The sequence below is a fragment of the Eschrichtius robustus genome, chromosome 10, assembly GCF_028021215.1.
Source record: "Eschrichtius robustus isolate mEscRob2 chromosome 10, mEscRob2.pri, whole genome shotgun sequence".
NCBI lineage: Eukaryota > Metazoa > Chordata > Mammalia > Artiodactyla > Eschrichtiidae > Eschrichtius > Eschrichtius robustus.
In genome coordinates, this window is record NC_090833.1 from 46,910,861 (window position 1) to 46,971,808 (window position 60,948).

The 60,948-nt window shown below is 36.9% G+C and overlaps 1 protein-coding gene across 1 annotated transcript; it reads left to right on the forward strand.

Annotated features, from left to right (window-relative positions):
* Positions 1-4,096: 4,096 nt before the first annotated feature.
* Positions 4,097-59,577, forward strand: ALDH1A1 (aldehyde dehydrogenase 1 family member A1). The gene is made up of 13 exons (XM_068552732.1): positions 4,097-4,214; positions 23,027-23,131; positions 32,045-32,185; positions 34,267-34,396; positions 35,987-36,048; positions 37,597-37,725; positions 39,359-39,472; positions 44,004-44,106; positions 45,684-45,868; positions 48,721-48,885; positions 52,192-52,349; positions 54,200-54,274; positions 58,973-59,577. The coding sequence occupies exons 1-13, from the start codon at positions 4,149-4,151 to the stop codon at positions 59,043-59,045; spliced, it is 1,506 nt and encodes a 501-aa protein (XP_068408833.1). The 5' UTR covers positions 4,097-4,148; the 3' UTR covers positions 59,046-59,577.
* The last annotated feature ends 1,371 nt before the right edge of the window (positions 59,578-60,948 follow it).

Here is a 60,948-nt window from a genome sequence, read left to right on the forward strand (position 1 = left end):
AAAACACAGCTACATAACATAAAGAGAAGATTCAAAAAAGTTTAAAAAAAAACTAATTAAAAAAATAAATGCATAAAACATAGCTGCATAACAACATTTTAAATAATTAATTAATTAATTAATTAAAAGAGAAAAAAATTAGTACTGACACTCATGTCTACATACACTCAGTTTTGGGCACAATCTTGTCTGCTTAGCAATAGTCAAATCTCTTTGCTCCAAAATCTTATCATTCACATGAACCTAGTAGTGTAACCGCATGATTAAATTAAATGTTATTTAAGTTGTTGATTTATTAGGAGGAAAGGGAAAGTGATTTCTATGAAAACAAAACTGAGTGTTATGCAAACACTCAATCTTGTCAAATTATTAAACACACAGGCACAATAATAATAATCTGTGCATAAGACAATTGTAAAAAAAATTTAAAATGCATAAAAATCTCAAAGTACTCTACATTCAGATTGCTCACAGATGTCTTTAATGTCTTTAAAATTCTTTCTGCACTCTGAGGAAACAAAAACAATGTGAACATTATTTATGCAAGGTTATTTCAAACTCTAGCAGCAGACCCAGTTCTAAGAAATGGTTTTGGCCCATGAAGTTTAGCAAAACCTATCTAAAGTGAAATAATTGTCTTATAGAGGATTTAATCTACTATTTCTTTTAGTGATCCTACTGATTAGTTAGTGTCCTCATTGTATCAGGTAAGAGGGACATCTGCCATCCTAGTAACACAGGACAAAGAGAAAGCAATGATAGGATATGTGAGGAGCAGGGGAAATCAGAGGTAAAAGAATATCGCCAATTGGAAAAGATTGTCAGATGAACAGAAATTAGCCCACAAACACATATGTTCACATACTCGAATTCTCTTTCCACCTCCATTTTTAATAGCAACTTGCCAACTGAGCACATATTCTCTTATCACATACAAGATCCACTTTTTCCAAATTATTAAAACCCAAATAGGCACATAAGCCCATGTGGTGTCTGTTGAAATTGCAGTGATCAAAAGCAAAGGGATATATCCATTGCTGGGTTAACCGCCTGGCAGACTCACCCAGTCATGCTGAAGGTGACAATGAAGTGTCGGGGATGGCAGATGTCACTGAGCAAAAGAAGTTCAACAAATTGATCCTGGATTTTGAAATCAGAAAATGTGAAAATCAGCTATGTTTTATTTTACCATACAATTAAGTTTGTTAAATATAAATGGTCTTTATTTCAATTACTCATGTGGGTGGGAGAAGGTTAGGCTCCATTAGCTTTTCAGTGACTAAGGCTTGAATGGAGTTTTAGAGAGATTCCCTATAAAATGAGACAGCAGTTTCAGCAATGGTTGAAGACCTGGTCTATATATTTCTTGGTATAATGACAGCTTTCACAAAGGACTGGAAGAAGTCAGATTCAAAATAAAAATAAATTATGCTCCTCTCCCCATCCCCCCACTGCCGCGCGTGTGTGTGTGTGTGTGTGTGTGTGTGTGTGTGTGTGTGTGTGTGTGTGTGTGTGTGTAACTTAGCTTGTCCCTAAGAAAGAAAGGAAGATTAAACATCCTTCATCTATTGATCCCAAATTCAAGTTCCAGCCCCTCCTCTGCTGCATAATCCTGGCAAAATATACAATATATATTGTATATAAAAATATACACGCTTGGGTCCAGTCTTGAAGTGGGGCTTCTTGGGCCCTGTGTTCTCACCAAAGCCACTTTGTAAGGGAGGAAAGTGATCTCCTAGGCCTTTTATCCATGCAACCACTCCTAAGAATATACTATTCTACAAGACAAATTCTAGGGGCAGGATGATACTTACTTCAGAAATAGAGATCTCAGGCCCTGTGGTTTCTGGACAGAAGAGATCTGCCCTTCAAGTAAGATTAAGGTTGGAGAGTTCCTGACACTCTAATCGTAATGCTTTACTCATAGAAGATACTTGGTAAATATTTGTTAAAATTTAATGTGCAGGCGTGGTAACCTGTTTCCAAAGCTGTTCCTTTTACCTACATTCAGTAATATCTGGCATAAAGGGACCTGTTCTTATGTAATGATTCAATAGAATATGATTAAGGATGAGCATAAAATACTGAGATGACACACCAAGTGTGTTATGAAGCTTTGAGCTTTCACTGCCTGGACAAGTGTTTGACTCCACAAACACCTGCAAAGCTGAGAGAAGAAGAAAGTAGCAAGACACAGCTGTCTGGGCCTGGCCAGAGCAACACTCTGCAAGTTATGTAACAGCTATTGAGTAATAGTGCATTTAATTCGAAACACATTCTTAAGAGAGAAAACAATTAGATTTTCCAAAAAGAATGAAATTGAGAGTGAGAGAAAGAGGGAGAGAGAGACAAAAATGATGAAATAGCACAGAAGTTTCTGTCTGGTCTTCAAGAGTGAAGCACAGGGAAGGCAAGGACCTTGGGGATGGTTCTCTTAGAATCTAGGGGCCTGCCTATCAGTCAAATCTGGCCTGCCTCCTGTTTTTGTAAATAGAATTGTATTGCAAAACACCCTACACCCCTTAATGTATTGACTGCCTGTAGTTTGTTTCATGCAGGGTTGAGTAAATTACAACAGAAACTATCTGGCCTAGAAAGTGGAAAATATTATCTCTTTACAGAAAAAGTTTGCTGACCCCCATCTTAGGTGAATAAAAGGCTAAGCTTGATTGCCTGTGAGGAGTGACTACTTACTTAGAGAACCAAAACAGCCGATTCTCAAGCCCATCTGGGAATTCTCTTATGGAGAGGAGGGCAAGGAGAATAAATTGGAATAAGAGCCAGGGTTTTAGTGTCCGACTGGCCTGAAATGAAATTCAGGCCAGTGAAATTCTTGTACCTATTAGATTTGTGTTCATAAGCAAGCTACTTACTCTACGTCAGTAAAATGGGAAACCCAGTGAGGAAGGAAAGAGAAAGTAAGGCTTCTGCACCTGATTTGGAGTAACTACTCAATAAGCCTTAGCTTCCCTACCTAAATCTCATATTTGGGGGAGCTGGCATTTTTCACTGGAAAAAATAATTGCTGTTCTTAATTCTTAGTAACCAGTTAAGAGCATCCAAAGTTTTCCATCCTGTTCTGACTGTAGCTTTTGCTAGAGTTTCAATAAAATAAACGATTGTACTTAAAATGGGAGTAGTACAGTTAAAAATTGTCCTTTTTGAATGTTCCCAACTTGAAACATTAATTTCATTTTAAGAACTTGTATTACTTGGGAGTCCTGTTTAAATTCACTCTTGGTACAATTGCCTGCATCAGTGATTGATAAATACCAGCCAACTTCCAAAACCAGAGGTTACTTTCATTTTAAACGAGTTTTAGCAGACGGTATTGCCATATTGCTATTGTGGTGACTGTGTGACAGCACAGTCCGAGTTCTCTAAAAAAATCCTGCTAACTTTTCTGTTCCCATATATAAAAGATAATTTAGATAAAGGTAATTTAAATAAAGATAACGATAATTTAAATAAAGATAATTTAGTGCTCCTGAAATCCTAGTAGTTCTACTTACCAAGCACTGAAAATACATTTGATTGGTATGATTTTGTATAAGCTGACTTGGGGTAGGGTCTCTATAGAGGGCCTTTCTTCCACAAACAGCACCCTGCTTTTCTGGGACATGGACTGATTCTCTGACCGCACTGTCCGAAAGACACCTGGCCAGGGTCCTCGACTCACCAGCCTCTGCGGAGAACAAGTGCCCTTTGAGATTATTTTTCAATCCTTGAATTCTCTGATTCCAAGTCTGTCAGAGAACAGAAAGTTTCACAGCAGCATAAAAAGCATGAAAAGCCAAAAAAATAATAACTGGCCTTAGTGGCCAGAGCAGCTGTGCTTCGTACCCTTATCACAGGTTTCGGCTTTGTAAATTAATTCGTCTGCAAACAGTGCCCTCTCTACAGATGCAGCTTCAATGCTGTAGCACTGGTTTCTTAAGGATTTAAGTTTAAAGTCAAGGGCTTCCTGCCCTAGGTGTTACAAATAAGTAGTGTCGTTTTCTTTTTGCTCCCAGTTTGTTCATCCAATCATATCCCAGTATGCAAATAAACCTTAGCCCATGCAGATAAAAAGGAACAAATAAAGCCAAGTGCTCTATCAGAACCAAATCGCTGAGCCTGTCACCTGTGTTCCAGGAGCTGAACCAGAAATGTCGTCCTCAGCCATGCCAGATGTACCTGTCCCACTCACCAATTTGAAGTTTCAATATACTAAGGTTAGTACAACTTCTATTTGCTGCTTTGCCTCAGTTTTATAAAAACTACGTTTATTTAAAGCATAAAAGGTCAATTTAAGTAAACTTGTGTAAAGAGCCCTTTGCAAATATAAAAATAAAAGGCTTGCAAAATGCCGGTCTGGGTGTAGTGTCTTGATCAAATAATGAATTCTAAATCGTATCAGGCAACTTTTCATACATTTATTTCTTGAAATATTTCTGAGTGAAAGGAATTCTCTTCGTTGTAAAAGGTTCTTGTGCCAGGATTCAGGGGACTTTACTAAGCAGTTCTATTAACTTTCAGCAGAGCCTAGCATGTGTGATAAGAGAGGCAGATACTTACTAGAGAAACTTACTGGAGACAGACAAACAAATGGGAACGTTTTTTTAAAAAGGAAAAAAAAGAGAGAGAGAGAGAGAAACAGAGCATAGTGAAGTAACATGATTTTTATATATGTCAAATGAGTGTCAAAATCGAAAGACCTCAGTCTGATAATTGGATGAAGAAAACTCCAGTTACAAAAAAATTCATGGGACTTGTATTATTTAGCATATTTGGGGAAAGAAAGCATTCTTATTTATTTCTTCAGCCAAATTCGCTGCCATTGGAGCCAGTATGTAATTGTTAGCTGATAAATATTTACAGAAACAAGAGAAGGAGCCAGACCCAGATTTAAAAATCCACAGCTAGGGAGAAGGAGGAAATGGATCCTATTTGAGTCGATCAAGACTATCTCTGAACTTTGCCTGTTTCACACTGTTACATTCCTGCTTTCTAGCCAGAGCCTAGAACTCCCAGAAAAACAAATAAAACAAACAAAACCGATCTAACCAAAATCATTTAAAAAGTGAGCTTTGTGGTGTGATGCAGAAAGGAAGGTAAGAAAGGAACTATTTTCCTGTCTGAATTAACCAATGAAAAACCAAGAGCATTATACGTTAATGATAAAGTCCTGCTATTATTAAATTGTTTCCTTACTTGCGACCATGGATGCTTTTGAAATCCTAAAGTCTGTTACATTTTCATTTTCGTAAGCACAACAAATGAGGAAGTTGTTCAGCTGACTGCCTATTTTCCATAGGAAAGTGTCTGTAGAGATCAGATTGTGCCTTTAACATGGTTGACCAACAGCTACAAAGTGTGTTAAAGTATTATTTTCACAAGGTTTCATTAAAAGGGAAAATATTTTTTGTCGGTTTGATTTTATTCCAAATGGGAATATGAAAAATGCGATGAGACTATACCCTCCAAAAATTTTGCACTTGGCAAAGTTATGCCCAAAAGATAACAAGACTCCAGTTTTGCCAACTTTCTTACTCTGTTTGTCATTCACAAGAAATTTCAATCCAAAGTAAGTACATTTAAAAATGCATTCATTTCATAAAGATCAAAACCATTGGCAATGATTGAATTATACCCTTACTATCATAGGAGTCTTTTTTTTTTTTTTCTATACTACCTGGGAAGATATTTTGGTAGTCTGCATGTCACTTTTTTTGAAAATTTGGTTTGCAGAAGTTTGCAGTCTTCCTTATATGTGAGTCTCCAGGGACATCTAGTATGAAATATTCTTTCTACTGAATTAAGCTTCATTTAGTAGTTATTAATTAAACATGTGAGAAACAGTAGTAGACAAATGAGATGGTCCTTAAAATCTAACATACAAACACAGATCTAGTGATTCTTTAACACATAGAGATGATTTTAAGATTAAAGTCTCCTGTTCACTTAAAAGTCATTACACAAGAACACCCTCTAGGGAAACTAACTGACCTTCATGTTCAAAAGGAGGCAAGATTCCAAGAGCAGGAATTTACTCTTGCATATAAGAACTTTTCTGGGTAAAAATGCCCAGTGCAAGTCAGTGAATTTTGATTGCTCACACATCTTCTCTACAAATCTGTTCTGCTCAGATACCATTTTATTGTCTGATTTATTGGTTACAGCATTTTCACACTTGGGAGGACACCAGTTATGTATGTAATTAAATCTAAATGGGTGAGCTTTTTCAAATGCCTTTGCATTTTCTTTTTACTGTGCCTCACTGAAGAATTGTATTGGATTTGCACTTGCAAGAGGAGTTGGAAAATGATGGTTATTAACTAAGTTTCCTGGTTGCAAACCAAATAAGCAAGGATTTTATAGTGCCTGAGAAATTACCTTCTATAGCTAGCCCCTAAACTCTATTATTTTTCTCCCACTGTTTCAGTGTCCGTCTTTATTATCGCTAGAATATATTGGTCGTTGGGGCAAGGCGGAGGGAAGAGACAAGCAAAATTGAGTAACCAAAAACTATTACAACTCTGGTAGAAGAACTACACGCCCTTTCAAGCTTGAGACTGCCTCTCATCCAAACAAAAGACATCGTTGTCTCTTATGACTTATTTTCTAGTACAGTCGGTTTAATTTTTTAAGGTGCATAAAACAGAGATCAGAGTTTAAGAAATACTTTCTAAAATGATACCAAAGCTTTTAGACCTTAAAACCTCAATAACATCATTATAAATGCACATAAACTCAGATTTCATCTCTATTCTCATTTTCCCCCTTTCCAATTCTAAACAAACCTTACATCTGCCAACTCATCTGTTTTGCTGAGCTTTTCAATGATGAGGTTCTTCGGAAATTACGTGATCTTTGGGCAAACTACATTACCTCTCTCTGCCTTGGTTTCCTTACGTGGAAAATAGGAATTCCGAAGGTGGAAGAAAGCATTAAATGAGTTTAATGAATTTAAAGCACTTGAAATAGTGCTTGGCACATGGGAAGTGATCGATTAACATTAGCTATCCTAGTCCTATTTATATTTCTGAATTCCTTCCAATTTTCCAGAGCCTTCTTTTACTCAGCCTTTCCTAGACCTGTTTCCCACAAGTGTCCCTCTCATCTCATTCTCTTTTCCAAGGCTTTCTGTCACTCTTTCTTGCACAGTCATGCCCCACCTGACAGGACCGCATTGGAGCGAAGTTCCAGGGGTTGATCTGGGATTTCAGGGATCAAGAACTTTCTCTTACAGGATTTGGTAAATTTGTTTTCCAGTCTCCCTTCACAACACTGTTTTCTACCTTAAAAGACAAATCGAAAATTCAAGAAGAAAGCTTTCTCAGACAGGATTCAAACCCCAAAATATTTAACTTGACTCTTAAATGTAACTCATTGAATAATGATTTATTCATGCTAGAAAAGATCTTCATCAGCTAATGACATTTCACTGCACACCCCCTAACACACAGGAAATATCATAGTTAAGTTTCATTGTGTTTACTCTGTGCCAATGACTGTTTAAGTCCTTTACAATGATTTTATTTACTCCTTACAATGACCCTACGAGGACGTTACTATTCCTGTTTTGTAGATGAGGACACTGAAGAACAGAGTGGCTAAGTAACTTGGTTTAAGTTGTTACACAGCTAGTAAACGACACAGCTAGACTTGGAATGCTGGCAGTCTCAGCCCTCACACCAACAAGTGACTTGTCTAAGACCAATATCACTACTTTGGGACATGGCGTTGCTGACATCCTATTTTATCTTTATTCTGTCTTTCATTTGTCTATTCCTGATTACTGGAAGGGACATGCCCATGAGCCTTTTCAGCTGTTACTCCGCTGTTCCCAGGCCAACAGGAGGAAGTTTGCCACCAACTTAGAAAAAGAGGAGAACAATAAGAAAGGTTGGAAATGAACAGACTCTCTGCTTTGATTGAAAAGGCGGCCTTTGGGCTGGGAGAGACCATGATGCAGAGGACTTTGACATAGGTGTGCAATTTCTACATGAACTGCATTTCTTCAACCCATAGGAAATAATACATTTTGGTTAGAGGAGGAGATATTTTCCTCGATTTCTGGTATTATTGTTTAACCCATGTGGGTTAAAGATATATTTTTGATAAAGAAGAGTTATGAATCATTGACTACTATGTGCTAGGCACAATTTAAAGTGTTTTTTTTTCCCCCTACCATTATCTCCTTTTAAATTCTTACAACAAACAAATTCAGGCCACATGCAGTTCCAAATACTCCACTCTCTTCGCTCATTTCTCCCTTTTTCCCTTCCTCTCTCCCATTTTACCTCCCTTTATTTAACAAATCATTGAATGACTGTTCTGTGCTAGGTCTTATGATATAAGAAAGCTAGTATGATTCTTGCCTTATGGAGCTTATTCCTGCAGGGTGTGGGGTGGGAAGGAAGGAAGCAAGTAAGTAAATACTTTAATCACAAATTGTGGTAGATGCTAAAAAGAAGAAAACAAAGCCGAGACAATATGAGGGGCAGAGGTTACTTTGGATGAGGCATCAGGGAAGGCCTCTTTAAGAAGGGGACAGTTAAGGGGAACCTGAGGGATGCAGAGCATAAGGTGGCCATGGAAAGTGGGGAAACAAAGATCCAGAGGTAATAACACGTGCAGGGACGTCTGCGGACAAGAGTTGGGTATATTCAAAGAACTATCAAAAGGCAAACATAGCCGGAATAAAGTGAGGAAGAGAGAGCATGAATGAGATAAGACTTGAGATGGAGGCTCCAGCCAGACTGCCTGATGGATTTCATTTGAGGGAAACCACTGAGGGGTGCTTAAAACAGGACAGGACTTATGTTGAAGACAAAGACGATTGTGCCATGGCACTGCTTTCATTTGGGAAATCTTTTTAAGTCCCCTCTGACTGAAGCAATATTTTGTTTGCTTTTGGCTTGGAAGCAGTTGAACAAATAGCTGGATGGCTGCAAGGTGCAGTGGCTTAACAAGATAAACCCGGCTTCAATTTCTAGCTCTTCTACTTATTTAATGATATGACCTTGGCCAAGCTTCTAATCTCCCTGAGTTTCAGTTCCCTTGTCTGTAAATTGGGAGTAATAATGACTACCTTGGAAAGTGGCTGTGAGAATTAAGTGAGGTAATTTGTGGAAAGTGCCCAGCACTTATTAGCTCCTTGGTCCAGGCTCTCTTTAACCCTCTCCTTCCCAAGATGACTCCTAGAATTCTAAAAATTTTCAGTTGCCAATGTACGTGGAAAAAATACTTGCACTGCTTGTCAAAGTTCAAAACTACTTTCATCTGCTGGTTTCATTTGAAGTTCATAATTAACCACCGGGAAGGAGCTGGGAAGATGTTACCTGTGACCCATTTTAGAGCTGAGGGATCTGAGCTCAGCTTAAGTGACTTGCCCAAGGTCACACAGCTTTTAAGAAGCAAACACAGAGTGAACTGGATTCTGAATCTTATTTCAGATCTGATTCTTTTCCACATGATTTCATATTTTTCCTAAATACTAAAAATAGTATTTGAATCTCACTGGATCGTCTCTAACAAGTGTTTTTGCACCTGTTATTTAATTTGTATCGTGCATTCCTTACTCCAATAGAGAGAATGGAAATTTGGATGGTAAGAGAAGAGAGATGATTTGGACACTAGATCCCTAAACACGTGGACTAATAGAAAGAAGATACTCTAGAGCAGTATATCTCAAATTTCATTGTGTAAGTGCCTCACTTAGAGACCACGTTGAAATGCAGATTCTGATGCTGTAGGTATGAGGTGAGGTATGGAATTCTGCATCTCTAACAGACTTACAGGTTTTGCTGATGCTACTCAAAGCATGGTCCATTGACCAGCAGCAACTGTCTAAAAGTTTTGGGTCAGCCTTGTAACTTACCTACAGTGATCACCATCTAATTACTTAGGGGCTTGACTTCCTATTTCTCCCAGAAACTCACTCACACCCAGCCAGGTCAGAAGCACTTACTTTCTCTTTTAGTGCCTGAGTCCAGCAGGAACTATGTCATGGCCACACACCAGTGATGAAACCAACTACTGATTTTGATCCTGGGAGATAAACATTCTCTAAGAATGCAATATTTTAGCTCATCTCTGAAGACAGTGTCTTGGCAAATTGTTTTGTTCTCTGGCACCTGCCTGGCTTCAAGAAAACCTAATCAACAAAATCCTAAAGTAAACAGCACATACCCTAAAAGAGGGTGTTATTCCCATTTCATGAGGACTCTCAGGACTACAAGTGTTCACATGATTTCTTTAAACTTGACTTCACCTAATGGATTTGTCATTAACTACTTGTCAGACCAAGGGGGCGGGGTGAGAAAAACTCTTGAAGAGTATGAGAAACAACTCATTTGAAGAGCAACCCAAAGCTAGATTAGTGCCTCTGAAATGGCATGGGTAATCTATGGGATGATATAATCCAGATCAGCAAAAAAGAACCCTCATGGGAATACAGGCATTGATAAAATGGCCATAAACCTGTCTCAGAGTAGCAATTAGATGGCTTGCGGGGGGGGGGGGGGGGGGCGGGGGTGGTGGTGGTGGTGGTGGTGGTGGTTTGTATTTTCATAATGCTATTATAATTGTGGTCAAACGCATTACACATTTACCAGATTTAAGTGGCAACATAGAGCCATGTTCCAGAGAACAGGAGCAATAATTGCTTCATAATTAAACATTTAATGAAGAGCCACTGCTAATCTACAAATCAGAAAAGTAAATATTTGTGTAAACTGGATTTCATCACACTGATTTATTTGGAGTATACACACGTGCATATGTATGTGTGCGTGTGTGTCTGTCAAAAGTTCCCACAAACACTGGCGTTGCTTGCCAGGTATGTAAAGTGTTGTTAATATTGGATTTCTGATGTTATAATATCTCTACCTGATGCCTTTATTGTAATGTTGGAATTGTTAATGTATATTTCTTGGCTGGGGGTCTGCACAAACAGCACAGTTCTTAAAATTTTGCCTGAACCGCTACCTGCCTCACCCAGATCCCATTAACTATTTCCACTGCTCTCCCAATACTTTTTCAGAAGTCAAAGGAATGCAAATATCAAACAACTGAATTATGCTCTCCATTTGGCACTTTCTTTAGAAGGAAGAAAGCTTATATGCGAGCAATTATCTTATTGGGTCTTGATAACTGTTAAATATTAAATACATACAGAACTTTCTAGTGCTTCTGCATCTTACCTCTTCGATATAGGGTATATATGATGTATGGAAATTATCGACGAGTGTTTTGTCATTTATGGGACAAAATGAAGTTGTGGCTCACAACAGAAATGCTTTAGCATCTTTTCTTTTCCCCTAATTGAATTGAAAAGGCTGAAAGGTTTTTCAAAGAACAAGAAAGAATAGAGTATACATTCATGTTACTGAACTCAGACTATAATATAAAACAGAAATGAAAGGAGAATTTTATTTCTCCTACTTTTCTTTTGGTCACCCCCTCATTTTGTTTTCATTCTTTTGACTGCAGTTAAGTATTTTCTTGCCATCTGTTATTTCCTCCTTAATTTCCTTTTAGACTTTTTTACTTTGAGTCTCAACATTTTGCTTTGCAGCCTCAGGTTTGGGTTGAAAGCAGTTGCCAGAGATCTAGCTTTGATTCTTTTAAATGTTTAACACCTGCCTTTTGTTCAGTCTCTCTTATTATTGAACCCCCATCTTGTTCTTTCTCCCTGCCCCCACTCCCCACTCTCAGGGTCTTTGGTGCTTTTTAGGTTCCTAATGCTGAGAAAAGTTTACACATTTACAGCATCCGTCACTTCCTATACGTTTACAACAGTACCCATCGCTTCACATGCCCGAGACCCAGGCTCTCAGGTTTGGAATTTCACACAGGTGACATAAAATGGAGAATCTCATCAAACTTCCTCACTCTTGGCATGACTTAAAAGAAATTCTTTGTACGTTGAAAATGTGAAATCTGTTAAACTCTCTCTGCCACCAAGAAAGCACTGGCTTCTCTTACGGCATCTGGAGCCGCTGGCCAGGTTGCAGTCCTACAGAGATAATGTGAATTTAGGGCTCCCCGAGTGACTGTTGGAGGGAGCCAACAGGTTCCAAAAATCTCATATCAGCAGATAAGGCTAATAGGTTTTATTTGCCTATTAGTCAAACCTAACTTGATCTAAGCCAGACATATTTTGAAGAAAGTGCTTATTTATTTAGAATTGTAGCTTTATACTAAACACACTAAGATATAATAACTTTTCCTCAGGAAAGCCTTTTTTTCCTTCAAAATTATGATTTATTGTTGGACACTAAACTACATTCAGGAAACAGCCGCTTTTTTTTTTTTTATCAAAGGTTATGTAATGCATCTCTTACAATCTGACATATCTAAAATCGAAAGAGTAAAAATCAATTTTTAAGTTGCTTCAACATTTCCATTGATTGTTTCCCCAAATAAGAAGCACTTGAAGTTTAAGAGTATGAATAGGCATCTATAATTTCCCATCAATATTGTGGACTTTAAGTTGAGTCTACTGCACATATATATTACCCTGAGTCCAAAATTCATAATTAGAATATAGTTAACATAATGGTTAAATAGGATCTAATAATTTTTTTTTTTTTACTGTTATAGCATGATCTTTTTCCCCCTAAACTTGCTAAAGGCAATCAGCAAATGGAAAATGAGGTTGTAATCATGATAGATCATTTCAACAGGCCTAAAATAGGTTTCATAATCATTATAATAAACATTCACTAACCTACACATCTCCATATAACCGTTTTATATAACTATAGGAAGGATGGTTATTCAAAAATATTCAGTCACACAGTTAGCTGGAAGGCAAATATAGACCCAATAAAATTAAAACAGAAAAAAAGATGATTAAGATAGTCCCTATCAATAACTTCTCCACAGCTCAGGGGAAAAAAAAGATGGTACAACGCTTGACTCTTTCATCTCATTATCTGTGCTGAGCTTTGTTTTTACGCTGCAAGGCCGCTGTTTGGGGGAGAATGTGTATCATTCATAATTTGCAGACTATACTGCTATGTCATTCTCCTCTAAAGCCTTAAGATGTCATGCCTGGAATGTTAAAGTGGTCTCCAGGCAAATCCCCTGGACTGTTTGTGCTCCTCAAATCCATTTTGGGTACATTAAAATCAATATTCCTAAAACATCCATTTGATCCTGTCCCTCCCTTATGACATCCAGAATAGAGTCACCCAGGTATCAAGATCCACCACACACTGGCTTCATTTTCACTGTTGGAACTTATCTAAGACTTGTTTGCACTGGAACCCTCTGCCTGGGGCTGATCTCTCTACTGTGTTCCAAATACCCCAAGAGGGTTCCCTCCTTCTGCCCCTTGTTTTCCTTTTGTTCTACCAACCCTATCTTCCAGATTGCATTCTTCCAGCCCATGCTCCTCTCTTCCGTGAGTTTCACTCTGCAATTTACTGACTAAAGCACTGCTTTGGTCATTGTACTCTACAATCTTTAATTCTTTACTGGCTGACCTTGATATAAATATACTCTCCTCTTAGATCATAAACCACTTGGAAGCAGGGGCCATAGCTCACTCACTCATCTTCCATGTTTCCATATGACCTTACAGAGTATTTCTCAGGTATCTACACGTTATTTGACAAACACTTTTCTGATAAAAGAAAAGTGACCATTTGGGATTGTGTGAGTGTAAGCACAAATTCACACAAAAATTAAGTTCACTGTGTTTTCCTTTATTAAAGGTTAAAACTGAATAATGCAGACTAGCTGCTGGTAATTTGGGATCATCTACAACTGATCTCTTCAGTTGCCTGGAGGCTGACAGATAAATTTGTGTTCTTACTCTAATGCTCATTTACAAAATATTCACTGACTTTAATCTGAAAGGGGAGTTTTATGTACAGTTTAAATGCAAGAGCCTGATAATGAAAGTAGATGGCACATACATATTGTAATGGTTCTTTCACCAAAAGAGATTGTATGAAGGGATTAAAGTAAGTTATAATATATTGAGAGCGTATTATTGAAAAATTGAAACCACAAATTACCAGGGTGAGAGGACTTAGGTGGGAGCTGGAAAGCTTCACCACAGGCCTATCAAAATATTATTATATTTTGATATATATTATATTTTGATATATATTATATTACATTACATTCTGTCTCTTCTTTTTATGAGAGTTTTGGTGAAATTGTACTGTGGAAGGGTGGAATGCTGGGCATATCTCTGACAGGGTGAGACTTTGTGCTCTCTTAGTTTAGAGATATAAAGTTGGAGGAGGGGATACTATCTTTAGGGCAGAGAAGAGGCAGAATTAGACATCTGTGAGTGAATCTGAATCAAGTTTTGCAAGGCTGGCTCAAGAATCTAGAGCAAGTACCATGATGTCTTTAGTTTTCTGTTTATAATTTGATGAGCTGATATGTAGATAGCGAGCTTTAATTCAAAACAGAACATAATAAGTAATTTAATAGTAGGATATTAAAATGCTATGTTAGGAAAGAGAAAAAAAGAGGTTAAATCCAATTGGACAGACTAGTGAAATCTTCATGAGGAAATGACATTTTAAAAGAGTTTGAAGTATGAGGAGAAGAAAATACTGAAACTGCAGTCTGAGGAACAGCATGAATCAAGGTATGGAGGAGAAAAAAATCCATGGTATTTGAGACAGTAGAATGAGGCTGAAATAAAGGGTAAATTGAGGAAAGAGTGGGATAAAAGGTTAGAAAAGGACATTGGGGCCAAACCATAAGACACCTCAAATGCCATGCTCAGTAGTTTGAGAATGGAGAACCACCTAAGTGTTCTGAGGAGGGGACAAAATTTCAACTGGCCTGGCTTAGGAAGATTATGTTAACGGTAAAAATTAAATTTCAATTAGGCAGAGGTGGGGGGCAGGGAGAACAGGGAAAAGCTTTCTTATGATAGTATAAAACATAGTGATACAAAAGGATGAGTAGGGATTTTGTGTGCCATTAACAGAAGAGGGAAAGTGTGTGTGCATGTAAGAGAGAGAATGCAAGAGCAAGTTTTAGAACCTTAGTTTGAGGTGAGAGCAGCATAAAGCTAGAGATGACAGTGAGCTGAACTTGGGACACTTAGATCGAGGTGCTTCCCAGCGATCCCACGTGGGGAAAAATAAGAGGTAAAGGCTAAAGACGCATGAAAGAGAATACTCTTTAAGAGTAATTACAAAAAAAAAAAAAAAAAGAGTAATTACAGGATTCCATAAAATGTGTTTTTGATAGCTAGAATGCTGATTCACTCCAAGAGACGTTGAGCAAGTCAGTAGTTTTAATCTGAATTTATCTTCCTTCAAGTTGAACTAAGATGCCAATATATTTTTTTTTTTTTTGGAGGCTAAGAGGAGTTTTATGCTCTTCGTCTGTATTCCATTACCCTATCAGAGAAACAAGGATTTTCTTGATACCTCTATCTTTCTCAAACCTCCATGTATGTGTCTTTGGACATCTAGTCTCTTTATCTGAACTGCTTTGCACCCCTCCCCCTTTATTTTTTCACGCCCACATCTTTTTCCTGTCAGTTCCAGGCTAGCACCACAATTCTTTTGAACGCTTCCAAATACATAGGTTATATTGGCAGGAACAGGCAAAGAAGGAGACTTATCCTTCCCCTTGTTTTTTAGCAAATCAAAACATCAGAGTGTACTCACGTGCAGAATATTTTAGATCTTACCCATATGTAGCTACTGGATTCTAGGTCCTTTGATTCAATTTTAAGTTATTTATTTAAGAGTTCTTTACTGAGGTTAAGGTCACTTGAGGACTGGGATTGTGTCGCACACCTTGGACACTTCGGCTGGGAATTTTTTATTCTGAGGATAAACCAGAAAAACAGACAAACATAACTTTATTCATCACATAAGCAGTACTTCTTAATTTGGCCTCATCAAATGTTTTTATTCTATGAAAAGATGAATATCAAAACTCTGTTAATTTCCATAACGAAATGCAAACTCAGGGCTGCAAAAGTTGAAACTCAGACTTTTTAAATGATGACATACTAACACTTCTTAATATTCTTATTTTTTTATTGTGTACAAAAAACAAAATTCCATTATTTTCTAGATCCTTCTGTTTCTTTAGATGCAGGTCTCTTTCTCATAGATAGCACTAAGAAATCTAGTACCTGATTTCAAATGAGGACAAATAATTTATTAGATAATCTTTTAAAAAGGAGAATGAAACCCTTATGCCTTTAAAAAGTCGATGAAAACAATGTCACTAGCCAATTTTTTTCTAAGCAATCTTCTTTTAAAATCCTCCCTCAGGCTACTTTCAAGACAGTAAAATAAAGGATCAGAAAATAGTCACTTATGATACCAAATCACCAGTAGCCCAAAATGAACATGTTCAGAATCTGAAGTAGAAAATAGACAGTGATTCATAAAGATCAAGCCCACTCAAGCCTTCGCTCTTACCTCAAATTTATGGCTATTTCAGATAACAGCATCTTTTTCTAGATTGCCTTCTCCAGTCTGTATTTTCTATTCTTTAAATGACCTCATATCTTAGTGAAATTTTAAAGTATTACCTTATTTTAGTGTGTGTATGTGTGCATGCGTGTGTGTGTATCTGTGAATGTATGTGTAAAATGTCTTAAACAGCTAAAATATTCTTGGAGGGGGCAGGTAGGTGAGGGAGGTGAGGTTGTAACATTGGCTTCACCTATGCATTCTGTAGTGCTTTAGTTTAAGTTTATAAAGAGCTTCCGAAATTTGCTGCATATTTAAATGCTTTTTTAAAAAATAGATCTTTATTGGAGTATAACTGCTTCATAATACCATGTTAGTTTCTATTGCACAAAAAAGCGAATCAGCCATATGCATACACATGTCCCCATATCCCCTCCCTCTTGAGCTTCCCTCTCATCCTCCCTATGCCACCCCTTTAGGTCATCGCAAAGCACTGAGCTGATCTCCCTGTGCTATGCTGCTGCTTCTCACCAGCCAACTATTTTACATTCGGTAGAGTATATATGTCGATGCTACTCTCACTTCACCCCAGCTTCACCCTCCCACCCCATGTCCTCAAGTCCATTCTCTATGCCTACCTCTTTATTCCTGCCCTGCAACTAAGTTCATCAGTACCATTTTTTTTGTTTTTTTTTTAGATTCCATGTATATGTGTTAGCACATGGTATTTGTTTTTTTCTTTTTGACTAACTTCACTCTGCATGAGAGACTCTAGGTCCATCCACCTCACTACAAATAACTCAATTTTGTTTCTTGTTATGGCTGAGTAATATTCCATTGTATATATGTGCCACGTCTTCTTTATCCGTTCATCTGTTGATGGACATTTAGGTTGGTTCCATGTCCTGGCTATTGTAAATAGTGATGCAATGAACACTGTGGTACATGACTCTTTTTAAATTATGGTTTTCTCAGGGTATATGCCCAGTAGTGGGATTGCTGGGTCATATGGTAATTCTATTTTTAGTTTTTTAAGGAACCTCCATACTCATCTCCATAGTGGTTGTATCAATTTACATTCCCACCAACAGTGTAGGAGGGTTCCCTTTTCACCACACCCTTTCCAGCATTTATTGTTTCTAGCTTTTTTGATAATGGCCATTCTGACTGGCATGAGGTGACACCTCATTGTAGTTTTGATTTGCATGTCTCTAATAATTAGTGATGTTGAGCATTTTATCACGTGCCTCTTGGCCATCTGTATCTTCCTTGGTCAAATGTCTGTTTAGGTCTTCCACCCATTTTTGGATTGGGTTGTTTGTCTTTTTGATATTGAGCTCCATGAGCTGTTTGTGTATTTTGGAGATTAATCCTTTGTCTGTTGATTCATTTGCAAATATTTTCTCCCATTCTGAGGGTTGTCTTTTTGTCTTGTTTATGGTTTCCTTTGCTGTGCAAAGGCTTTTAAGTTTAAGTCCCATTTGTTTATTTATTTTTTTTATTTCTGTCACTCTAGGAGGTGGGTCAAAAAAGATCTTGCTGCGATTTATGTCAAAGAGTGTTTTTCCTATGTTTTCCTCTAAAAGTTTTATAGTGTCTGTTTTACATTTGAGTCTTTAATCCATTTGGAGTTTATTTTTGTGTATGGTGTTAGGGAGTGTTCTAATTTCATTCTTTTACATGTAGCTGTCCAGTTTTCCCAGCACCACTTATTGAAGAGGCTGTCTTTTCTCCACTGTATGTTCTTGCCTCCTTTGTCGTAAATTAGGTGCCCATATGGGCGTGGGTTTATCTCTGGACATTCTATCCTGTACTATTGATCTATATTTCTGTTTTTGTGCCAGTACCATACTGTCCTGATTACTGTAGCTTTGTGGTATAGTTTGAAGTCAGGGAGCGTGATTCCTCCAACTCTGTTTTTCTTTCTCAAGATTGCTTTGGCTATTCGGGGTCTTTTGTGTTTCCATATGAACTGTAAGATTTTTTGTTCTAATTCTGTGGAGAATGCCATTGGTAGTTTGATAGGGATTGCATTGAATGTGTAGATTGCTTTGGGTAGTATAGACATTTTCACGATGTTGATTCTTCCAATCCAAGAACATGGTATATTTCTCCATCTGTTAATGTCATCTTTGATTTCTTTCATCAGTGTTTTATAGTTTTCTGAGTACAAGTCTTTTGCCTCCTTAGGCAGGTTTATTCCTAGGTATTTTATTCTTTTTGTTGCAATGGTAAATGGGAGTGTTTACTTAATTTCTAGTTCTGAGTTTTCGTTGTTGGTGTATAGGAAAGCCAGAGATTTCTGTGCATTAATTTTGTATCCTACAGCCTTACCAAATTCATTCATTGGTTCTAGTAGTTTTCTGGTGGCGTCTTTAGGATTTTCTATGTATAGAAAATCATGTCACCTGCAAACAGTGACAATTTTACTTTTTCTTTTCCAATTTGTATTCCTTTTATTTCTTTCTCTTCTCTGATTGCCATGGCTAGGACTTCCAAAACCTTGTTGAATAAGAGTGGTGAGAGTGGACATACTTGTCTTATTCCTGATCTTAGTGGAAATGCTTTTAGTTTTTCACCATTGAGTATGATGCTTGCTGTGGGTTTGTCATATATGGCCTTTATTATATTGAGGTATTTTCCCTCTATGCCCACTATCTGGAGAGTTTTTATCATAAATGGGTGTTGAATTTTGTCAAAAGCTTTTTCTGCATCTGTTGAGATGATCATATGATTTTTATTCTGCAGTTTGTTAATATGGTGTATCACACTGCTTGATTTGCATATATTGACAAATCCGTGCATCCCTGGGATAAATGCCACTTGATCATGGTGTATGATCCTTTTACTGTGTTGTTGGATTCTGTTTGCTAGTATTTTGTTGAGGATTTTTGCATCTATGTTCATCAGTGATATTGGCCTGTAGTTTTCTTTCTTTGTGACATCTTTGTCTGGTTTTGGTATCAGGGTGATGGTGGCTTCATAGAATGAATTTGGGAGTGTTTCTCCCTCTGCAATTTTTTGGAAGAGTTTGAGAAGGATCAGTGTTAGCTTTTCTCTAAGTGTTTGATAGAATTCGCCTGTGAAGCCATCTGTTCCTGGACTTTTGTTTGTTGGAAGATTTTTAATTATGGTTTCAATTTCATTACTTGTGATAGGTTGTTTATATTTTCTAATTCTTCCTGGTTCTGTCTTGGAAAATTGTACCTTTCCAAGAATTTGTCCATTTCTTTGTGGTTCTCCGTTTTATTGGCATATAACTGTATGTAGTAGTCTCTTATAATCCTTTGTATTTCTGCAGTGCCAGTTGTGATTTCTCCTTTTTCATTTCTAATTTTAGTGATTTGCGTCCTCTCCCTTTTTTTCTTGATGAGTCTGGCTAAGGGTTTATCAATTTTGTTTATCTTCTCAAAGAACCAGCTTTTAGTTTTATTGATCTTTGCTATTGTTTTCTTTGTTTCTATTTCGTTTATTTCTGCTCTGATCTTTATGATTTCTTTCCTTCTACTGACTTTGGGTTCTCTTTGTTCTTCTTTCTCTAGTGATTAAGTGTAGCATTAGATTGTTTATTTGAGATTTTTCTTGCTTCTTGAGGTGAGATTGAATTGCTGTAAACTTCCCTCTTAGAACTGCCTTTGCTTCATCCCATAGGTTTTGGGTCTTCGTGTTTTTGTTGTCATTTGTTTCTATGTATTTCTTTGTTTCTTCTTTGATTTCTTCAGAGATCTCTTGATTATTTAGTAGCACACTGTTTAGCCTCCATGTATTTTTGTTTCTTACGGTTTTTTTCCCTGTAATTGATTTCCAATCTCATAGCATTGTGGTCAGAATAGATGCTTGATACAATTTCAATTTTCTTACATTTTCCGAGGCTTGATTTGTGACCCAAGATGTGATGTATCCTGGAGAATGTTTGTGTGCACTTGAGAAGAAAGTGTATTCTGTCACTTTTCGGTGGAATGTTCTATAAATATCAGTTAGATCTATCTGGTCTTGTGTCATTTAAAGCTTGTGTTTCCTTATTTTCTGTTTGGATGATCTGTCCATTGGTGTAATTGGGGTGTTAAAGTCCCCTACTATTATTGTGTTACTGTTGATTTCTCCTTTCATGGTTGTTAGCATTTTCTTTGTGTATTGAATTTCTCCTATGTTGGGTGCATAAACATTTATAATTGTTATATCTTCTTCTTGGATTGATCCTTTGATCATTATGTAGTGTCCTGTCCCTCCTTATCTCTTGTAACAGTCTTTATTTTAAAGTCTATTTTATCTGATACGAGTATTGCTACTCCAGCTTTCTTTTGATTTCCATTTGCATGGAATATCTTTTTCCATCCCCTCACTTTCAGTCTGTATGTGTCCCTAGGTCTGAAGTGGGTCTCTTGTAGACAGCATATAGATGGGTCTTGTTTTTGTATCCATTCAGCAATCCTGTGTCTTTTGGTTGGAGCACTTAATCCATTTACAGTCAAGGTTATTATTGATATGTATGTTCCTATTACCATTTTCTTACTTGTTTTGGGTTTATTTTTGTGGGTCTTGTTCTTCTCTTGTGTTTACTGCTTAGAGAAGTTTCTTTAGCATTTGTTGTAAAGCTGGTTTGGTGGTGCTGAATTCTCTTAGCTTTTGCTTGTCTGAAAAGCTTTTAATTTCTCCATCGAATCTGAATGACATCCTTGCTGGGTAATCTTGGTTGTAGGTTTTTCGCTTTCATCACTTTAAGTATATCCTGCCACTCCCTTCTGGCCTGCAGAGTTTCCACTGAAAAATCAGCTGACAACCTTATGGGGACTCCTTTGTATGTTATTTTTTGTTTTTCCCTTGCTGCTTTTAATATTTTTTTCTTTGAATTTAATTTTTGTTAGTTTGATTAATATGTGTCTTGGTGTTTTTTTCCTAGGGTTTATCCTGTATGGGACTCTCTGTGCTTCCTGGACTTGGGTGACTATTTCCTTTCCCATGTTAGGGAAGTTTTCCACTATAATCTCTTCAAATATTCTCTCAGACCCTTTCTTTTTCTCTTCTTCTTCTGGGACCCCTATAATTCAAATGTTGGTGCATTTAATGTTGTCCCAGAGGTCTCTGAGATTGTCTTCAATTCTTTTCATTCTTTGCTCTTTATTCTGCTCCTTGGCAGTTATTTCCACCATTTTGTCTTTCTGCTCACTTATTCATTCTTCTGCCTCAGTTATTCTGTTATTGATTCCTTCTAGTGTATTTTTCATTTCAGGTATTGTGTTGTTCATCTCTGTTTGTTTGTTCTTTAGTTCTTCTAGATCTTTGTTAAACATTTCTCATATTTTCTCAATCCATGCTTCCATTCTATTTCTGAGATTCTGGATCATCTTTACTATCATTACTCTGAATTCTTTTTCCGGTAGATTGCCTCTTTCCTCTTTATTTATTTGGTCTTGTAGGTTTTCACCTTGCTCCTTCATCTGTGACATTATTTTGCCATCTCATCTTTTTTTTTTTTTTATGAGTGGGATTGTGTTCCTGTTTTACTGGTTGTTTGGCCTGAGGCTTCCAACACTGTAGTTTGTAGGCTATTGAGTAGAGCTGGGTCTTGGTGCTGAGATGAGGACCTCTGTGAGACTTCACTCTGATGAATATATTCCCTGGGGTCTGAGGTTCTCTGTTAGTCCAGTGGTTTGGACTCAGAGCTCCCACTGCAGGAGCTTCCACCCGACCCTGGGCTCTGTGAACCAAGATCCCTCAAGCCGCGTGGGGTTGCAAAAAAAAAAAAAAACCCAAAAAAGCAATAACAAAGTAAAAAATAAAATTAGACTAGGAAACTAACAGATATGTTAGAAAGAATGTAAAGATAAAAATATAGATGAATCAACAACTGGAAGGTACATCAGTACCACAATAGTAAAAAAGAGGAGGAGGGAAAAGAAAAAAAAAAGGGGGGGAAGGCCTTGGCTGTGGAGGGTGGGGCCTAAGCAAGGGTGAGGTTTGGATGGTGGGCGGGGCCAATGCTCAGGACCCACAGGGCTGGAAAAGGCCCTGGGGGCATGGGAGGGTGGGGCTTAGGCTCAAGAAACAGAAGGCGAACAGGCGTGCCCTCCCCGCCCCGGTCTCAGAGGCCAGGGGACCTCACCTGGGAGTCCAGCAGGCTTCCTGGGCTCGAGTGGGCGGGGCAAATGCCCTCCTCTCCTCTACTGCTCCTCTGGTCTGGGGTCCGGGAGGGCACCTCCCGCCTGCCTCTCCTGATCTCCCTGAGCCTATGCCCCCAAGGACACACACGGCCTGGAGGGGGCTTTGGAGGGCAGGGGATCAGCTTAGGAGCTCAGCAGGCTCCCCGGCCCGAGTGGGCCAGGCAATCGCCCTCCGCTCCTCTCCCGCTCTTCCTGGAGAGTCCCTCCCTCCTGCCTCTCCTGATCTCCGCCGTCTAAGGGGCACTGATCCTGTCTGGCCTCCACTTCTCCTCCCCTCTCAGTCCCCCTACATCCTACTGGTTCACTCTGGGGTTCCTCCCGTCTCCTTGGGCGTCAGAGTCCCCCACCAGCAGCTGGCAGTCACCCTAGTTGTGGGGAGATGCTAACTCCATGTCTTCCTACACCACCATCTTGACTCTGCCCTTAAATACCTTTTTATTTACCTTTTCTCCTCTTCTGCAGATCTTCATAAACAATGAATGGCATAGTTCAGTGAGTGGCAAGAAATTTCCGGTCTTTAATCCTGCAACTGAGGAGAAACTGTGTGAGGTAGAAGAAGGAGATAAGGTAAGTTTTATAACACTAGTTCCATTTTATGCCACCATTCTGAGCTCCCAACCTCCTTCCATGTTCAAATAGACATGTCATGAAACATGAAAACATGGTTTCCAGGGCATCTGGGGAAATGTTCTTGGTACATAATGGGTGCTCACTAGTCATGCAATGATGATGAGCCTGTGCTTGAGCTTCTGGGTGTGGTGATTCTTTGCATATTATTTTCCTTGCTTTTCAATTGAAATAGTGTCTGTATTTATTGCACAAATAGACTGCATATGAAGTGAGTGGTCATACATTTAAAAAGCAGAGGCATCCTTTATTCATACAAAATATTTTAAGTTGCAAAAGGAAACTAAAAAATCTCAATATAGGACTTTTGTGATGATACATTGCCTAGTTATTTCATTAAAAATCATTGAATTTATATTGATCAGTACCTTAAAAACTGAATTTTAAAGTGATGTAAATTGAATCACAAATTAAGTGTTGTTGCTTGCTATCTAATAATACAACAAAAGTTAACTTTTATAATGATAATTTTTAATACAAATTTTAAAAAAATTTAATACACAAAGCAACCCTACCTACTGCTGTTAGCCACTTTTACAAATGATGATGAAACAGCAGAATGAAAAGGTTGAGTAATTTACTCAAGAAGACATTGCTAATAAATAATGAAATCAGCGTTCAGCTGCTGTGCTTCTGTCCCCGGAGCCTGTGTCTGGCAGGGCTACTGCCTTGCCTTGTGATCATTATAAAAGAGAGGGTAATATTAAATAGGCCAGGGAGTGAAGAGAGTATAAAAGCCTTCAGAATTTTTATCTGAACACATACCTTAAAAAGCATATGGTCTGTCCTGTCAAGATGGTGGATAATCTACCTTCGGAGTTTGATGTGGTCGTAATAGGGACGGCTAAATAAGCTGAGAACAAGCGTCTGTGAGTCCAGTTCAGGAAATATCACTCGAACACCCAAAGGCAGAAGAATAAGATAAAGTACTTGAACCATGGAAAATATAGAAGAAAATGGAATAAGGAAGGAGCGCCAAATGGAGTCTCAAGGGAGAGGACAAAAATGGATATAGTTTGCCTGAATCCATCATTGCGGCTGCATGTTCAAGAAGTGGCCAGAGGGTTCTGCATGTTGATTCAAGAAGCTACTATGGAGGAAACTGGGCCAGTTTTAGCTTTTCAGGACTGTTGTCCTGGCTAAAGGAACACCAGGAAAACAGTGATATTGTAAATGAATGCCCACCGTGGCAAGAGAAGATCCTTGAAAATGAAGAAGCTATTGCTCTTAGCAGGAAGGACAAAACCATTCAACATGTGGAAGTGTTTTGTTATGCCAGGTATGAAAAGTATTTATTTACAATAAACTATGTTCATGACTTCTTATTCACATGTCTTCAGAAGAAGCCAGCAGTAAGAATTTATATGGCATTGGTTGCTACAAGTCTACTTGATATGCTGGTTTGCATTTTTAAAAATGTAACATTAGTTTTGTTATGTTTGTTCATTTGTATTATTTTTTAGATTCCACATATAAGTGATATCATGCAGTACTTGTCTTTATCTGACTTATTTCATTTAGCATAATACCCTCTAGGTCCATCAATGTTGTCACAATTAAACTTCAAAAACCAACAAACTCATAGAAAAAGAGATCAGATTTGTGGTTACCAGAGACGGGGGTGGGGGGATGGGGATGGTGGTGGCAGGGTGCGGGGAGGATTGGATGAAGGCAGTCAAAAGTTACAAACTTCCAGTTATAAGATAAATAAGTACTAGGGATGTAATGTACAACATGATTAATATAATGAACACTGCTGTGTGTTATATATGAAAGTTGTTAAGAGAGTCAATCCTAAGAGTTCTCATCACAAGGAAAAATATTTTTTTCTATTTCTTTAATTTTGTATCTGTATGAGATGATGAATGTGCACTAAACTTATTGTGATAATCACTTCATGATGTATGTAAATCAAATCATTATGCTGTATGCCTTAAACTTATACAGTGCCGTTATGTCAATTATATCACAATAAAACTGGAAGAAAAAAAAAAAAAAAAAAAAAAGCATATGGTCTAATTTGAAATGATTTTTCGGGTCTTTAGCTGTCCAGATGTTATCAAGCTTTTAATTTCTGTCATGTAAGATATAAAGAGGTAAAATATTTTGCTGCATGAAAAGACTACTTATTGGAAGATGAAGTCAGCAAAATCCAAGGATAATACTACTTTCGACACTATGTTCAGTTCATGGTAGCAATCATGTGTTCCTGTTCTGTCTCCATTCTTTTGCTATCTTCTTCCCAATCAACTAATCTCAAGGTATTACACCTTGCAAACCTATTTGAAAATAGTGATAGACCTGAGGGGCTCTTTGGGATTTAGGAAAGGCCCTGGATTCAGGTTGCAGTGTTATCAGAAGAAATAAGACCCATGCCTCGAGGGGCAAGGATGCAGAGTTTAGACAGAGCTTGAGCTTAGTCAACAGCTTGAGAAGTAGAAGCAACATAGAATGGAGACACATGTCACCTGCTTTCAGATTTCACTTTCTATATACCAGAGTTCACCCGTGCATAAATTCTTCAAGGGCTTCTCATTGCCTCTGGGGGGGGGGGAAAAAAAAATCTTTGCTTCTGGCTTCCAGTTTTCCTCATCAATGTAAGAGTTCCAACCTTACGGTGCCCAGTACCATGCCCCAAACATTGCATGTTGATCGCTGCCTCTGGGCCACAGCCACAGTGCAGTCCTTGGGACCTAGTTCAAGTCACCATCTGTGGTAAGGGCACAGAAGTTCCACATTTGCATTGACCATTTACCCTCTTTGAGCTCCTGTTCCTTTTTGTGCAGAACAGGGAGATAGGAAAAACTTGGGGGAGCTTAAATAAGAAAATACGTAGTGTTTTAACAGTGCCAGGCATATAATGTAGCCTCAATCATTATAGGTATTACACTTCTTTAAAGCCTCCTCTAACCTTCGCAGGTAGAATTGCTCTCTTCTATGTCATTACAGAACATCACTTATACTTATATTCTAACCCTTGTGTTTTACTGCTTATTGGTTAATTTGTCTGCGACAATATGCTTCTTGTAGAGATTGACATTACATCTCACCTTTATGCCCATGGTATCCAACACCCTATAGATAATGGATAAATGAAATCATTTTCTCCTTCATCAAGCTTTGTTTCCATATACCTCATACACCTTACCTTAGGAATCTAGTACTAAAATGACTACTGACTAAAAGCAGTGATTCTTGAAATTTTGGTCCTTTAGAACTTCTTGGAAGGCTTGTTAAACACAGATCCCTGGACCCCACCCACCCTGAGTTTGTTTCAATAATTCTAGAGTGAGACCTGAGCATTTGCGTTTCTGACAAATTCTTAGCTGATGCCGATGCTGCCGTTTGGGGTGAGGGTAGGGGAACACACTTTGAGAACCACTGAACTAATGTATTAAACCGTAAGTTGTATCTCCTCTCAGGTGTTAGCATTTAATAGGAAGCATGGGTTCTGACAGGTAAGAAAGTTGATGATTGGAAACTGTGCTATGATAATCACTCTGCATCTCTATGAAATGGCACAAGACCAAACTTAGGCAGAAAAATACTGATGATCCCTAGCAATGTGCTCTAGGAAACCCAGAACCCTGGGTCCTATTAGCCATTCCCAGAAATAAGAGAAAAATTGATTCTTCACATTCAATAAAGAAGAATAGTTTTTATCAGAGACTTCTAGAGGTCTACCCAGCATTACGTGACCTCAAATGTCCTTCTAGTTGCTTGAGTGGCTCTGACAACCCTGAAGAGGTGGGAAAAGCAATAAAGGACAAGATGAGGGCAGAGTTGAGCCCCTGACAGCTGCCTACGCTTTCTCTCCAGAGGTATAAATGCCACTCAGGAGGGAGACTGCAGAACTGTGTGCAGTTTGCATTAACGAAAGAAAAAAACAATTCTTGATGCTTTAGCTCTTGGGCCTTGGACATCTCGCTTTGCCACTAGCTTCTGAGATTAGTTTCCTCAGTAAAACAAATCTGTGCCTGGAATTCCAGGTGAAATCTTGTCAGGCAATCTGAAGACTTTTCTTGGTATCATTGGTGAGATTTACACTCTTCCTAAAGTGTAGTGAGGGAAAGCTGATGATCACACCTGAAGCTTTAGAAATATTTGATATCTATTTGCTCTCTGCTTATTGACAATTATTCCTGCTCTTAGTAGGGCAGAACTGTCTGTGCAAATGTGGTTTAAAAACATTCATTAAAGTCCAGCAAAGCTTCAAATCAGGTCACCATGCTAATGGAGTTGGCTGGATACTTGATCTCTCAAGTTAGATTGTTTATGGTATAAACTGTCCATAGTAAGCAACTGTTTGCTTAAGATCCAGTGCTCTTGTCGTCATATTCTTTTTTGAAATGATCTACCAGCATTTGTTTTAAAATAATTATTGCTGTTCTCACAATTCTGCTGACAAATGTATAGTAACTTCCAACGTTGCTTAGTGAAAGGTACAAATCTAGTAAATTACATGGTCACAGTAAACCTAATATTCTGGAACTGACTCTTTAGATAATGAGCCAAGAGGTTTTAAGGATTTAATTGATGAGTAGAATGGAGCTAACAATGGGCTACATACCGCCTTTCAATGGTACTATAAAGAAAGGAGGAAGGGCAAGAACAAATGCAGGTTACAAAGAAAAGCACAGATGGGGGTGGGAACTGTTTTCTTTTCACTTCAGTGGCTCTTTTGGGCTATATTGACTAATCCTGAAAACTGCTTTTAATACTAAAGCATGACCTAACAAATAATTGGTGGGGATAAAAGTAAATGTCCATTAAAGTAAGTGCCTATGACAGGTGTAAAACTGGTCTGATAACTACTTTCTCCAAATCTGAACAAATTTAATATGGAAATGCACGGTCTGGGAGGGATGGAAGAGTTCAGTCCTTCCTTAATTTCATCTCTTCAACTTGTGGTCCCTTACTTCAAAAAAGGAACATTTTAAACACTATAAGGTAAAAGTATTACTGATGGTAGAAAATCTGAGTTAATGGTATCAAATTGTTTTCTAGTTAGTTAAAAAATTATGTCCTTGGAAATGCTAGTCCTGGATTAAAAATCCAAGAAATAGTCGTCTTGGAATAAAAATAATAATAATAATAATTTACAAAAACCCCTTATGCCTAATAGTTTTGGTTAATGTAAAAGCTTTGTTATATAATGGAATCAATTAAGATATGAATTATTTTGTAAATATCAATATAAGAAAATTATTTATATAAGGAGCACCCTTATATGAAATCAATGTAACATAATGAGTTTATAAGATGCATAATAAACTTATTAAATATTTATAACCTGCCTATTGTAGACCCAAATAGTAAGAAGTATTATAGCTTATAATAGAGATAGCAGTGAGTATTCATTGCAAGTGAGATCATTATCAGGATGGCCTTGAAGAGCTATACAACTGGATTTTGGAGTCAGATTTGGGACTAAATTTTGGTTCTACTATCTGCTAGATTTCATGTCCTATAAAACGAGGTCTGTGATGCTTAACTACAGCAGTAACTGTGGGGTTATAAAGGGTTTAGCATAGCGCCGGGAACTTAGTAAGCTCTTAACTAGTAGCTATTATCAAGCTGGATTAGTCTGGCAAGGGTTTAGGTAGGTTGTGATATTTGAGCTGGGTCTTAAAGAATATGTAGGATTTTGAAAGGAAAGGGGTGTGCTGGTAGAACATTCTAGGCGAGGAGAATTATAGGAGCAAAGGTGAGAAGTAGTTGGGCCAGACAGAGTAGAAAAAATGTGAGCACAAGTTTGAGTAGGTGAAGTGGGGCCCCAAAATGCTAGGCTTTGAAAATCAGAAAGAGAAGTCTGACCTAAGGACCGTGGGCAAAGGGAGCATTTGCAAATATTGGAAAGGGAAAGTGATAAGGTCAAATTATTTGAGGAAGATTAGCCTGGTAGCAATAGGCAAGACAGTTTGGGGAGAGAAGAAAATGGACTTAGGAAGGCCAGCAACAATACGAGATAACGACAGCCTAAAATAATACAGGGCAGTGAAAACTGAAAGGAAGGATTAAAACACACTACAACTGCTGATAGTTATTTTAAGGTTGTTTTGACTGCTCTGATTCCAATAGCACTTACTACCATTTAATGAACACTTAACATAATGGCTGTCACAGAAAATGTATTTCAAGTGTCACCTTATTTAATCTTCAACACAACTCCATGAGGTCAATTTATCCCTATTTTAAAGATAAGAAAACCAAAGGTGAGAGAAGTCATATCACAATATAGTTCACTTCAGAATATTTCTCATGGTTTATAATAATGATGTGATTATTTGGTTGTATGTTTCTCCCACACAATTGGAATTTTCAAAAGGCCAGTCTCTTTACTTCACTACTTTATTGTTAGCAGCCTGATGATAAGAATGCTACAGAATAGAGTGTTTAGCAAATCTTTAGATAGATGGATGAACGAATAGATGGATGCTTCAAAGCTTACATAGCTAATAGGTGAGGAACCAGGATTCAGATCAGGGTTGTTTTGTTCCAGACCTATATGTTAACTACCATTATTCTATTTCTGTGCCAGCAAGATAAAATATATGAGAAAAGGAGGAGTATGATCCAAAGGATATAACCACAAACACATCTTTATTTATAGCAGCATTCTCCAGGAACATACTTTCCATATGGCAGAGTTACTTGTCTTGAAGCCAATTATTCCATATCCCTTTGAGAGGCCAGGATGCCTATGATAAACCATATTTGGCTAAGGCTGATGATGGAACACTAAGCAGAAGAGTCCAAATGAAAGCTGTGTCACACAGACCTTTGCAAACACAGAGCAGCATGTATTTTATAAGCTGTGGTATCCACAGATCATGCTGGCAATTTCAGATTCTTGTGGTTTGCTTTTTAATTTTTTTCAACAGTGCTCTTCCAATAAAATTTGGAAAAGGTGAGAACCTATGGCATAAAACAATGTCCAAATATAAGCAATCAATGTGATTAACTGAATGCCCAAAATATGACTGAATATATATTTCTCAGGAAGGGAGAGTAAGAATACATGTATTTTATTGTATATAATCACTATTCTCTCAAAAGTTAGACAGTAAGATACACAAGTGACTAATAAGAACCTGCTGTATAAAAAAAAAATTAAATTAAATTAAAAAATTTTTTAAAAAAGGAAAAGATACACAAGTGTATGATGGCTACAGTGAAAGAATGTTTGCTTGTAGTCTGTATTGTGATAATATTATCACTTAATCAGACCAAATTATACTTGTAAAATATCCCTCTGGCCCAAGATCATCTTAGTGTGGTGATAAATAATGTAAAAACAATTTACTTTTCTTGTATTTTAATATGCAGACTTGTAAGTTTGGGACGTCTTTTTTGTTTTTGGTGGCGCTATGTGGGATCTTTGTTCTCCGGCCAGGGATCAAACCCGTGTCCCTGCAGTGGAAGTGTGGAGTCCTAACCACTGGACCACCAGGGAATTCCCAGTTTGGGACTTCTTGACTGAATATAATCAAAGGCAGGGAATATTAATCTGAGATCCATGCCTCCCAAAGGGGAAGGTATCATCGTTGAATGGGTTCAGCTTAATTTGAGCAACTTAAAAAAATTTAGGACAATTTTCCCTTCAGATTCTTTAAGGAAACTATGGCTCCTGCACAAAAGACAACCCACTGGCCTAAGAGGTACCATGATTTGTGGAGCTTATATAGCTCCATGTAGTGACCAGACTGATAAGCAAAAGAAGATTGGGAAAATCTATGCCTTTAAAGTGTTTGCAACTGATTTGATGGAGGAAGGAAAAAAGACAAATAGAGTAGTAATGGAAGAGGTAGTGATTTTTGTAGTAGATGTATTCTATAGGCGCTCAAATGGGATCTGAACAAAGATCTATGGGAATGAGTGGCCAGGCAAAGTATTTAACTGAGGCAGACTAGGAAAGAACAGGAGGAATAAACCAGTTCAGAAAAAAGAGTGTGAGTGAGGACACATGAGTGAAGGCAAGAAGACTGAGTGTGAAATTACTCAATTATTTGACTTTTGCTTGAATTAATGTTAATTTTAAGCAGTGCCTTAATAATAAGAAACTGACTTCTTTACCTAGTTAGGGATTGAAAGGAACTCTTTGTACCTAGTTGGGAAATGAGAGGTTGTAATATACCGCCCTTTCTCTATACCAGACCCGCTGCCTCTGTGCTTTTTTCCCTCTGAACAAGAGGAATGAGCACATGTTTATAATGTTTACTCTTCAACAGCAAAACATAGTTCTTATTCACCCTTCAGTAGGTTCTTCATGAGAATACACAGCCCATAAAGTCACCAGAGATCCAAGAAGATATTCACTATTTTAGATCTTGAGCTTTCCCTGGAACTTTTGACAAACCAATCACCAAAGCAGTAAAATGTAGTGGTGAAGAGCAAAGACTCTACAGTCAGCTGGGCTCCTTTTAAAACACAGTTCAGCCACTTTCAGCTATTGACCTTGGGCAAATCTTCCCGTTCTCTTTGCTTCAGTTTCTTCATCTGTAAAATGGGGAACGTATCTGTCTCATAAAATTATTGAGAATTAAATGAGTTAATAGGTGTAAAGCAATTAGAACATTATCTGATATATGGTAAGCACGCCAATGATAGGAACTATTAAAATATAATATTTCTCTTCTAGGAAGTCAAGCATGTGCTATGTGTGTGGTACTCATCATTCCAAAGAGTAGGCAGCAGGTATAATTCCAATATATGGTAGTTGAGTTTGTACAGTATGCTGGAATTGAGCTGATGAAGACACAGCTTATGAGGAGTTTTAGTGTATTTTATAGGGTTATTGCCACTGGATTTGCTAATACATTTAGCCCACGAATTGAATTCTTTGACTTGCAGGAGGATGTTGACAAAGCAGTAAAGGCCGCAAGACAGTCTTTTCAGATTGGCTCTCCATGGCGTACTATGGATGCTTCAGAGAGAGGACGGCTAATAAACAAGTTGGCTGATTTAATCGAAAGAGATCGTCTGCTCCTGGCAGTGAGTATTAACCAAACTGCGCAGAACTCAAAATCTCTAGAAAGCATTCGTTGTTTGGATTGGTGAGTTGTTTTGATTTTAGTGTTCACTATATACTCTCTACAAATAAAACAAAAAGACTTCTACCAGCTCTTGTATATGAATGGTACCATTGAGCTTATTCTCAGATAGTAAGTAATCTGCACTCTGGTTTTAGATTATGTTAATGTCTACTCCCAGAATAGAGTCTACAGTCTAAACACTGGGTTTTTTTGCTTTATTTATTTATTTAGTTAGTTAGTTAGTTAGTTGCACTGGGTCTTAGTTGTGGCAGGCGGGCTGCTTAGTTGTGGCACGCATGTGGGATCTAGTTCCCTGACCAGGGATCAAACGCAGGCCCCCTGCAATGGGAGCGTGGAGTCTTAACCACTGCGCCACCAGGGCAGACCCTGAGTTAAATCAAATTAAACAAGTTTCTTTCCTTTACTGTAGAATTTCTGAGCCTTTATAAAATAAGGTCACATGCAGCATGAAGATCCTAGAATAATATACCGGTTTTCTTGAACTTACTTGACCACTGAACTCCTTGAGTGAAAAAATCTCATGGAGTTTGTTAAAGGTGCCCAGGATATCTCTTTAAAATAAATCTTATTTCTCCATAATCTAGCCCACCAAGACAGTTAATAAATGGCCACTTTTTCCTTTTCTGAAATGTACATGTTCACAATGGTCTTGAATAAATTATGTTCTTTTTATAGGTGAAAGAGCGAATAATAAAGAAAAATCCATTCATGTGTTTATAAAAATGTTATTTTTATGTATACTGCTTTTTAAAACACATTTCAGCAGTTATATGAATCAGCACATAAAATGGGTGGGGGAGGTGTTTCCTTGTTTTTTCCTGGAGAAGCCAAGTTAACACAAAGCAACAGCAACATCAGATTTCAGAGTAAGTTTTTACTACCTTTAGAATCTTAACTGGCGGCAACAAAAAGGCTTATGTTTTTTAAAATCAACATTAGCAATTATAGTTAATCAAAGGGCCATTTATTATCCAATCAAAGATTCAGCATAATTCAAACTATGTAAAAATACGGAATTAGAAGTTATACGCAATACAACAACAGTAACCAAAACATCCTGCAGGAAGAAAGCAGAATTTGTTAAAACTTGCCTTCCCTAATTTATCCGATCTGTGAATTACAGAATGTTGACTGCCTCTGTCAGCAAAAGATCGTAAGGGGGGAAAAAAGAGTAAGCATACAAAAATCATGTTTGATTAAGTTTTGAGGTAGCATACAATATAATGCAGAGAGAGAAGACTGTACAACAGATAAGGAACTGATTTAAGAGTTTATCACCTGTACACTCCTGCCCCAGAAGAACATTACGCCCCAAAGTCTTTACAGTTCTGCTTAAGAAAAGGAGGAAAAGGAGAGATAGGTCATCCTAAAACCATTAGGGCACTAGACTAGAAAATGTTGAACTTTACAGCCTGACCATTCAAACAATAATTTTGATATTAGTGACAAAACTCAGAGTTTCACAATTTAAAATTTTGTTGAAGAAAACTCATGGATTAAAAAAAAAATCCAGGGGTTACTTAAGTTTGTGTGAATATCCAGATGGGACGTAAAAATTAAAAATGATTATTGAGGCATTATTAATGGTCACTGACAGTAAATTGTCACCCACAGTTGTATCATACAATAAGTGAAATTTTGTTGGAACTCTGATCTAAGAGGACTAAGTGCCACTCTCACAAGCTGTGTGTATATCAAATTGTGATCAGTTCCTAGAAAGTTGGTTCACTGGGGGACGTTCAGAATGAGATAGAAGGGCACTAGGGTTTAGAAACCAGAATCTCACTACCTTTTCTACCCAGATCTTGCTATGTCCTTAAGCAAGTATGATCTTCAGCAAGTCCTTTTAACTCTTTTTTTAGTCTCCTTTTTAAAAAGAGGAGGTTACAAAAGATTGCTTACAGGATTTCTTTTAGTGTTTTCAAAATTCTCTAGCACACGATTACTCAAAATATTGACTATTTTTTTAATCTAAAATTTCTGTGGAAGTTTAGATTTGGGGTGTGATCTCTTTTTCAGACAATGGAGTCAATGAATGGTGGAAAACTATTTTCCAATGCATATCTGATGGATTTAGGAGGCTGTATAAAAACATTACGCTACTGTGCAGGCTGGGCTGACAAGATCCAGGGCCGCACGATACCCATTGGTAAGTAGCTTTGGGAAACCACCATGGGTGACGGTAGGGGTGAGGAGATTATTGTAGAGATGAAAAATTCCAAACTCTCCCTTTTAAAGATGTCAACCAAGTAGGGCAGAATTATTTTCTTCTTGACTTTGAGACAATGCAGTTCTGAACCTGGACGTTCTGCTAAGATTCATCACATGCGTTCTAAAATTGTTTCAACATAATTATGCAGAAGATAACACTATAGATACTCTAGAAAATATTAAAGTAAGAACATTTCGTATGCCCACAATTACTGATTTAAGCAGTTGTCTCTCTAAGGACTCAAACTTTTCAGAGCTGGCCTCTGAAATTATTTATTTGGGTTTTATTCCAATGGTGACATTTATACCCTTTCTATAATGTAATTATTTAAGCCTCTTTGTATGTTCCAGTATGAGTCAGCTATGGTCATCTGTGCCTCGTCTAACTCAGTATAGTTAGAGCAGACTAATTAAACAAACTAATTCACATTGATTTGTTTCAAATAGTTTCGAAAAAAGAAGGGTCTGTGTTTATAGCTTAAGAATTTGTGTGAGTGAATGTGTATGCATTTTAGTATTTTAATAGAGTATGCACATAATGGGATAGGAATATGAAAAGGCATCGAGTTGGAAAACATTACAAGTAGAATTTAATTCATATAAACGTATTGACTATGGAAATACAACACCCTCCAGGACTGGCCCTGAAGTGCATTTCCAATCTAACTGGAGCATCCCGCTGGTCAGAAGTGAGAGCCAGGAAGTGGAAAGGGGAGAGTGAGACCATGATGGGACCAAGAACTGTGGCTATTTCAGAAACTTTTACTTTACCCTTTGATAAAATGGGAGAAACCATTTAAAGTACAAATAGATCTTGATAAGTAGCCTTCTTGCTATGATAGCCAGGAAGCTTTTGTGGGAACTAGAACAAACACAAAGCACAGTGCAACCTCAGGATGACCACATCAAACTTTGAGGCATATGAATCAATCAAATCCAGATGGAAATGTCCTTTACATCTGGCATTTTTTTTCATAGAATAAGAGAGCTTGCTTTTATTGTTTGGTAGGCAAAAAGAAGAGGACTTTTTAGAACAAGCCAGTAGGAAAGGCTTGTCACTCACAGGGAGATATTTTTTAATTCTACTATATTTTAATTTTACTATTTTTTAAATTATATTATGCACTTAAAAAATTACTGGTAGAACTCAGAGCTGTCAGAAACAGAACTCTAACAGTTTCTTTCTTGGTTACACACCTTTTATTTCCTTTATCATGAAAGAAAGGAAACTGAGGACAAGTATGATTTAGAAAGTAGCCCTCCTATAGGATCAGAGATAGAATAAATATTGTTCAGATCTTTTCCAATTGTGCATCTTTGCTTTGACCTAACTCAGTTTTATGGTTCCTCTCATTTCAAATTACTATTTGAGGGCTCAGTTTTTCATTTTGTAAATAGGCAGAGATATGTTCTCTCTTTCTTTTTTTTAAATTATTGTCTATACCTTCCTCTCACATCAGCCCCAAACCACCATTCTGTGAATATCAAGCACATTTGTCTATAAATGATTGTGTGTTTTATTTTTCAGATGGAAACTTTTTTACTTATACAAGAAATGAGCCTATTGGTGTGTGTGGCCAAATCATTCCTGTAAGTTGTCCTCATATAATTTTCAGTCAAAAAAAAGTGAGTTCTAATTCTATTTCATTTGTTAATGAAGATTTCTTGGGCACAAATGAATGCTTAGATATTTGCTAAATGTGGAGCAAATATAGTAATTGTTGAACTTGGGTCTCTCTGTGGCTGTACCCTTTGGATACGAACCAGTAGTCCAAAAACCTATCTATATTCTGGCATATCTCTTGAGTGTGTTTCCATATACAGCATCACCAAACCTTAACCTTTTACTCTATGGCTTGTTTTTAAAAAGATGTATTGTGCACTCTGTTTAAGACCCATGCTTTACATGTACATAGCAAAGTGGTCATCGTGCAAGACGCCAAGCATTTCAGTGAAGTGTAGTATGGCCGACCACTCTCCAACACTTTCTATCAATATTCCTCATTGGGACTTCTCAACATAGAGAAGAGGAGCAACCAGAGTGTTCAAATTGAATGAAATTTCTTAACTAAATGGAAGAAACTGTGCCAGAGGCATTTGGAGCACAGTATGGAATATATCCTACCTTCAGATAAGAGGCTTTGATACTCCACATTCCTCTTTGAGAAAGTACCATTTTAAGCAGATGAAGATTTCCTTTTATGTCCAACAAATAGGAGACTATCAATGATTTCACTTTGACTGACATATTCAGAAAGGCCAAAAAGGCCAAACAAAAAGATGATAAAATGTCCTGATGTTCTTAGATGAGGAAGTGGCAATGACTTATCTTCTGCTCCAATGAGATTGAAATGTACACATATTAACATTTTGAATGAAATTGCTCATTAGTTCAAAAATCCCAATAAAACCCATAAAAACTACATAATCCTGAATACTAAGAATTGTTAATATTTACCGTATGCCTGTGATGAACAATTCACTGCATTAAACATTTGGCCCACTTTCTCTATGAATCCTCAGGACAACCTTCTGAAGTAGAGAGGACTGTTTTCAGCACTTATAGATGATGAAATCATACACAAAGTGCATATAACTTGTCTGAATTCACATGACTGCTCAGTGATTGAGCTGAGATGTGAACCAAGCTGTCAGCCTCCAGACCCTAGACTTCTTTGTCTTTAGCAAGATACTTGTCTTGGAATTAAATACTACTAAATATTATTATTGGGTAAATGGTTACATTTAAAGCCCTATAGGGAGGGAGGAATAATTACACTTTTTAAACCCTTACAGGTAACTTACAGTATATTTAATAGTAAGGCTTGATTTCTAAACCATGCAGTGATTTTTTTTCCTGGTAGAAAAAGAACTCAAAATAACAGCACTTGATAAAATTTTATGACTTTCTCCTGCTCTCTTCCTGTATCTAGTTTATTTGGAGGTTTTTCTTTTTTTTTTTTTTTAGCATTTATGAGTTGCTTTGAGCAATGAACTTAATTAGAATATACCAAATGATTAAACAAAACTACTACAATTCTTGTTTAACATCTACAGGGAGTGTATAATGTGGAAGTTAGATTAGCAAATGTGGCTTTCAGCAATACAAAGAATCTATTGTTATATATTGCTTTCTAGTGGAATTTCCCATTGGTCATGCTCATTTGGAAGATAGGGCCTGCCCTCAGCTGCGGAAACACAGTGGTTGTGAAACCAGCAGAGCAAACCCCTCTGACTGCTCTTCACATGGCATCTTTAATAAAAGAGGTACGTTTCCTAAACCAAAATATGTTTAATCTTTGGATGCTGAAGGAGATGGATGGGCTTTGGAGTGAATGTGGTAGTGAAAAAAAAAAAAACCTGTATTTTTTGGACCTGCATATTTAGCTGTTTTGGAACACAGTTGTTTCCTCCTTGAGTTTCAAATATAAGACTGCTACAGTCACATGACGATATTGAGAGGTGGAATCTTGTTTGTTACTGCCATTCCCATTTCTTTTCGTTTAGAATCAGAATAAAGTTGTATTTCAAATATCTTCAAAAAAAAAAAAAAGTATGTGCAAGAACTCAGGAGTCCTGATTTACAGTAGGAAGACTTCATTTGTTGCTACTGTAAACTACATTATCTGCCAATGGCTCCTGTCCAGTGGGGACGCATTAAGCATAGCTGCTGGCAGGGACTTTTGGCAGTCAACCCAAATGAACCTCTGCCCAAAGCAGGACAGGAAGCCAGACCAAAAGCTTCATGTCCAACTGCCACCTTATGATCACTTCTTTTATTTCTTTTGCCCAACACCCATGAATGCAAGTTCATGTTGAAATTGCTATGATTTTCTTTCAAATGTTGAACTGTAAGTTGGTATATGACTGCAACTAACAGCCTGGAAATTCTACAAATTTGTTTAAACTAGTCTATCTGAAGGTTGGAGGCTTCTGAGCTAATATGCTTGCTTGTGGCATTGGGCTACATTATTTGTAAGCTCATTCACCCATGAGGGAATACCTTTATATTCTCTTTTCTATTACGGTTTCCTCTGCATTTACCTTCCTGCTCAAAAACTGACAATAGAGCACATAAAATTTATTTTCATCAACTATCTAGATTGTTTTAATATATTTTTTCTTGCAAACAAGTTATTGTCCTTTATATCATACCAATATTTTAAAAATAAGCTTTAGTCCCTAGAAATTTAAAATTCAGGAAATCTGAATCCATATCTTAAAAACAGTCTTCACTTCAAATTAAAAGTAGGCAAAAGAGATGTCAAAATGAGACATTTTGATGCAAATAACATGAAATTTCAATGTGTTGCTTCAGTTGCCACACTGCTCTATACTTGATAATTCTTTAATTGGGATTGGAATCAATCTGTGAAGCTTGATCATGAATGGGATGACCATTTTTAACCTAATATTTTTCTGATTCAATAATGCTGATAGGAATTTGCCACCTAGTTGGTATGCCCTGATCAATCAACAGGTAGAAACTAAAAATGTTAAGATCCCTTTAGCTTCTTATTTTTGCTGAATGGATAATAAACACATTGTTTTCCTTCTTTGTGAGTAATTTACCAACCACTTTTACACACACTACCTTTTTGAGTTACTATTATAAAATTTGAGACAGCCATCATTGGAGCAATGATCCATGAAAGTCAAAGATGGACTTACTCTGAGGAGAAATAGTCCCTCAATAATGCAGCCCTTGAGGTTATTTTAAGTGGGCTAAACAATGAAATAAGAATAAGAATAAATAGTAAAACCACCTACGTGAATCTTTCTTTGTAGAGAAACTCATAAGATTAGCATAAAGAGGCAGCTTTGATCCCATACTCTCCTCTTTTTTCTGTAGAATTAAATGATCAGTTCTGTTCTAACTATTTTACCTGTTATCTTTCAGGCAGGGTTTCCTCCTGGAGTAGTGAATATTGTCCCTGGTTACGGGCCTACTGCAGGGGCGGCCATTTCTTCTCACATGGATGTAGACAAAGTGGCCTTCACAGGATCTACACAGGTAACATCATTTACTCAGGCCAGTAGTGAAGCAGTCGGAAGCATGTTTTATGTTACTGTTTTTAAGCTGACATTTCCCTAAAACAAAAGTTCTTTTAATGATTTGTTCCTTATTCTAGCCTTCACACATGTTTATAGAACATAAGCAGATGTCGTTGAGATGAAACGAAATACCTATTACAAAAGCAGAAGGACTGGAGTAAACTGTTTTTAGTATGTTATTACTTTCTCTGACGAGAAATATGGCTGATTAGACGTTTTCGTATGATTAGTAAGGTTTATGATAAAAAATATAAATTAGGCCACAGTGATTTGTATGAATGAATTGTAATTTTATCCTGTAGATTAGGGAAGTCAAAGAGCAGAGCCTCACCCTTAGCTCCTTATTTGGGGCTCTCTCTTCCCTGAACATTCTGAAAAGGAGTCAGCAGCTCAGCTTCCCGGATCCAACCTAACTTTTCTGCCTCAGTAGCTCCAGCTTGGCTATCCAGAAGATTAAAGAACAGGACCCCAGCCGTGGGCACTTCAGAGGAGAGGGATGGGGGAGAGGAGGGATGCTAAATTCTCTCCAAATGCTCTGGGTGTTGAAAATGGTTACTTGTTTAACTTTCTGGAGAGAGAAACAGGAAGAACATTCCAGATAGCATGGAAAGGCTAATTTGATTATTTTATACTCCTAATTAGCCACTCCAATATAAAGAAAAGTTTACATAGAGAACTAAAATGATAGAAAATCAAATTTTATTTTTCTTGATCTTTTTTAAACTAGATAAATCAATATGTAATTTTTCCTTGTTTTTTATAGACATAGAATAGAAAAAGTTTACATTCTACAAACTCCTAATTAAGGTAGGGGAAAACCAATTCTTCAATCAGGAGTCTGTGGACAAAACAATTGGTAATGGTCAAGACATAGCAATAAACTAAAAAATGATGAAGTCACAGGTTGAAATCATAGCAGAGGAGGTAAAGCAGGAAGGTACAAATTCCTCAGCCTAGCATCGTAGACCTTGCCCAACAGGGACGCCGCGTACAGCTTCTGCTCTAGATCCCACACACTTGTCTAGTTTGTCTGAGCCGGAAGCTACTGCTCCACGATGCCATCTCTGCATCACTGCCTGTTTGTCTTGGCTCATCCCTGAAACCCTACAGCACTTTAGGGGTACTTTACCTGCCCCCTCCCCCAAAACACTTTGATATGAGAAGACTAGGAAACATCTAGGTTCAAATTCTAAGTCTACCCCGCCTAGCAGTATGTCTTCCAAAAGTTAAGTATCCTTACTAAACTTGATTTTCTTCCCATGTAAAATGGGAATAATAATATCTACTTTATTGACTTGTACCGAATAAAACTGAATAAGCTAATGAGTAGTAAAACATTTAGCATCCTACAGAGTAGTCACTAAATGGCATGATTATTGTGTGTTCTAGAGTCATTTCCATTCTCTTGTTCCTTCCCTCACTCTTTAATTTCTCACACTAGTTCATAAGGTGTGAGGGAAGAGGTCCCTTCTCCACATAATATTTCTTCATCGCTGCCCCATCACTTCCTGATTACTCCATGCATCTTTTCATTCCCGCAGGCTTTTGCTCATGCGTGGCCACGCCTACTATAATGCGGCTCCCATCACATGCCCTCTATGGCTTTCTCCGCAGTCCCAGGAGCATCCTGAATTTAAAAACTTTCCATCTGTGCCCCCATTGTCCCTGATACATAATTATGATAGCACGTGCTCCTTGCTTTGTTATGTATCTCTCTCCCTTTTGCTGACTATCCTCAAAGACTATCTTATTCGTTCTCATCTCCAGAAACCAGTACAGTAACTACTTCTGATTGAGTATTAAAGAATTAAGTGTGACTAAGATGATTTTAGAAGGCACACAGAAAAATCAGTCTTTCTGGGTCCTCTTTTAGCTTCAAGTTCGTTGCTCTGCAGATAGTAGTGACTTTGCCAAATGCCATGAAAGAGGCAAACCATGTATTTTATGTTTTTGTGGTTCATTGTAGCAGTCACGCTCATTATAAAAATGTTTCTGGCAAGGTAAGAATTTTAATGTCCCATTAGATTCATTTAAAACAGAATCCAACCCACGTTGTGCAGGATGTGCTAAGTTAGAACATTTTTATGAGCATTTGCTACTTCTGCCCCACAAGGGCAACGCCATAATATCATGGAACATACTTTTTACCATAGTCTAAATAGTGCTTATCCTCTCTTCATTGTAGACCTTTTTGAGAAAAAAATGACATTTTACTTTTTTCCAAGTGAGGGAACAGAATCATGGGGCAAAAACTTATGTTTCCTTATTTTGACTTTAGCTACACCTTTGGGAAAACTCAAACAAACCTTTTATTTGCCATCTGAAATTGCACAAAGTAAAAGTGTAACCTTTCTTTCTCACTCATACTTCTAACCATTCTTCATGCTAGTTCTTTTGACATTTGTAGCTTTTAGAAAAATGCCTCTGATCTTACTCCCTTCCCCAAGACAAAAATTATCTGCTTTAATAAAGTTTCTCCAGCAAATCTTTCTAAGCTAAAAACAAAAATAAAAAACAAAAAAAACCCTCCAAAAACCCTCAGAAAATAAAAGAAAGATGCAGAGAAAGAATTTGGAGAATTCAAAGGGAGAAAGGCAAAGATTATTGTCTAGAAAATACAAAATTCTTAATCACCTCAACTGAAAACTCAATTTGGGGCTTCCCTCGTGGCGCAGTGGTTGAGAATCTGCCTGCTAATGCAGGGGACACGGGTTCGAGCCCTGGTCTGGGAAGATCCCACATGTCGCGGAGCAACTAGGCCTGTGAGCCACAACTACTGAGCCCGCGCGTCTGGAGCCTGTGCTCCGCAACAAGAGAGGCCGCGATAGTGAGAGGCCCGCGCACCGCGATGAAGAGTGGCCCCCGCTTGCCGCAACTAGAGAAAGCCCTTGCACAGAAACGAAGGCCCAACACAGCCAAAAATAAATAAATAAATAATTTTTTTTTTTTTTAACTGCCAACTTTAAAAAAAAAAAAAAAAGAAAACTCAATTTTTGAAAGTGGTCATAAGAAATATGTTGTGGAACCAAAACGGGATATAAGAGAAGTTTCAAACACGGTTTCTCCATTGCCAGTCTACTTTTAGTTTATTTTTATTAACCTTCATTTAAGGGTTTGATTTAGTGCATGAAGGTTTTAAATAAGATGAAAACATTAGCAGATTAATTAATGCTCTACTCTGTAATGCACAGTAGGAGTCGGTTCAACAGTCAAAATTTAAACACACATTCCGCAAGTGTCTACTTAACTTTTATTCAGTTGAGATAGAAACTTTTTCTTAAAATCTGATGTGTTGAGGAAGAAAAGAAATCCATAGAATAGAAGAAGCAAGATAAAATGAATCATCTTGTAAAAAGAAAAGCAAAGATCCTTTTAGTGTACTAAGACTTCAATAAAAAGTAATAAGGAAGAAATAGTTATATTAAAGAAAGAAAGAAAGAAAGAAGAAATAATTATAAAACAGGCCAGATTTTAGAAATGAGAAAAATATAAAGAACTGCAGAAACTAATCTTCATATGAAGTGATCCATAAAGAAAAAAAATGAAAACTTTTTCTCTGAAGAGAGGCCACTAGCATTAGTAAGAAAAAAAAACAAAACAAAACAGTAGGATTCCAGCTAACTGAAGTAGCAGCACAGAACACAGACCCAATTTCTTTCTCCTAACTCCACTGTTCAAAGGTGTGGAGGACAGCGTGAGAAAGAGGGAAAGTGAGAGCGAGAGACATGGGAGAGAGGGGATATCAGTTAATCAATAGTTAAGTGAGCTCACTCTGACAGATAGTGCTGAGAAAAGGTATGCAATGATAGGACATTGTCACTACTACCAGGGAGGCCACATCTGTTTGGGAAATTGATATTTATACGTATAATATAATCCAAGAGAAACTCTGAAACGAGTCCTCATGAGGGCACTTGTTGGAGATCAGAGAAAGAAAGGGTCATGTTCACCTTGAGTCATCATAGATGGCTTCAAAGAGGAGCTAAGATATGAGCTGGACCCTAAAGAAGGGTAGGATTGGAGGCAGTCCAAGTCGGGGTAAGACCTTTGGGTCTCATTATAAGTGAGAAGCAGAGAGAGATTCAAGGCTGGTACATACGCCACCTTGTCTGGATAGAATTTTCTGGATTTCAACAGAGGGATGAAAAGTCAAAATAGATAAATTATGGTTGGATCATGATATGTCAGACTGATCAGAAGAAAGATGAAGTTCTGATAAAAATGAAAAATAACCTGTCTAGCCATGTACATCAAGATCATGTACATCAAGATCAGCTATCACGTTCAATAGATCTGTTTTCATGATCCATCATATGTTTATGCTTGGATGGAGGAGTCTTTGGTATCTGAAAGTGCCAAATCTGGGAAAATGCCATTTCTCCCTAATGAAACGTAACTGTGGCACAAACATCGTATAAATTTAAATTGCTAAAGAAACCTGCCTTCATGAGAGCAGATTAAGCCTCCTCCTTTGAAATGCTCCATTTCAGGTTGGCAAAATGATCAAAGAAGCTGCTGGGAAAAGCAATCTGAAGAGGGTGACCCTGGAACTCGGAGGAAAAAGTCCCTGCATTGTGTTTGCTGATGCCGACCGTGAGTAAAAGCCACTCTGCTCGCTTCTCACCCTTCTCCTTCTTGGTGTCTGGTAGTGCCATACAGTGAAGGGTTTGCTTCTAACGTCAAAGTGTAAGGCATTAACCAGAGTCCAAAATTACTCTTGAAAATCTCTTAAATTGTCCTAAAGTTATAACGCCTAGATAAGTCCAACACAGACACAATTTCTCGGTTTGGAATAGATTGCTATTTTCTCAGCTGAACTCTAGAGAAACTAACTATTTTGCATTTAGGGGCCATAATGTATATTCTTAATTCCATACCTTTAAATATTAGCATCACCTTAAGCATGGTGAGATACCCTCAGATACGCTGGACTGAGACCAGCTGGAGAGACAGCAAGTTGCACATTTGTCGTCTCCCTTCTCTCTGGGTCACACGCTCATTGAATAAAATGGCCAGAGGAAAAGGATGCCTACTATTTAAGTAATTTCTCTCATTTTTTTCTAGCAGGTGTAGTTGAATTTATATATATTAAATCTCTAATTATGATGTGACTCCATTATACAATATCCTAGGTTCATCCTGATTATATTATCAAGTGGAATCCCACAATTATTTCCAGCAGAAAAACAAGGTCAAACATTCATCTGTCTCTTTAAGAGCTGCGTTATTGGTCTGAGGCAAGCAACACAGATGACTTATGTTGTTATTGTGATCTTACCTGAAACTTTTTAGAGCACACTATCTTATACATTCTACAGACATGACAAGATTTCTGATTTTACCAAATCTTCCTGTAAACTGCTTTCACTACAGCTAAGCGGATGTGATTAGTTCACAAAATAGAGATAACAATATCCAATTGCTACAATGTTAAATTAAACCTTCTGCATTTAGAAAATTAAAATGCAAAGAAAACTTTCTTCTGGTTGTTTAGGATATACTAATGAAGCAAACTATTTCCTCTTTTTAAGACCCCCACGCAACCATCTCAAATAAACAGATAAGAAGAATTTACAGGCATATATGAAATAACATGGCACACTTTACATAAATTTGGAAAAAATTTTTCATAGAATAGGGTTGTAAGGTGGGTGGGCAATTCTGAATATTAGTTGTTTGGGGGTTTTGGGGGGTTTTATGGGTTTTTTTGTTTTCAGAAATCACTTTTTCTATTGATTAGGGTATCTAAGAATGTTTTTAAATTCTTATTTAATGTAATGGATATTTTATATTTTCTTTGTCATTAGTTAAAACCTGAGGCCTGAAAGAAATATTCACAGTCGTCTAATTATAAATGGAGATATTTATAAAAATCACTTGCAGTGAGATCTGATCTTAGGATAGTTTCCACATTCTTGGAATTGCGCATATTAAAGTTGTATTAATAACCACTATTATTTCAGAGTCTACTATTTTTACTATCATTTTAGTAGCAAATAAAGGATCAGAAAGGTTAATGTGTCACCTGGCTGATGAGGTAGAATATACTGAATCTATGACTATATGACTCCTGATTTTTTTATACCACCATATCACCTCTGAGAAAGATGTATAAAAATATATAATCTTTAGAAAACATCTCTTCTTTAACATGAATGTCTTCTTTGCAGTGGACAGTGCTGTTGCATTTGCACACCACGGGGTATTCTACCACCAGGGCCAATGTTGTATAGCTGCATCCCGGCTCTTTGTAGAAGAATCCATTTATGATGAGTTTGTTCGAAAGAGTGTTGAGCAGGCTAGAAAGTATGTTCTTGGAAATCCTCTAACCCCAGGCGTCAGTCAAGGCCCTCAGGTGAGTGTAAAATAGACGGAACAGCGTTCACCAGGCACAAGAATAAAGTATCTTCTCTAGACCTGGTTTTACTTGAATACGATTACTTCCCATTCACATATCTTCCCAGATGACAATACTGTATCAGTTTGGTGATTAAAAAGATAATGAATCTAACTCCCAAAGGTAAAGAAAGTATCCTGGTTTTGTGTTGCCCGGTTATCACATCCAGAAACAGTTGAAGAGATATGCTGGAAATTAAAGATGTGAGGAAAAACAACGAATGCTGTAAATTTGTTTTCCTCAATCTGTACACCTCTGAATCCCTATTTACAGTTCCTATCCACTTGGAAGTTCTTATACAATCCTATCATTTATTCTTTCCTCAGCATCAATCCTTTTTCTCGGCTTCCATCCCCAGATACAGGCAGCTGGCACACCTCTATAAATTCTCTCCAAAGTCTTTAGTTACTCTGACCTTCTAAAGATAGCATGAGTGTCCTAAAAAGTCCCGAGTTCCTGGCTTTGTGGCAAACTTCCCATTTTAGTTGTTAAAGCTCAGTTATCCCCTAGGGTTCCCATTTTCTTCTGTCTGCTTAGAACCATTGTCAACGAGAGTGTCTCTCTTATCCAAAGCTCACCCTTCCCTCTTCGTTACACAGTTCTCTGTTCATTGTCTGCTTTCAAGCTCCTGGACCTTTGGTTCTAAATTTACTCCTGCCCTTTGAGGTCTTGATCCAGAGCAGAGTTTCTACCTGATCTCATAGAGCTTACAGTCTAGAAAGTTAAAAGGCTGTCTTGGATTTTCCTGCTCAGGCCAAGATACCCAAGTAAGAAAATTTTAGGACTTAGCAATACCAAATATTGAAATCTAAAAGCCCTAAAATAACTTAACTGGTAAATGAAGTAAAACGTTTTGTTAAGTCTAATCTTGTTATATTTTGTATTTATCTTTGTGTTTAGTAACTACATAGAAGTAGTTGCTAATTTTGATCATATTGGGTAACTTTCCAAATGGATGCCAAGACACGTATTAAATTCAATTTTGACTTGGTCTCCCATTCTAAAAAAGGATGGGATTCTAAGGTTTTAGCTGTGATTGTTTCTTTCTCTAAATATCAATCTGTCTATTTATCTATCTATGTAAAAGTAAACACGTTTCCCATTTGCGATACACATCTATCAAACAGACATAAGATAGATGATATATAGATAGCTTGATAGATAGATAGATAAAAAGAAATATATATGTGAAGAGGAGAGAAAAGAAGAAGAGAGAGGAAGGGAAGAGAAGACACTTAATATTAAACATTGTTGGGCAATATTTTCCCCCATCAGGGGATCTGCACAATTCAACCGGAGGCTCAAAAATTGAGCTAGAACACTTCATTTTAAGAAAATTTCCATTCATAGGGTTCTTAAGTAAATAATCCAGTAATCTAACTACTTAACATAATAATTTAAACTTTATAAGTGAAAACATTTTTGTCACAGGTTGCACTGAATAAGTAGAAAAAGTAGATATGTTGGGACTTTGAGGAGTAAAAGACCGAAAAGCCCCTGAAGCTTCTTTACCCTTTGAAATACTCATTTGTTGTTATAAGAAAGAGCTTATGGAAAGAGACACTCATTTACTAAGCTTTAATATATATCCTAATTTATAATATAAAATTATATATATATGTGGATATCATAACTTCTTTTTCAAATGAAAATACTGATTATTTCCAACTTTTTAAGGAAATGTATATTTTGGTCTTTGAAATCAGATTGGAAAAGGACTTTACCAAGGAAGAATTTGTTATATGTGTAAATAGTATTTAATCTAATTGGATATGGAGCTGGACTGTGTGCAGTGAGAACTTTGAAAACTTTTCCTGGGATTTAGAAGATAGGGGAGATTGCAGAGTCAAAGAGGACGATAAAGAACAACAGTTTTTAAGTAGTCAGAAGAGTCAAGGCAAATTGACAAGAGGCTCACACCTTAACTCCAGGATCTCCAATGTTTTTCCTTTAAAACCTAACCCTAGCCACATCTGAGACAAGGCAGTCTTCACCAGTGGTTTGGAGTCCAAGAATCACCCAATCCTTCAACCCCCCCAAATAGGGACTGAGGCAACAGGTAGTCCCAATTCCAGTGCATGGAGGAGAGGTATGGACTCCTGATGTTCCCAGCTAGAACTCTGTAGTCATTCTTTTCCTTGTAAAAATAAACCATTTAAGTTCTGTAGTTCTTGTAATATATTTAGATGTGGTCCATTTAACAAAGCAGGTTGGCAACAATCAGGACAGGTCAGAAATTAGAACCAGACCTACTCACTGCCCCAGGGGGACCTAAACTGGGTGGGATAACCAGGCTGTGGTCAGCATGGACCCTGCCACAAGGGGATGGTCAGGATGAAGAGAAGCAGAGGTCGAGGAATCTTCCTAAAGTCACAAAGCATCTGCTTTCCAACTGCCATGTCTAATTAACCCAGTATCAAAGTTTTCTTTTTCTTCTTTCACCTTTTAATTTCATTTAGGATTACAGTTTCCAGGTAAGTGTGGTTGATGATTAACAGACATTTCTTCCTGTAAATAAATGACAGGTGTGTGAAAAGGTTTACACATGTCTGCAGTGCCAATACACTTCTCTTACATGGCTGTGAAACAAACACTAAATACAAATATTTATCTTCAAGGTTTCTTTCCAGAAAAGTCTTGAGATAAAATATACCCAACAATAAATCTGAGCCTCTGTCAGCTGTTTTGGTTGAATATTTAACTTAATGACAATAGCCTAGCATTTTGAAACCTTTATTTACAGGCGGGGCAAAGTATTATCTTTACGAGTTGCTATTTTTTTTCCTTTTCATGTGATATTTTTCAAATAGATTGATAAGGAACAATATGAAAAAATACTTGACCTCATTGAAAGTGGGAAGAAGGAAGGGGCCAAACTGGAGTGTGGCGGAGGTCCATGGGGGAATAAAGGCTACTTTATCCAGCCCACGGTTTTCTCTAATGTTACTGATGAGATGCGCATTGCCAAAGAGGAGGTAAATGGTTTCATTCTGTTCTGTTCCCTTTGTTGCCATATTTTGTCTGTGTGGATGTATACAAAGTATTCCTGTAACATTCTCAGCTCTTTGAACACCTTTTCCAATAAATGTTACTTTTCATTTCTAATACTGATAAAGGATTAATTTATTTTTTATTAAGACTAAAAATAGTCAGGAATTCATTGGGCAGGCCAAGAACCTCCAGTCCACTGCAGATCAGGATGCTTAACAATTTCTAGGTGCTTCCTTCACAGACTTAAAGTAATAGAAAATACAAGTCCATGTTCATTGTTGCTTTTTCTCCTTTGGAAATAATATATTTGAAAATAATTGGAAAAGAATAAAGTGATATGCCGTTTTTTAAAATTAAACTCCTTATTTTGAGATAATTGTAGATTCAGTTGCCATTGTGAGAATATAGAAAGATCCCATGTACTCTTTATCCAGTTTGCATCATTGGTAACATCTTACAAAACTATAATATATCACAGCAAGTATGTTAATATTGATACAGTCAAGACACTGAACATTTCATCACCACGTGAATCTCTCATGTTTCCCTTTAATAGCCAAAACTATTATCCTTCCTACATCATCCCATCCTCAACCCTTGGCTTTCTCTTAACCACTAATCTCTTCTTTATTTCTGTAATTTTGTCATTTCAAGAATGTTACGTAAGTGGATTCATACTTCATGCAGTCTTTTGGGATTAGCTTTTTTTCACTCAGCGTAATTCTCTATAGATTCATCGAGGTTGTTGCATGTAAGGATAGTTTGTTCCTGTTTATTGATGAGTAGTATTTCATAGCATGGGTGCACCATAGTTTGTTTAACCATTCACCCTTTGAAGAACTTTGGGTTGTTTCCAGTTTGGGGCTACTTTTAATAATGCTGTTATAAACATCAGTATACAGGTTTTTTGTGTGAACGTAAGTCTTCATTTCTCTGGGATAAGTGCCCAGGAGTATAATCCTAGGTCATATGGTAGATGCAACTTTTTAAGAAATTGCCAAACTGTTTTCCAGAGTGGCTGAACGATTTCACATTCCCCTTAGCAATGTATGAATGATCCTAATTTCTTTGCATCCTTGCTAACATTTGTTGTGACTATTTTTTATTTTAGCCATTCTGATAGGTGTGATAGCTCACTGAGGTTTAAATTTGCATTTCCTTAGTGGCTAGTGATATTGAACATCTTTAATGAGCTTATTTGCCATCTGATAACTTCCTTGATGAAATGTCTCTTCATTTCTTTTGCTCATGTTCTAATTGGATTGTGTGCTATTTACTGTTGAGCTTCGAGAGCCCCTTATACATTCTTGATACTGATATTTTTTTGGATGTGTGGTTCACAAATATTTTCTCCCAGGCTGTAGCTTGTCTTTTCATCTTCTTTACCAGGGTCTTTCTCAGAACAGAAGTTTTTAATTTTAAGGAAGTCCAATTTATCCATTTTTCTTTTTATGGATAGTATTTTTGGTGTCAACTCTATGAACTACTCTTTGTTTACTCCTAAATCCAAAAAAACTTTTTTCTGTGTAATTTTTTTATTCTTTCTGAAAGCTTTATAGTCTATGTTTTACATTTAAGTCTATGATCCATTTTAGGTTAATTTTTATACAAGGTGTGAGATTTAAGTCAAGGTTGTTTGTTCGTTTGTTTTTGCCTATATGTTCAATTGCTTCAGCATCATTTGTTGAAAAGGTGTTTTTCTTCCATTCCATTACTTTTGCGACTGTGAAAGTTCAGTTGTGCATATTTGTGTGTGTATCAATTTCTGGGTTCTCTACTCTTCAATTGATCTATGTGTCTATTTCTCTACCTATACTCTCTTTTTTAATTTATTTACTTTTATTGAAGTATAGTTGATTTACAATGTTGTGTTAGCTTCAGGTGTACAGCAAAGTGATTCATATATATATGAATATATATATATATATATATATATATATATTTTTTTTTTTTTTTTCCTTTTCAGATTCTTTTCCCTTATAGGTTATTACAAAATATTGAGTATACTCTTTTGATTTTGGTAGCTGTATGATAAGTCTTGAAATCGGAAAGACTGTGTCCTCTCACTTTATTCTTCTTTTTCCAAATTGTTTTATCTAAGCTAATTCCTTTGCTTTTCCATATAAATTTTAGAATAACCTTGTCCATATATACTAAAAAATCTTGCTGGAATTTTGAGAGGAGTTGTGTTAAAATTGTGTATATATCAATTTGGGGAGAATTAATGTTTTTATTGTGTTAAATCTTCCAGTTATTGAATATAGTAGATCTCTCCATTTATTTATATCTCCCTTTATTTCTTTCATTAGCATTTTGTAATTTCTGGTAACAAGTCCTATATGTGTTTTACTGGATTTATACCTAAGTATTTTTTGAGTGATTGTAAATGGTATTTCTGATTTCAGTATGCACATGTTCATTGCTAGTATATACAAGTATATTTGATTTTTGTATATTTTCTTGCATCCTGTGACATCACTGAACTCAGGTACTCTAGAAGATTTTTGGATATTCCTTGGGAATTTATATGTAGACAATCATGTCATCTACAAATAGGGACAATTTTATTCCTTTGTTTCTAATCTATATGCCTTTTATTTCCTTTTCTTGCCTTTTTCACTTGCTAGAAATCCAGCACTATGTTGAATAAGAGTAGTAAAAGTGGGCATCTTGCTTTGCTCTCTATCTTAGGGGAAAAGCATTCAGTATCATATCATTGAGTATGATGTTAACTGTAAGATTTTTCATAACTGCCTTTGATCAGGTTCAGAATGCCTTTCTATTTTTAATCTGCTGAGGGGGAAAGGAGGTTGGATTTTTGTCAAATGCTTTTTCTGCATCAATTGAGATGATTATGTGATATCCTTCATTTTCCTTCATTCTATTAATATGATGTATTATATTGATTGATTTTTGAATACTGAACCAGCCTTGCATCTCTAGAATGAACCTCACTTGGTGATGGTGTACAATTCTTTGTAGGTATTGCTGAACACTATTTGCTAATATTTTTTAGGAATATTTGCTGTAGTTGATATTGGTCTGTGGTTTAAGGGATATTGGTCTGCAGTTTTGATTGTTTTTATTGATAATAAAAAGACATTTAGTGATTGCTCACTGTGTGCCAAGTACCTTATAGTTAATATAAAACATAAGTATATTTACATGAAATATAATAAATATAAATATTTTATTTATATATTAGATTTATATTTATAACTATAATACAAAATAAATATTTAGTTGTAACCTATTACTTTGATTTATTTCATTCATTTCTTGTGGTATAGATATTTGGACCAGTGCAGCAAATCATGAAGTTTAAATCTTTAGATGATGTAATCAAGAGAGCAAACAATACTTTCTATGGCTTATCAGCAGGAATTTTTACCAAAGACATTGATAAAGCCATCACAGTCTCCTCTGCTCTGCAGGCCGGGACAGTGTGGTAAGTCAAACCTATGCAATATCACCTTTTCAATGTTAACCACATTAACAGGCTACTTTGAATTTTTTCTGACTTTGATTTTTTATTTGGAATCACATGGCCTGCTGCTTGAAAATAAAACAAACAAACAAACAAAAATCCTGCTGTATTGGAAGAACTTTAGAAGAGCATAGAAGATAGATAGATAGATAGATATAGCATATATATATATATATATATACACATATCTATATCTATCTATCTATATATATATATACACACACACACATATATATATTTAACTCTATCCAGCCTTTTGAAATTACTTGCCCAAAATATTCTATTGATGTTTGGCTAATACAATAAGTATTATTATTATAAATAATTTCTAGGCACTTGGCACTATGCTACACACAAGGGAGATAGAAGTTCTGTTTAATCAAGATAATCAGATAGTAAGACAGTATTTATTCAGTGCCCTTATGTATACAAGCATTTAGTTCTTACATGAGCTTTTTACTCTGGGATTATTAGAGATGTCTGAAGGTCTTAAATTGTAAGAACATATTGCCTTTTGAGGAGCATGTCTGTTTTATTTTTGACCCGGTTTATATCTCTGATGTTTACACTTTAATTTAGAGTATATAAGTGCCAAGGCTATGCCTCTCAAACTGTCACATCCCCTGCCCAGCCCCCCGTCTCTGGACCGCCTTGTTAGTAATTTTTGATCCATCAGACCTCACTTTGTCCCCTCAGTCCCAGCAACAGCCCAAGATTATTTTCTTCCCGATAATGTCACAACCAAATCCACTGGACGTTGAAAAGTATTTATCCTTGAGAGACAGCCAAGAAATCCTTGCCCCTCTTGATAGCTCTAGAATCATTTTTCTTAAGCAAAGGGACATTCATGATTTAGTCAGTATGCACTCTACGCTAAGCACCACGTGGCAGTCTTCACATTCATTATCTCATGTTACCTTACTACAACTGTTAATTGGTATGGCGAATTTACTGACGGAAAAACAGAAGCTTAGTGAGGCTGCATAATTGATCGAGATCATGCAATAAATGACAGCTGAGATTCAGACCTATTTCAGACTCTAAAGCAGTGATTCTCAACCCTGGCTGTACAGTAGAGTTGTCTGGGGAGCTTTAAAAATATCTACACTGATTTGGGTGGAGGCGGGTGTACATCAAACCCACCAATTATATCAGTTTCTGTGACTGAGTCTGGATGTAGGTCTTTTAATTTTTTAAAATTCTAATTATTCATGTTTTTATAATTATATGTTCATAAAAGCATTTTGAAACATTTTTTAAAATATGGCAAGGGATAAGCAAATTAATAATGAAATCGAACTCCTGTCAAGGCCTCTGTTTAAGCAATTTTTGAATTAATTAATGAAAAAAGTGAACTAAGTAATATGAGACATATTACAATTATAAAAGAAAATTAATTCTAGCCTGTTAAGTACACAATCCACAAGAGAACTACAAAGCTTACTGAGTATAGGCAGTAAAGAACACCCATCCAACAAATTCGTCTCTCACAGACCATATCCTTCCTCTTATGGTACGTTGGGTATTCTGTCTTTTATAAGTCAAGCTATAACTTCTCAGGGACATGATGTACTGCCAAAATGGCTATCCACACATGGAGTTGGACCATTTTTTTAAAATTCCTAGGCAGTATATATACATATACTTATACTCCTGCATTCTAATTTATGGTGCTACTTTTGTTCAAAAATGACTATGTAATACTAAAATTAATGGAGTTGTTAAAGAACTCTCTGAATTTCAAAAATTCCAAATTTAGGAGTTATTTCATAGGTTAAGTATGACCTATAACGTACTTATTTTCTTTTCAGGGTTAACTGCTATAGTGTGGTATCTGCCCAGTGCCCCTTTGGTGGATTCAAGATGTCTGGAAATGGTCGAGAACTGTAAGAATAACTTTCATTAAGATAAACACTTATCTTGATAAAAATGGTTCTCACTCTCAAGGAATTAATCCTTAGTTACTGCTCAGATTAAAACCTGCCTCTGTTCTTTCCTGGAGATTAATACTGTCAAACAGCTTTTTAAATGCTGGATTTACCCCCAAAAGTGCAAAAAGGTGATGGCAGAGGGAAATACAATTTATTAAACTCTTACAATTCACAAGGGATCATACTAAGCACTTTACATTGGTTACTGAAATATTGCCTACTTTTAGAATTGTTTGCTGTATACATGAATGTAATATATTTGGGAAACATTTCCAGAAAGGAGGTGGAAACTACAAATTGGTGATTGTAAGAAGTGTGCAAATATAAAAACAGTTTAGCTATTTGAATATGCCTCTTACATAAGTAAATTAGGTGTCTTTATATCAAAAAACTTTTCAGTGTAGGAGTAATAATTCTCATTTGTTGTAATATTTTTGATGTAGACTCCAAAATAACCTGAATGAGTTATTTTTGGTACTAAAATCTAAACTGAAAGAAAAATTTAACTAAGGAAAACATGTTTTATAGTTATGACTAGATTGAGGACATATCTATTATACAAATGCATTTATGAGCCTTCAGTTGCTTTTCAAACCAGGAAATACTGACTTTTTAAAAACGTGCACATACATATTTACACACAGAAAGTAGTGGCAATGTGTTTGGTCAATTTTGTTCAAGCACTTTTAACCATTTTATTTCTTAAAATTTTCTCATATTTATCAATAAATTTAAAAAATCATCAGGAAAAGACACATTATATTCAAACCTTATGGAATCAAACATAGTAAAGCTGCTCATTTTGTAAACAGCAAGTAAAAGTGAGTCTCAGCTTCTAAAGGTCATGAGTGCCTTAAAGAGCCAGGTACTTGTCATTTAAATAAATCAGCAAAATCACAATGAAACAACTACCACTGGGGAGTCAGTGAAAAGAGGGCATGTTAAAATGATCCATCCTCCTTCTCAATATACTTTCATTAAGTAGTTACTATGTATATGAGGTCCTAGGAGCCCCAGAAACACGGTACCACATCCCACCTTCCATATAATCGTGGTGGCAGGAGGAACATGTAAAAATATAGAGAGAGCAAAATAACCAACACACCCTATGAAATAAATAGCAACAGACTGGGAGTCCGTGCCTCGTGAAGGTAGAGAAGCAGTTAAAATGCAGAGCGCAGTATCGGAGGACGGAAAATCTGGGCACCACCAGACTATAACATTCATGTCACCTCGCTAACTCTCACTGTTTCCATCTGTCAGACAAGCTCAGCATTTGTGGTGGGGATAGGAGTGGGAGAAGAAAGTAAAAGGTCTATGAGCTCCTTTCCATGCTTGAGGTTCTGTGGTTCTAACCCCGGTGAAAATGCAATGGGTAAAAACTTAAAGACCGTTGATAGAACAAGAGAAGACCTAACAGAAAAGGTAGGACTTGATCTAGGGCATGTAACAAGTGTAGGATGTTAGGAAGCAGAGAAGAGGGCATTCTTGAAGGAATGTTCCATGTGGCATGTTGAGGGGTTAGTGAATTTGCCTGACAGGGGGGGATTTATGGGGGTGAGAAGTGTGATTTCAGAGTTAAATAGGATACAGATTAAGAGGTCTTGAATTCAAGAAAATCGGCTTACATATATTAGTGGAGCAGGGAAAGCGATGGATAGCTTTAGAATGTTGCTGGAGAGGTGGAGTGGGCAAAAGATCAATTTGTCAAAGGTGCACACGGCATAGTAAACATAACTGGAGACTAACCAGCCGCCTGTGAACTCTGACTCCACCACTTGCTAGCCACACAGTCTAGTTCAAGTTGCCTAACTTCTGAGCGTCTGTTTTCTCCTATTTAAAAGGGAAATGTTAACATTCCTCTTAAGATGGTTGTGAGAGTTAGGAAACATACTACGCCTTCATTCCCTAGCACCGTATCTGTCACAAAGCGGGGACTCAACAAATGGTTTCATCCTTCCCTAGCTCCTTGTCTTTATAATATCTATTATTGGCGAGTCCCTTGGCAGCACTAATTACTTTGTACAAAGAGATATAACAAAAGTTAGATTATTTTGAAGGTCAGATTACTGCTGGCCCAGCTATCTAATACACTTCCCTAGGAATGTCAAAGATCAAATAATCAGAAGGGATGAAATAATTAAAGTAGACGAAACATATCAATTTTGCTAAATACAATTTAGTCAAGCTTTATGTTCGAGACATATGGAAAGCAAATAAGAGGGGGATGAAAACAAGAATCAACCATCAGTAATTTCTTAAAAATCTGGACTGTGGGTATAGATAACTTGCTTCTTTGAAATACAAAGGAAAAAGTTATACTGTAATTTTTACTTCAAAACTTCCAGCTGAGGATGCCAGTGTTGATGTCTATCTGAAACCAAATTCGGCAAATTTAATAAATAAGTCATTTGCTGCAAGATGTTTAAAGAGAATGACTGAAGCAATAACCTCAAATGACTCCCAAGAGTTCAATTACAGTTTATCTTCAAAGATAGAAAGGTAGAATTGATCGGTTGGGAAGAGTTCTCAAAGAGCTAAAAATAGTAGTATGCACAGCCCAGTGTGGTGGTGGTGCTGAGTGCCCGAACCAGGATTTGCACCTCAGGTCATGGTGCTGGCCCTGCAATGAGTTAAATGGTAGGAATCCCTCTCTCCGTGTCATTGCACTAATCTTTACTTGGACTAACATAGGTCACTTGAGACTTTACTAGTATGCAGTTTCAAACTTAATTGGCTCTCAACACCTCACAAGATATTTCTTTCTTCCTGTCCCCTTCAGAAATGGGGAGAAATAAAGTGGTGTAAACTGGTGGGCTAACGTGAGTAGTTTTTGCTTGATTATATTTGCCAAACCAGTTCGGCAAACATTTCCTGTGCCTACTGAATTAGTGCCAGGCTCATTTCTGGATACAGGGTGAAAAACAGGCGTAACTTGTTACTAGCATCTTATTACTCCAGTGTGGACCCTGGATGAGAAGCATGGGTATCACGTAAAAGTATGTTGGAAACGCAGAGTCTCAGGCCTATCCCCAGACCTGCTGAAATAGAATCAGCATTTGCATCAGGTCCCAGGTGACTGGTACATTGACAGTTTTAGAAGCACAGAACCAATAACTCATAGGCTAGTGATATAAAGAGAAATATAAAGATGTTTTTGTGTTATATCATAGACATAGGAATTTGTGTACATCGGAACACTAAGAAGCAGGGCTTATTTCAGCTTGAGTAAGACAATTATCACACTTTGTACTCTCCTGAGAGTTTCAAGTGTCCGTGTAACCCAAAATACAATGGAAAGCCTGTTGGCAAAAATCATGGGTTAATATATCTAACTTTGTGAGATAAAATACTTACTAAAATATTATCCTTTAATGGGTTTCAGACAACTGAGGCTAAACCCTTTAATTACTTTGAAGAACATGCTCATTGAAGCTTTTAGAAGGTATTTTCAGAAGCTTAATGGCCCAAGAAAATAATCAGTGTAAGAGGATTAGGTTACCCGGGAGAAAAAGATGTCTTCTACATACCTGTCTACCTCACCAAAGGAGAGGGGTAGAAAAAGATCAAGATCTTTTTCCTCTGTAAGCCTACATGTGCATGAGTGTTATGATTTTAAGAGTACTCTTATGTACATGTAATTTAATCCTTTCATCAAAACCATATAGAGAATAATTTAGCCTAATCTTTTTAGTTATCTCTTTAATGAAGGGTAAATCACAGTCAGTTTCCAAAACTGGTAGGAGGTCTCAATAAACCTGATAACAAGATACCAGGATTTTAATTGATCGACTCAAGTTAATTCCTGATCATTTGGGTTGGATTTAAGAGTTATATAAGCAAATGACAGGGGTTGCATAAATAGAAAAATCCAACAACCACAAAAAGCCCAAAAGCCCTGAATTTTAGGCCAATGAACCCTCTCCCCTCTTAAAACAAAACAAAACAAAACAACCCCACCCCCAAATAAAAAGTTGTAACAGTTAAGGTTTTTGTTTTTTTGGTTTTGGGGGGGTTTTTGTTTTTGTTTTTGCCAAGAATCAAGACCAAAAGATATTATTAAAACTACAGCTAGAAAATATTTTGTTTTAAGCCATAGTAGGGCCAGTTAGAGTGAAAATAGAAGCCTGGTCATTTTTAGCCCCTTCCTCATCTCTGGACCAATTGGACATGGTAAATACACTAAACTGAGCTATACTTGAATGTATAGTTGTTCTATACTACTCAAGTGATTATAAATTACTACTTTTCCTCTGGTAATATAGCCATCTTATTTATTTGAACCTAAGCTAGATATGATAAAATTCTTGTTGGGCCGATTTGTGTGTGTGTGTGTTTGTGTGTGTGTGTGTTGAGCCCTTTCATAGTCAAGCAGAAAAAATGTCAAAAATGAACAATTTCTTTGAAAGTCTACTGAGGGTACATGATCATTTAAAAATGCAAAAAAATTATTTTAAAAATTTTCCCACAAGGGGATTTATATAAGACCAGATATCTTATGGTTGGCTAGCTACTGTTTGAAATGCTTCTGTACACAGAAAATATTTTCCATTGTCCCTAGCCAGATAAGCAGGAACAAACTTCGACTATCATTGACCATAGTATATTTGTACTGCTCTGCTAAATTCTGTTCATTTTTTCCCCTCTCTCTAGCGGAGAATATGGTCTCCATGAATACACAGAGGTCAAGACGGTCACAATCAAAATTTCTCAGAAGAACTCATAAACTACAAGAGTGCAGAGACGACTCCTCAACGGCTAAGCACCTCCTTCAGTGGCTAATATACCATAGTGGGTTTAAAATGCAAAATTGTTCTTTCTTTCAATTTTTAAACATGAGCTAATCATATTAGCATTAATACTACACATAGAAAACTTGATATGTAGCTTATTCTGAAGGAATCATCTGCCTTCTGATATGTGGCACCCAAGTCCTACCCATAATGAAAATGATGGATTTGGATGCAAGATCTCTCTAGCTCTGTAACAGTCATGTGCTTTTCTTTGTAGCTACTTGTCTAGGACAAACATTTTATGAACGAGGACCAGTTATCATTTAGCTTCTTTCCCTTGACCACCCCTTGAAGTACTTACCATACCTGTTAACTGCAGACTAGATGTGCTCTGTTCCCCATAGTTGTGAAGCCCTTGGAGTTTGTTGAAATGTTTCCTAGAATGTCATGTCTGCTTGTCAAATGAAGTAATGCCTGAAATACTTAGATGTAAACATAAAGCTTAATAAAAACAACCTTGCATGATTCTTGTTCAGTGTGAATTTTTTAAGTAGAGTCTTGGTTATGGTGATTTACTCTCCCTGTCACTCAAAAGCAGTGTTAAATTGAGCATAAAGATATATTTAAAAATAAAAGTCTAATCTACTTATTCTCAAATAGGTAAAGAAACAAATTTTATTTTCTGGAGGAATTCTTGCGATCAATAGCAAACATTTGAGATAGATGGCTTCAGTCCTTCAGCAAGCATTTATTGAGTTCCTACAAAGTTCTGGGCACTATGGTAGGTGTTGTAGAAAATAGGTGAATAGTGGATGGTCCATTATCCAAAATGCTTTAATATGTGGAGAACAAAGACACTGTCTGAAAAAAAAATGATGGCGCATATGATGGAAATGAGAATTCGAAGAACCATAAGATTATAGTAATATGCCAAAGGGTAGTGATACCAGTAACTGACGGACTTGGGAATGGCCTCATGAAGGAAGTTTGACTGGATATGAACCTTAATGATGAGCAGATTTGCAGTGAATAAAGAGGAAAGAAGTCCTACAAAATATTCCCTCTGGACATGTTCCATCAAAAAAAATTCTATATAATATTTCCCCCTGTTGGAGTTGCAGATTGCATATTGGCATAGTCTAAGTTCTGAGAAGTCCTACAAACTGTTTAGTTTTGTTTAATCGTTTTTTTTTCCCAAAATTTATTTAACCAGAGGCCTTGCCTTCCCCTCACCCTCATTTAATACCAGTTAACATTAAGAAACCCACATTGGAAGATGCTGTTCTTTGCAACGAGGTAGCGCTGAGTGTTCTGAGCAGAGATCTGGGGATCAAAGGGAAGCAGCTGGGAAAATGTCATCTGTAAAACTAACTGGACCATATTTACATATTTGTGCCCTAGACAAAGAGCCTCTTCTTGTTGCGCTCCCATGTGGGAAGTGACTTAAGCCCAAGTGTAATGGTTTTTATATATTACTATACATATTCTAAAACTGTTAGTTCAGCAGCTGAAAACTTAAGCCTAGTAATCTTTAGGATAACATTTTTTTTCAGATTCAGATTTTATATAAATGATTAAGTTTGTCATTTTACATTAACAGATTCGTTAGTGACACTGTTACTAGGACATTCTAATAGCTGTCATAGTCAAGTGCAACACTGTGTGAACGAATGAAATTTATTAGCTTCTTAGACCTGAAATAATTTCACCCCCAATTGCAAGAGCTTCTCTAACTTGTATGGGCCTATAAAATTTGCCATCTGGACTATCTTATGCAATTTGGGACATAATGACCATTTTGAAAACAGGAAGAATTAAAGTCTAGGGAGAACTGAAAGATGTTAGGACACTGAGAAAGGAAAAAAGCCAAATACAGAGGAAGGCTGTGTTTTCCAA

Excerpts from the sequence above, each read along its gene's own strand:
- ALDH1A1 (XM_068552732.1), top strand. The coding sequence starts at position 4,149 with ATGTCGTCCTCAGCCATGCCAGATGTACCTGTCCCACTCACCAATTTG. Across the intron at positions 45,869-48,720 it reads GCGTCAGTCAAGGCCCTCAG|ATTGATAAGGAACAATATGA; the intron begins GTGAGTGTAAAA and ends TTTTTCAAATAG. Across the intron at positions 48,886-52,191 it reads TGCGCATTGCCAAAGAGGAG|ATATTTGGACCAGTGCAGCA; the intron begins GTAAATGGTTTC and ends CTTGTGGTATAG.